Source organism: Heterodontus francisci, chromosome 15 (genome assembly GCF_036365525.1).
Source record: "Heterodontus francisci isolate sHetFra1 chromosome 15, sHetFra1.hap1, whole genome shotgun sequence".
Lineage (NCBI taxonomy): Eukaryota > Metazoa > Chordata > Chondrichthyes > Heterodontiformes > Heterodontidae > Heterodontus > Heterodontus francisci.
In genome coordinates this window covers 60,051,234-60,113,496 of record NC_090385.1, presented here as the reverse complement: position 1 = coordinate 60,113,496, position 62,263 = coordinate 60,051,234, and the positions used below count along the sequence as shown (strand labels likewise).

Here is a 62,263-nt window from a genome sequence, read left to right as displayed (position 1 = left end):
TTAAGAACATACGAAATAGGATCAGTAGGCCATATGGCCCCTTGACCCTGCTCTGCCATTCAATATAATCATGGCTGATCTTAGGCCTCAACTCCACTTTCCCGCCTGCTCCCCATATCCCTGATTCCCAGAGACCAGAAGAAATATATTCAATAATGGAGCATCCACAACCCTGTGGGGTAGAGACAAAGATTCACAACCCTTTGAGTAAAGAAATTTCTCATCATCTCAGTCCTAAATGATCGGCTCCATATTCTGAAACTGTGCCCGTGTTCTAGAATCCCCAGCCAGGGGAAACAACCTCTCATTGTCTACCCTATCAAACCCCTTCAGAATCTTGTATGTTTCAATGAGATCACCTCTCATTCTCCAATCTCTGGAGAGTATAGACCCAATTTACTCAGCCTCTTATCATAGGGCAACCTGTCATCCCAGCAACTAATCTAGTGAACCTTCACTGTACCTCCTCCAATGGAAGTATATCTTTCCTTAGATATGGACACCTAAACTGCACACAGTACTCCTGGTATGGTCTCACAAAAGCTCTGTACAATTGTAGCAAGACTTCCTTATTCTTGTACTCTAATTCTCTTGCAATAAAGGCCAACATGCCATTTGCCATCCTAATTGCTTGCTGTACCTGCATGCTAACTTTCTGTGTTCCTTGTATGAGTATACCCAAGTCCCTCTGAACGTCAACATTTAGAAGTTTCATGGCTTTTCAAAAATATTCTGCTTTTCTACTCTTACTACCAAAGTGAATAACCTCACACGTCCCCACATTATACTGCATCTGCCAACTTGTTGCCCACTCACTTAGCCTGTCGTTTTGCAGCCCTTTTGTGTCCTCCTCATAGCTTATATTCCCACCTAGCTTTGTATTGTCAGCAGACTTAGATACATTATTCTCGGTATCTTCATCCAAGTGATTAACAGCGATTGTAATTAGCTGAGGCCCCAGCATTGATCCTCATGGCACTCCACTAGTTAAGAGCCTGCCAACTTGAAAATGCCCTGTTTATCCTTACTCTGCTTCCTGTCCAAAAACCAATCCTCTATCCATGCTAATATATTACCCCCAACTCCATGAGCCCTTAACCTGTGTATTAACCTTTTGTGTGGCACCTTATTGAATGCCTTTTGGAAATCTAAGTATACTACATCTACAGGTTCCCCTTTATCTACCCTACCAGTTACTGTAGTGTTATTGCTTTTTTTGCAGCAATAAGGTACCAAAAAATCTTAAATTGAGTGGTTATCAAATTGTGGGTTCTTTATTATAAAATAACACATTCACTAGAGAACTCTATCATACACGTGTGACTAGGTGTCTTACACAATTCAAACTAACTGAATGCATGTTGGATGACAGCACCTCCTGTGATGTGTGGAGTACTTACACTGTGAAAGTGATATCACAACATCCCCCTTTCCTAAAATGGAAATACATAAAAGGTAAACTATGTACATAATGGAATGAAATGACTGACTAACACCAACCAGATTTGTTTAATAAACAAAAAAATGATCAGACTGAGTTTTTTTATTTATTTTTATTTTTTTAAAAATTGGAGTTGGAGTGGTTTGTTCTTCTTGGCAAGTTTTCTCCAACTGTCTTTTCAAATCATTGTCCATATCCCAACTCACTGTCCAAAGCGAAACCATAAACAATGTCACAAGAGACTTGATGAAGGGTCACTGACCTGAAACATTAACTCTGCTTCTCTCTCCACAGATGCTGACAGACCTGCTGAGTATTTCCATCATTTCTTGTTTTATTGTCACGAGACAAGCCTCCTGACCTCTATAAATCTTGACCTGTCACTTCTCTGTAAACATCTTCCCCAAGTCAAAAACAACCCCTGCTGGGTAATTATTTGAAAACAGGTGCCTTCCAGTAACTTTATTTTCAAAGCCAGACATCTCAGTGACCCTGGTAAAAAAGAAAACATCCATGGAGTCTTTTCAATTTTCCCAAAATAAACCAATGTCCAGCTCTAAAATAAGAGTCCTAAAAAAAAACTTAAATATAGAAGCACTCGTAACATAAATAAGGAGGACCTGTTTTCAGTGGCAGATGAGTCAGTAATCAGAGGAAACAGTTTTCAGGTAATTGGCAAAAGACCCAGAGACAATACAAGGGGGAAAAATATCTGCAGCAAATTATGATCTGGAATGCACTGCCTAAAAGGGTGGTGGGAGCAGGTTCAATAGTAATTTTCAAAAGTAATTCAATAAATACTAAGAGAAAAAATTTGCAAGGCTATGAGGAAAGAGCAGGGTAGTGGGACTAATTAGACAGCTCTTTCAAATGAGCCTGCAGTCATGATGGGCTGCATGCCTTCCTATGCTGTATTATTCTATGATGTAACCCCATGGGCTCCTGCTATGACATTTTAAAAAACGAACACACTCCACCAAGACCCTATTATTCGAGCCACGAGTAGTGTAAGGTTGGCTCCCACAAGATGGGGAATATTCAATAGCCATGAACAGCTGCTGAACACAGATTTACAAGGTGCATAAAACTACCAAAATAATTCTCAAACACATAATATACATTTTGAAGCATTTCAGATGCCTTGTTAAATCAGGTGGCTATAACCTGGTAAACGTCTCCAGGGTCAATGTAGTCTGCAACATGCTGCACAACTTTAGAATACAATGAGGAATAACTGGAGCACTCAGAGGAGGAAAATCAATGACAGGAAGGAGACAAAGATGAACAGGAGGAGCTAGAAGATCTAATTGCTTAAATCATTTTGTGGGCTGCTGGAACCATGTGCTAGATTCTCGATGACAAGATCTTTAGATCTTTTTGTAAATATTTGGTAATAGGACTGCATTTCAGCACAGTACTTGGACAGCTAGAACATCAAAGCAGCAGCTAAATTGTAATCTACCTTGTATAGGTCCTTCTACCCGCTAAAGAAAGGTGTCCATTGTATAAGTGATACTGTAATTGCTGGAAGAAGCTAACTCGACCCTGGCTTTTAGAATACATGCTCAGATATCTGGAACTCAGTAGAAACCATGATTCGGCTCCAGAAGGCAACCATTTTTAAATGGGTAGAATATGCACCTCTGCTGTGGCACTGGATTCATACATTTTGTGGTAAGCTGTGTTCTGGAGAGTACAGAGGAGATTTACAAGAATGTTGCCAGGGCTTGAAAGGTGCAACTATGAGGAAAGATTGGATCAGCTAGGGTTATTTTCCTTAGAACAGAGGAGGCTGAGGGTGACTTAATTGAGGTGTTCAAAATTATGAGACACCTAGATAGAATAGACAGGAAGGACCGGTTTCCCCTCACAGAGGGGTCAACTACCAGGGGCACAGATTTAAGTTAGACTGGTAGAAGGATTAGAGGGGACATGAGGGAAAACTTTTTCACCCAAAGGGTAGTGGGTGTCTGAAATTCACTGCCAGGAACGGTGGTGGAGACAGATACCCTCAACTCATTTAAAAAAGTGCCTGGACATACACCTGATGTGCTGTAACCTGCAAGGCTATGGACCAGGTGCTGGAAGGTGAGATTAGATTGGACAGTTGGTTTTCTCAGCTGGCGCAGACATGATGGGCTGAATGGCCTCCTTTTGTGCCGTAATTTTTCTATGGTTCTAAAAAGCTCCTACAGTCTCACCTAGGGTGCGTTAGAAACCATGTAGATCCCTTGGCTAATGTGCAAATGTGGGGGACAAAGTAGTGGAAGAGGTGAGTAAGCAGGGGCTCTTTGGGGTCAGAGTGGCTCCAAGATAATACAACTAGTACTAAAAGTTCAGAATCAAGTCGATCTTCTGTGGCACACATAGGACATCCAAGTCTCCCATCAGAATAAAGAGTTTCTGCTAATCTACTCCCCCCACCCCCAACCCAATAAAAAAAAATGTCCAGTTATACTCAAACCCAAATTACAGTAGTGAAAGGACAGTGCTTTCTCCCTCTTGGTCCCTCAAAAGAGAGCTTTCTGATGAGGATTATTAAAAGATGTAAACAAGAGAAACATTAATACTAATTTAATTAATTTTAATAGTTTTGATGATGTATTATATCAGCAGAAATAAACATTTACAACAAGATCATGATTAGCAATTAGTCAATGTTATATTCAAGCCCAAAAAGGTATTTTTCTGTTTTGTTTTCAAAACACTACCATTTAAAAGGAATTGATAATTCAGGCTCTCTGGAAATATTTCTTGTGCCCAATGCAAAAGTCTTCTTCCACAAGCAAGCCCTTGGTCCCCAAGAAGTAAAATGTCTTCATAGAGTAATCTTTTGAAAGCACACTAGTGAAACCTGAACTTTTTTTTTACTGTTACTGGATAATATACAAGAATGCTATTGCATCTCATCAATTCAGAAGGGAGACATTTTCTGTAACAGGTTCAAATAATAAAGTCTCATTCATGGACAGTTATTTACAGAAAAAGCAATAAGCATGTTTGATTAGTTGAAATACAGCATCTGTAGCCAGTTCACAAAGCACTAAAATCAATAAGTTACAGGAGATCCCTTAAAAGTTTCATACCAGGTTTGGGATAAACAAATACGGGATCAGACCGAGATAGCAATTTACATCCTTAGTAGAACAGGAGAGAGTACTTTTATGATTTACATTGGTGCATTTCCATGGAACCAATGTCATCCCAGTACCTTACAGACAGAGCAAAACCAAATTAAGAGAAGGTAGCTCTAAGAGATTCATGTCCAGGATTCCCTTTGAGCAGTAGTTCAGTCTAATGAGATTTTCAAGATAATAATCCAAGTTTGACAGGTTTTCGAATGGTATTCAGGAAGTGTTCTAATGAGACACATGACATTTGATATCCTAATAGTTTAGCTGTTGAAGGATCGTTAAGTGTTTTCAAAGATGTAATATAGACCTTCCATCTAATTTTAACAGTTATCTTTTAAATGAATGTATTATTACACACCCTGATTTTTTTTTTTTAAATGCACTTTTAAGCAGAGACACACGGCAAAGAAAAAACCATGAACAAAATATTCAATTTTTGTCATGGAATTACAGAAAATGTGTATTACCTCTGAAGGAATAGTTAATTAATGAGGAATGCTAGTATTATTGGTGGAGTTGTGGATACCGAGGAGGGCTATTGTCGTCTGCAAAGGGACTTGGATAGGTTGCAGTGCTGGGCTGAAAAGTGGCAGATGGAGTTTAACCCTGAAAAGTGTGAGGTCGTCCATTTTGGAAGGACAAACATGAATGCAAAATACTGGGTTAACGGTAGGGTTCTTGGGCATGTGGAGGAGCAGAGAGACCTTGGGGTCTATGTGCATAGATCATTGAAAGTTGCAACTCAAGTGGATAGGGCTGTGAAGAAGGCATATGGGGTGTTAGCGTTCATTAGCAGAGGGATTGAATTTAAGAGCCGTGAGGTGATGATGCAGCTGTACAGGACCTTGGTAAGGCCTCATTTGGAGTACTGTGTGCAGTTCTGGTCGCCTCATTTTAGGAAGGATGTGGAAGCCTTGGAGAGGGTGCAGAGGAGATTTACCAGGATGTTGCCTGGAATGGAGAATAAGTCTTACGAGGAAAGGCTGAACATTCTAGGCCTCTTCTCATTAGAAAGGAGAAGGATGAGGGGTGACATGATAGAGGTTTATAAGATGATCAGGGGAATAGATAGGGTAGACAGTCAGAAACTTTTTCCCCGGGTGGAGCAAAGCGTTACAAGGGGTCATAAATTTAAGGTGAAGGGTGGGAGATATAAGGGGGATGTCAGGGGAAGGTTCTTTACCCAGAGAGTGGTCGAGGCATGGAATGCCTTGCCCGGGGAAGTTGTTGAGTCAGAAACTTTAGGGACTTTCAAAAGGCTTTTGGATAGGTATTTGGATAAAGGAGAATGATGGGGTATAGATTAAATTGTCCTTGACAGAGGACAAAGGATCGGCACAACATTGTGGGCCGAAGGGCCTGTTCTGTGCTGTATGTTCTATGTTCTATGTTCTATGTATTACACTTCAGAACAGAAATAACTAACAGCTTCAAGGCAATATCACAAACACAGCTTAGACTAAACTATTTAGATATTAAGCACACCACCATAAAAAGGGAAAAAGTGGATAATTTTCTGTTTGCTTATTTATATCTTAAAGATCAGAAATTATACAGTATATTGATATAACAACTGCAACAGTGATGTTGCAAAACCAAAATCAGCTCAGTGATTTGGGGAGGCTTTTCAATTATTTTGTAATTTAAAACTAAGTTTACCAAAAACAGTTTCAGAATACATGAAACACAAAAGCTACATGGTGTACAATATAAAAGAACTGAACATTTTTGTGTCCTTTAAAATCAAGGCCATAAAAACTATCGGGCAACGTGTCAGTCCAAAATATCAACATTTGCGGATAGCTTTTTATTAAATAAAAGGCTAAAGGTCCAAGAGAATCCCAGACATTTCATATCAAAAACTTTACTAATAAGGTCTCAAATTTGACATACAAGTTAAACACAAGCAACAAAGATTCATTTTCCAGTTTGTGTGTTGAATTGTTCAATAATTTGCTTTGAAATGATGCTCAAAAAATTGATCAGAATAGATTTTATTTTTAAAAAGGCCTTCAGGTCACCAAATATTTTCTATCTAGTGTCCATTGGGAGTACATTTGCTTTTTTAGTGGGCCACAGGAAACAATACTAAATGAATAAGATAAATACTATTTTTCCCCTCCCAGGGGAGGCAGAAGTCACCTTATCAGCATTTTACCAGTTTTTGGCTAGGTTCCATATCTTGCACCTAGTCAAGGACTGGTAAAATATGTTTCAATTATGGCACAAATAAGAACTATCCTCAACCTAGATATTCAAATCCACTTGCTACCACTAGATTGAGAACCAAAAGTATAGTTGGCTGAAACTGTAGTTATCTTGATCTACTGAGGTATGTGAAACTTTGAATTGTATACTTGATTCCTTCACTCAGGCAGACAACAGGTTTATATCCTAGATCTTTCTTTGCTCTTTCACAACTATAGTAGTGGAATGTTCCTGCTAATGCCACTCGCATGGGAGTGAATGTAGGTTTAATGATCACAAATGGCTTTAGTAGCAACACCAAAATTGAAAGCAAGAAGGCCAAATAATAAGCCAGCAGGTAGGGTATGTGATACTTTGGAGGATCATAATTTAATCCAACTAAAAGCTCAGACAAGAAGGTCCAGAAGGGAATCGGTTCATCATTTGTGATATGATAAGCCTATAGGAATTAAAAAGAAAAAAAGTCAAGAAAGCAATGATCATATTTCAAAACATGAATTCTTCCAAATTAATCCACAAACATTATGACTATTCTGTTAAATGACAATATGGATTATGGTATTCTTATCTAATTGCATCCTTTATTAACTATTGCAGATGGGTGGGGGGGAGGGTTAGAGGCAAACATCAAGATCGACCAAACTAATTTTAGGAAAACATGAATGTTGCAGTATTTTACAGCATCAGCCTTGATTCAGCAGCAGCACTCTTGAACCCAAAACCTCCTGACTTAGCCAAGTCCCAGCCCAGAGTCTTGAGCCCAGAATCTAGGCTGACACTTGTGCAGTACCAAGGGAGTGCTGCATGGTCAGAGAAGTCACCTTTTGGATAAGACATTAAACAGCAGCCCTGTCTGCCTTCTCAGGTGGATGTAATAGCTCCAATAGCACTATTTCTAAAAATAATGCATTATGGAGTCATAGAGAGATACAGCACTGAAACAGGCCCTTCGGCCCACCGAGTCTGTGCCGACCAACAACCACCCATTTATACTAATCCTACATTAATCCCATATTCCCTACCACATCCCCACACCAGGGGCAATTTACAATGGCCAATTTACCTTTCAACCTGCAAGTCTTTGGCTGTGGCAGGAAACCGGAGCACCCGGCAGAAACCCACACGGTCACAGGCAGAACTTGCAAACTCCGCACAGGCAGTACCCAGAACTGAACCCGGGTCGCTGGAGCTGTGAGGCTGTGGTGCTAACCACTGTGCCGCCCCTTAATTTTAAAAAGTTTTTTTCTTTCCTATACAATGTCATGAATTGTTCAATCTATTAAAGTAATTAGATTATAATACACTTGCCACTTATACAACATGGTAATTTCTACCAGCAACAACGCTGTCAGACGGAGCAAAGAACTTTGCTGGGTGGCTCTGATGAATGGTGCAGCTGGTCGCATAGGTTATCAGCAGTAGTTATAAAGCCCCTTTGGGGTCCTGCGACAGACTGATCCCTCTATCTACCAGTGAACGCTAATAGGTCTCTTGACTTAATCAATCATTGCAATTTTTCCTAATGGTGTTTGCCAAATTGTCAAAAGACAGAAATTTCACAGTATCCTGCTTTTACTAAATGGTCCCTGCACCAGCGGTTCAGCAGCAATAGGAAACAATTATGGTGAGAGCCAATAGGTGACATCAATCAAAACAAGGTTGAAAAGGCTTGCTGAGATATTTATGCAGAGATAGATTACGGTCCACCATTACCTTTCCACAGATGTGAGACTTTGGGTGAAGATTCTCTGCTGCCAGGATCAGTCCATGTACAACGTTATCAACGTAGGTGAAGTCTACCAAGTTCTTGCCATTTCTGTAAAGGTAATCAGCACAATTTGATCAAGCCATGAAATAAACCAACCAATAGAATACGGCAGTCACATCCTGCAGATTCCAAGGAATGATAATTAGCAGTTAAACTGCCCATCAACTCTCTTTAAACTATGTTTGTGTAAAAGTTTTTAAAATAGAAAAACCCATTAAAAAGTCATAAAGAATGGATACTGCCAACACCGAATATCAGAGATGTGACCCACCCATCCACTTGCTCTCATAAAAAATGGAAATATGCATCTTCCCATTTCCACAGCAGATGATGTATCATCCTCTTTTGCACTGTCCAAACTCCACGAGTGCTGCACATACAAGCCTCAATTAAATTCCCTCTTTGAAATCAACCTTTAGGCACTAAAGTCTCCACGAGAGAGAGAGAGGGAATTCTTTTGAGTACAGTTCAAAAGTAATACTACTCATCAATAACAAAGCATAGAAGTAGCAAAGTAGAAGGAATCAAGTTGTAAGAGGATTGTGTTTTCATATAATTTGCCAAATAATCCCACACCCCGAAAAAACATGAGTCACACAGCACATTGTCAATGAGAAAGTTACTGTCAGCTTCTGACTGATCATTGCTTGCTTATGTCTTTTTCCCACAAGTTCAGATTATGAAACATGTATTGCTAAATGCAGAGTGCCATCCATACGGTACTAACCCAATCATAAACTTCATCTTGCCACTCTTGGCAGCCTGTACAAGGACAGGTACTAAATGTGGGTCTTGTGGTCCAAAAATGCCATGAGGACGAATTGCAATCGTCATGAAATTCTGATCTGGATTATTAGCACCGAGAATTTCCTGTAATATATATTTTTCAAAAGTTAGTTGTGAATATGCAAACAGGGAAGAAGCTACAGCATTCTCTTCCATTAATGCAAAAGGCAATTTCTGTCTCATGCTATGATATTTTGCTATACAACCAATGCAGTTGCCAAAACATCCAGAATAACAATTTGCAATTACTGGCCAGTCAAGCATACCATACAATAGTCAAAAAGGTGACACCAGAATTTACAATAGTAACCACAATCCCATAAAACCATATACAAAGTACAAGATGGTCCTCATGAACTTAGGTGCTAGTTGGTTAACCCTTTTCAGTTAAAACTATTCTTTCAAACCAGGATCAACTTACATTTGCAGCCACCAAACTGAAGAGGAACAATATTGTTGGCGATTGTTTCTCTCTGTCTGTCCAGAGAGAGAGAAACAGAGAGTAAAGATGTTTGTTTGATGAGTGACAGGATCTTAGGGATTAATTTCTCTCTAAAGTCTAGTTTGTGTTTACATTTAGCAATTAACTAAAAATGACTGTTTAAGTTATGAGGCAAGTTAAGTTTCTTCCAGTCTTAAACAAGCTCTCAGAGCAGCTGTAGCCCGTTCATTAGGTAGTGAGCTTAAACTGGTTTCTGAGCTCTAGCAGAGCTGACTCATCATTGTCAGGGGTGTCTGAGTGCTGCTTGAGTGCACAGAGTGCGAGGACGGTGTTTAGTGAGTGAGGGAGTTCGGTGAAGGGGGAAACTATAAATTAAGAAAAATAAATTTAATTAACACAATAAAGAAGGATCAAGGGTGGGCCTGTGAGAGAGCTAACCAGTCTGTGGGTTCTGAGCTGACTGACAGCATTTAGGGAAAATCAAGTGTGACATCAGTGGGAATCAGGTAAGTGGTTGGTTAGTGAGTATTTTTATCTTTTCCATTTTTAAAAAAAACTTTTATTCACAACTCGTGGTACTCATTAGTAGCAGGATTTATAATTTAAATAAATAGGAGGAATGGCAGGGCTGCTCCAACCTCTTGAGTGTACATCCTGTGCTATGTGGGAATTCTAGGACCCTTCTCGGGTCCAGGATAACCATATGCACAGGAAGTATAGTCAGTTGCAGCAGCTTGAGCTCCAGGTTTCAGAATTTGAGCAGTGGCTGGTGTCACTGCGGCACATCCTTGAGGCTGAGAGCGATATGGATAACATGTTTATAGATGTTGTCGCCCCGCAGCTTAAAAAGTATGCAGGGAGAGAGGGAATGGGTGACCACCTGGCAGTCAAAAAGGAGCAGGCAGGTAGCACAGGAGTCCCCTTAATGTGTCTCATTCGCCAATCGGTATTCAGTTCTGAATACTGATGAGAGTGATGGTTCCTCTGGGGAGTGCAGCCAGAGCCAAGTCCATGGCACCATGGACGGCTCAGCTGCACAGGAAGGTACAAGGAAAACTGGAAGAGCCATAGTGATAGGTGATTTGAAAGTTAGGGGAGCAGATAGGTGTCTCTGCAGCCACAAATGTGATTCCAACATGGTGTGTTGCCTCCCTGGTGCCAGAGTCAAGGGTGTCACCGAGCGGCTGAAATCATCCTGGGGGGTGGGGAGGGTGAACAGCCAGCTGTCATGGTCCACCTTGGAACCAACGACATAGGTAGAAAGAGGGATGTGGTCCTCCAATCAGAATTTGGGGAGCTAGGTAAAAAATTAGTAAGCAGGACCTCAAAAAGTAGTAATCTCCGGATTGCTCCCAATGCCATGTGCAAGTCAGTAGGAGGATAGAGCAGATGAATACATGGCTGGAACATTGGTGCAGGAGGGAGGCCTTTAGGTTCTGGGAACATTGGGACCAGCTCGGGAGGGAGGGTGGTGGAGAGATGGGACACATACAGGTCGGATGGGTTGCACCTGAACAGAGCCGGGACTGAGTTCTTTGCGGGATCTTTTGCTAATGCTGTTGGGGAAGGTTTAAATGAGGTTGGCAGGGGAATGGGGACCTGAGGGTAGATTCAGTTGGGACAAAATCAGAAATGAAAATGGAAGGCAGGAAATTAGTGGATGAATCTGAAAGGCAGAGGAAACAAAAGGTTAGAAAATAAAATAAAGAGTTTGGCAGTGCTCAATGCAAGGAGTATAGCAAATAAAGTAGACGAGCAGAGGGCACATGTAGACACATGGCAGTATGATATCATAGCTATTATGGAAACATGGCTTAAGGAGGGACAGGAATGGCAGCAGAACGTTCCCGGCTATAGGGTTTTCAGATACGATAGAGAGGGGGGGCAATTTTGGACAAAGAAACAATTACAGTGTTGAGGAGGGATGCTATGTTAGAAGCATCATCAAATGAGGCCAAATGGATTGAGCTAAAGGAACAAAAAAGGGGCAGTCACACTGCTGGGAGTGTACTATAGATGCCCAAACAGTCAGAGGGAGATAGAAAAGCAAACATGTAGACAAATCTCTGAGAAGTACAAAAACAATAGGGCAGTAATAGGGTACTTTAACTACCCCAATATTAACTGGGATAGTTTTAGTGTGAAAGGAATTGGGAGAGCAGAATTCTTGAGGTGCATTCAGGAGAACTTTTTTGGCCAGTATATAGCAAGTCCAACAAGAGAGAGCGCAGTTTTGGACTTAGTTTTAGGAAATGAAGCTGGAAGGAGTGGCAGCAGGAGACCATTTTGGTGATAGTGATCATAATTCAGTTAGTTTTAACATAATTATGGAAAAGGATAAAGATAGAACAGGAGTTTGAGTTCTCAATTGGGACAAGACCAATTTTACTAATCTGAGGAGTGATTTAGCGAAAGTGGACTGGAAACAACTATTGGAAGGTAAATCAGTGTCAGAGCAGTGGGAGGCATTTAAAAGGGGAGATTCACGGGGTCCAGAATAAACATGTTCCCACAAAGAAAAAGGGTGGGATGGCCAAATCTAGAGCGCCCGAAATGTCAAGCAGCTTACAGGGTAAGATAAGGTAGAAAAAGGAAAGCTCACATCCGAAACTGAAAACTTAATACTACAGAAAGCAGAGGGGTGAAATCAAAAAGGAAATTAGAAAAGCAAAGAGAGGGCATGAAAGAATAGTGGCAAGCAAAATCAAGGTGAATCCAAAGATGTTTTATCAATACATTAAGAGTAAGAGGAGAACTAAGGAAAGAGCAAGGCCCATAAAAGACCAAAACGGTAACCTGTACGTAGGGGTGGAAGATGTTACGGTTCTCAATGAATACTTTGTGTCTGTCTTCACAAAAGAGGGGACGTTGCAGATATTGTGGTTAATGAGGAGGAGTGTGAAGTATTGGATGTGATAAACATAGGGAGAGAGGAAGTATTAATAGGATTAGCATCCTTGAAAGTGGATAGATCACCAGGGCTGGATGAAATGTACCCCAAGATGTTAAAAGAAGTCAAGGAGGAAATAGCGGATGCTCTGCCCATCATTTTCCAGTCCTCAATGGATATAGCTGTGGTGCCAGAGGATTGAAGGACTGCTAATGTTGTAACTTTCTTGAAAAAGGGAGCGAGGGATAGACCGAATAATTGCAGGCCAGTCAGTCTAACCTCAGTAGTGGGCAAATTGTTGAAATCAATTCAGAAAGACAGGATAAACTGTCACTTAGAAGGGCACAGATCAATCAAGGATAGTCAGCATGGATTTGTTAAGGGAAGATCGTGTCTGACTAACTTGATTACATTTTTTTGTGAAGTATCAAGGAGGATTGATGAGGGTAGTGCAGTTAATGTGGTCTACATGGATTTTAGTAAGGCTTTTGATAAGGTCCCACATGGTAGACTGGTTAAAGCGATATAAGCCCATGAGATCCAGGGAAATGTAGCAAGCTGGGTACGAAATTGGCTCAGTGGCAGGAAATAAAGGGTAATTGTTGACAGGCGTTTATGCGACTGGAAGGCTGTTTCCAGTGGAGTTCTGCAGGGCTCAGTACTAGGTCTCCTGCTTTTTGTGCTATATATTAACAATTTGGATGCAAATTTAGGGGACATGATCAAGACATTTGCAGACGACACAAAAATTGGCCGTGTGGTTGTTAGCAAAGAAAATAACTGTAGATACAGGAAGATATCAATAGACTGGTCAGATGGGCAGAAAAGTGGCAAATGCAATTCAACTCAGAAGTGTGAGGTGATGCATTTGGGGAGGTCAAACAAGGCATAGGAATACACAATTAATGGGAGAATACGGAGAGGTGTAGAGCAAGTGAGGGACCTTGGAGTGAATGGCCACAGATCTCTGAAGGTAGCAGGACAGGTTGATAAGGTGGTTAAGAAGGCATATGGAATCCTTTCTTTTATTAGCCGCGATATAGAATATAAGAGCAGGGAGATTATGCTGGAACTGTATAAATCATTAGTTAGGCCACAACTTGAGTACTGTGCAGTTCTGGTCACCTCATTACAGAAAGGATGTAATTGCATGAGAGAGGGTACAGAGGAGATTTGCGACCATGTTCCCAGGACTGGAAAAATGCAACTATGAGGAAAGATTGGATAGGCTGGGGTTGTTTTCCTTGGAACAGAGGAGGCCAGGGGAGATTTGATTGAGAGATACAAAATTGTGAGGCTCCTGGATGGAAAGGGCCTATTTACCCTAGCAGAGAGGTCCGTGACTAGGGGGCATAGGTTTAAAGTGATTGGTAGAAAGATTAGAGGGGAGATGACGAAACGTTTTTTCACCCAGAGAGTGGTAGAGGTCTGGTAGTCACTGCCTGTAAGGGTAGTAGAGGCAGAAACCCTCAACTCATTTAAAAGGTGGCTGGATATGCACCTCAAGCGCTGTAAGCTGCAAGGCTCTTGACCAAATGCTGGAAAGTGAGATTAAGTGAGTGGCTTGTTTTTTGGCCGGCACAGACACGATGGGCCAAGTGGCCTCTTTCTGTGCCGTAAACTTTCTATGATTCTATCACAGAGAGACAGAGACAATTAAGTTGAATTGTTGTATGGTAATTGAACACAGCACAGGAGGTTACCATTTGGTTGTACTCAAAAGCAGTTTTCAAACTTTTCTGGACAAGTTCAAAAACTGAAGCAACCTTCCCATCAGCACAAAGGAGTAAAATGGAGAAGGGGAAAGCAAGAACTTTATATTGAAAGCATTTCCTCAGAACAACATTCCCCTTTAACCCCAGTCATATCAGCAAAGTAAACACTACATAGTTCGAGACTAAGAAACTGAAAAATCAATTTGAAAAGCTATTTCAGGTTAGGGTGGGCATTGTCTTTCCAATCGGCAGAAGAAACAAACATTGTAATTAGCCCATGGAGGCAGATGTAGAATCTTAAATTAATGAATTTAAATAAAATCCAAAAATAATTCAGGAGACCAGAAAACAGAAAATTACTTCTGTAGCTCCTTTTGGGGCTGAATTTAGTGAACCCGGTCGGTGTCGGTTCCAGCGACGGACCTGGAAATGGGAGTCACCACTGCTCATCGTGGGTGTTTGATATTTGCCATTGGTTTTGTTTTATAAAAGGTTTTTCATTATTGAATTTAACTTTCATTGTAGAAAATGCTTATTCTTGCATGCCTTAGTGGGCTGCCAGTGTAGACACTGTCCTCCTTTGATAAGAGTCTCACACGGGCCACAGTGTGTGGTTAAGCTGGGCACTATGCACATAACCCAAATAGAAAATGAGGCGACAGACTGAATACATTGAGGTGAGTCTTTTATTCATTTTACTTTCAGAGGCAGTCATGGTGGCTGGAAGGGTAAGAGACTGTCTCTTGCCTCCTTGGCCCATCGCTTAATGTACCTGGTCTTCAGTGCAAGGGGTTCAACATTCAGTGCCTGCTCATCACCCTCCTCCGTGTCCTCCTCGCTGTTGAGGAGTGGTGGGCAATGATGTCCACGTCATGCAAGGCCTCCCTACTCTGCAGGGATAGATTGTACAGAGCACAGCAACCATTATGACACACGAGACCCTTGCTGGGGCATACTGCAGGGCTCTACCAAATTGATCCAGGCACTGGAATCTCATCTTCAGCAGCCCAATGGCCTGCTCGATGGTCGCTCGGGTGGAGCCGTGACAAGTGTTGTAGCTCTCTGCTGCAGTGCGAGGGTTCCTCACCAGGTGTGAGTAGCCAAGTCTTCAATGGGTAGCCTTTGTCTGAGAATCCATCCCTGGAGGCAAGCGGGGGGGGGGGGGGGGGGGTCAAAAAAGCTGTGGTACCTGGGCCAGTAAAAGTATCTAGGCGTCATGGCTGCTTCCAAGGAAGTGAGCACACACCCTGCAGGAAATGCTTTTGGTGGTCACAGACCAACTGAGTGTTAATGGAATGGAAGCCCTTCCTGTTGATGAAGGTGGCTGGCTGGTCCATTGGAGCCTTGATGGCCAGATGCGTGCAATCTATCGCACCTTCCACCTGGGGAATTCCAGTGATAGCCCTCTTAGTCTGATTGTCAGGGTCAGTCCGGTAGCGCACAGTCGCCGGCCCTCTTGAACAAGGCATTGGTCACCTCCTTGATGCAGTGGTGGGACGCTGCCTGGGAGACACCAAACATATCCCCAGTGGATCCTTGGAATGATCCAGATGCATAACGTTAAGTGCCACGGTGATCTTCAAGGCCACTGGAATAGGGTGACCACTGAATCCCATAGGTCACAACTCATCATGCAGCATAGCACACAAGTCAGTGACCCTCTCCCTGGAGAGTTGCAGTCTTCGCTGACAATGCCACTTGGACATTTGGAGGTAGTTGATAAAGAGTCCGGTACACACTCTGGTGCATGTGGGCCCTTCTTGGCATGGCCAGCTGCTGCTCTCATCGTGGAGCTTCACAGGTAGGTGCAGCTGCCTCATGGCCCTACCTCCATCGGAGACCCTGCATCATGCCACAGAGGTCCAAAAAGACAGGGTGCATGAGCCCCATGCCAGGTGATCAGTAGGCCTTCAGAGCGCTGTCCTTGCAGAGATGTAGTTGCCATGGCAGCTTTGCCTTTGCTAGTCCTCTCTACTTCCTCGCTAATGGAAGTCAGTGCCCACCCTTGCTGATAGCCAAGTCTCTCAGTATGGCCACCCGACCCACCCACTCAGCAGTATGGCCACCCCTGCACATCACCCGAGACCAAGCCCACCTGTGAAAAGTGCACAGCACCACAGGCTGACAATGGCCTCCGCTTCCCCCTCTTCCCCTATCCAGGGCTGGTCATGGCTGCCTACCTGGTTGCAGCACTGAGGCTTCGCTTCACTGCCACCAGAGTTCAATGGCCGGGGATCCAAAGACATGAGAGCTGCCCGTCGTCCACTTAATTTGAATCCTCTCATTGAATCACTTTCAATTACATGCAAACATATTATAAGTAACTGTTCTACAAATTAAATGGCAGTCCCATCACGCTGAGGTGGCAACGTCTCCTTGGTACATTCCTGCCGCTGACTAAATCTGGAACCAACGTCGGGTTTCCAGGGGGCCACGTCCAATGCTATTCTCCGGTCTCCTGATGCCTCCATTCTCACTTCAAAATGACTCACTAACTTCAGCCCTTAGAAAGCATCTATTGAGGAACTGGATGGCACACAGACTGGTCACACTGGTCAGATGAGCATCTCTGATTGGTTGCTGCAGGTAGTCAGCTTTTGACGTTCTCAAACCAACTTCTAGTGGGCTATGACCCACAGTGTTAAACTACACAAAGCAGCACATTGTCAATCTCGGAGACCATAAACATGCCTGGTGTGGCAAATACAAATAGTTCTCCTATGATTGGGTTGGAGGCATATTGTTGTGGCAGAGGGTTGGGAAGTAAATGGAGCCATCTGTGCGGAGATGATATTTTTCATGGAGCAAGGTGTTTGCACCCTTACTAGTAATGTCACTTGTTAATTGTTAAAAACAAAAGTAAAGACTTGAAACCCCAAAATACAGAATTAAGTATTTCAGTAAAGTTTACATCACTCAGCCATACCATATCTAAGGCTATCACAAATATATAACTACAATTTCACTTTTAAGTTTAAAAAGTGATGTCAAAACTATTAAACCTACCATTTCTTGTAAGATCTTTGTTTGTGAATAGTAGTCAATGGGCTTCTTAGCATATGGTAGGTCTTCGGAGCCATTCTTTAGGTCTGTGCCTTCAAATACAACACTAGCACTACTAGTTAGCACCAGTTTCTGTGTGCAAGAAAAAAAATACTGTTAGTTATGAAAGGTTGGCGGGATGGGGAAGAGACTCAAACAGTTATAAAGCTGCACTGCACCATTTCTTACCTGAACACCAGCTTCTTTACATGCTTCAATTATAGTTTTGGTCCCTGTGTAATTAACTTTATAGAAGAGTTCTCGGTTATCACTGGAAGGTGCTGGAGAGGCACAGTGAAATACGATGCTCACACCCTTAACTGCTGGCAGTATATCCTAAACAAATCACAATTTAATAATTTGCAATTCCATTGTTGACTTTTTACTTTTAATACACACCAAAGACATCTAGTACCAAAATTAACTAGATGGATCTGTGGAGACTTGCTGGATAACAAGCTCCACTAAGCTGTAAATAGCCTGAAAGTTTGTGATTGGGAGAGGGGCAAGGCCATAATAATCCAATATCAAACTATATACACTTTACTTTCTTGGTCTCCAATGGCTGCCTTCTTCACTACTAAAGAAGAGTGTTAATACTGGCCTAATATTCCCTCACCTCTGTATCGAGGAAATGTCAGATTCCCAGTTACCACCATGATGACCACAAATAGTGCACATGAAATAGAGCAGACAAATGTCACTATTAAATTAATATGTTGATACAGATATTTGGAGCTGAATTTTTGGGGCCCCCCAAAGTTAGGACTGGAGGCGAGGCGAGGCGAAGCGAAAAGGCCCCCCCCCCCCCACAAGAATAATGATGCCAGGTGGCGTATCAATTTCAAGTCGCCGATTTCGGTGACAGCAATACACGCCAGGACAGTGGAACAGGAATCCCACTCTCCTCCCCAATTGAGACCAATTAAACTTGTTAAAAAGCTCACAGACCTCATCAGGGGCTGAAGTTCTAATTTTTAAAGGGGCAGATAGCTTACCACATTGTCAGAAACTGACCAGCCAACGACAGGCAGGTAAAGAGTGGGGAGCCAGTTATGGCTGCCCAGGGCATAAGCCCCATAGGAGGGTCAGCTGGCAATGAAGGCATGACTGTCAGATTTTGGGCCCAGTGGCATTGAGGGCCAACACCCTCCACAGGTAGGGCAGAACCCCAGACATCAGGAGGGCACAGGAGAGGAAAGAAGGGCAGGAGGGCAACACAGGCCAAATCCTCAACGCGGGATCAACAGCTGAAAACAGGCTACTTCGAGATGACCAAGAACCAGTGCTGCAGGAGACTTTGGCACTCCAGCAGATGGTCAAAGATCAGTGCCCTCGCTGCCGATGACCTTGCAGTACTGGTCGCCATGTCTTGCCAGTAGCCACCAAACTCACTGTAGCCTTGAACTTCTTCACTCTGACTCCTTCCAATGATCAGCTGTGGACCTTAGTGACATCTCAAAAACCACTGCATCTCACTGGTCACTGATGCCCTCTTTGCCAGAGCTGGACAGCACATTCATGTAACAACAGTCATGGCCTGGCAAGGGCATAGGGGATTGGGATTGCCTCCATCGTTGGATTCCCCCAGGTGCAGGGCATCATCGATTGCATTCATGTGGCCATCATGGCACCTGGTGACTGGCCAGTGAGATCCATCATCAGGAAGGACTTCCACTCCCTCAATGCACAACTGGTTTGTGACCACATCAAGAGCTTCCTCCAAGTGTGCGTTCCCTTTCTTGGCAGCTGCCACGACTCCTTCATCCTCCGCCAGTCCATGCTGCCTCAGATCTTTACCCAAGAACACAAGAAATATGAGCAGGAGTAGACCACGTGGCCTATCGAGTCTGCTCCGCCATTCAATATGATCATGGCTGACCTTAGGCTTCAACTCCACTTTCCCACCTGCTCGCCATATCCCTCGATTCCCTGACAGACCAAAAATCTGTCTATCCCAGCCTTAAATGTATTCAACATTGGAGCATCTACAATCCTCTGGGGTAGAGAATTCCAAAGATTCACAACCCTTTAAGTGAAGTAATTTTTCCTCATCTCAGTCCTAAATGATAAGCTCCTTATCCGGAGACTGTGCCCCCATGTTTTAGATTCCTCGACCAGCGGCAACAATCTCTTCGTGTCTACCCTAATCAAGCCCCTTCAGAATCTTGTATGTTTCAATGAGATTGCCTCTCATTCTTCTAAACACCAGAGAATATAGGCCCAATTTACTCAGCCTCATCATAGGAGAACCCCCTCATTCACCATTCGAGTTTGTTGTACTGACTCCAATGCAAGTATATCCTTTCTTAAATGTGGAGACCAAAACTGCACATACTACTCCAGGGTTTGGTGAGACCACATCTGTACAATTGTAACAAGCCTTCTCTATTTCTGTACTCCAATCCCCTTGCAATAAAGACCAATGTGCCATTTGCCTTCTTAATTGCTTGCTGTACCTGCATGCTAGCTTTCTGCATTTCTTGTACAAGCAGATCCAAGTCTCTTTGAACATCAACACTTACAAGTTTCACGCCTTTTAAAAAGTATTCTGCTTTTCAATTCTGACAACCAAAGTGAATAACTTCACACTTCCCGACATTATACTCCATCTGCCATCTTGTTGCCCACTCAAGGTGCATGGATGGATCCTAGGGGACAAGGGAGATCCCTTGAAGAGATGGCTACTGACCCCACCACAGGAGACCCAGACAGAGGCAATACAACCAATGCCAGCTGCTCAGCAGGCCAACCATTGAGCAGGCTATCTGGCTTCTGAAGATGCAATTCTGGACCGATCGGACAGCACCCTCCAATACCCTCCTACAAGGGTCTCGGTCATTGTGGTGGTCTGCAGTGCTCTCCATAACATGGTCCTCCAGAGAGGTTTGGGCCTTGAGGACGGTGAGGCACTGGAAGGAAATAGCTCATTGGGTGAGGAGTAAGAGCAGGCGTGAAAGGAGGAAGAGGAGGAGGCAGAGGGAGATGATGCTGGACAGAGAGGTGCCCCTGCCGCACAGCGAAGTGACCTCCTCCTGCCATCTCTGGGACAAGGACCTCTTGCCTCTCCCTATTGGCCTCCAGCATTAGATCTAGGTCAGCATCGATAAAGCAAGGCCTGCCTTGCCCCAACTGCCAGGCCTCCGGCTCCCCTGTGATAGCTTCCTTCCCTGTGGTGAAACAGAAGGCTTTGGCACAAACCACATATCTTTCCCTCAGAACAACCAACAGCCTCAGTGATGGCTGCCATGGGGTGTCTAAATGAGACCCACACTTCATCTGACCAATCTCCATTCCCATCCCCACTGGCTCAAGATGGACAGGAAACCCATCTCTATATCAATTAAGAGCTCACGCCTGTGAAAATGTGAACTTTAATCAGTTCGCCACCAGAGGCAGATTTCTGACACAAAACAGACTCGGCTCCTATTTCCCGACTCCATGGTGAAAATTCAGCCCCTGGTCTCCGGTAGGTGGCCCTTGCTGCAGTATATTACATTGGCACACAGATGATAGGGTATATCTCAAATAGTTTTTAATTAAACATTTCTTTTCCTTGATTTATAAATTATGCATTTCACGATCAAAGTGTGAAATATTCTATTTGGAGCTAAGACACTCAACCAAGTTAAGTGCAACAACATTTGCAAACAGTGGGCAAATGTCATGTGATTAAGCATCATGTGGGCAGTGTCGTGATCAAATGCCACATCATTAAATCTCAACAACAAATTATACAGTACCTTTAAAGTAATAAGTCATCCTAAGGTGCTTCACATGAGTTATCAAGCAAAATTTGACACCAACCCACAAAAGCTTGGTCAAATGCTTTAAAGGGGCATCTTAAAGGAGGAAAGGGAGTTAGAGAAGGGGAGTGGTTTAGCGAATGAATTCCAGAGCTTAGCGCTGAAGCAGCTGATGGCATGGCCACTAATGGTGCAGCAACTAAAATTAGGGGTGCACAAGAGGAGCACAGATATTTTGAAGGTTTTTTTTTTGTGTTCATTTTATTTTATCTTAGTTTGTTCAGTTTGCCTACCCACTGTTTTTTTTTCATGTTTGTACTTGCTGCTGTTCAATCTTCAGTCCGTTAACACCCTATCTGTACTAATGCTTTGTTTTTCAACACACCATTAACATATTGTTTGTCTTTGCTCCATGACCTTCTGGTCAGTTATTCTCTGTGACCTTGTCCTATCTACACCTTCTCCTTTGTTATCTGTGCCCCACCCCCGCTTTGCTTGCTTAAAACCTTTCACATTTCTAATATCTGCTAGTTCTGAAGAAGGGTCACTGACCTGAAACGTTAATTCTGCTTCTCTGTCCACAGATGCTGCCTGACCTGCTGAGTATTTCCAGCATTTCTTGTTTTTATTTCAGATTTCCAGCATCCACAGTATTTTGCTTTCATTTTGAAGGGTTGTAGGGCTGGAGGAAATTAGAGATGAGGAAGGCCACAGAGGGACTCGAAAAATAAGGATGAGTTTTTTTTTTAAAAAAAGAGATGTTGCTTCACCAGGAGCCAATGTAGGTCAGCAGCACAAGGATTATGGGTGACCAGGATTTGGCACAAGTAAGGACATGGGCAGCCTCAAGTTTACGGAGGGTGGAATGTAGGAGATAGGCAAGGTTTTTTTTAAAATATTCATTCTTGGGATGTCAGTGTCATTGGCAAGCCCAGTATTTATTGCCCATCTCTAAATGCTCTGAGAAGGTGGTGGTGAACCACATTATTGAACCGCTGCTGACCATGTGGTGTAGGTACATAGTGTACACCATGCTGTTGAGAGTTCCAAGATTTTGACCCAGCAACAGTGAAGGGATGGCAATATAGTTCCAAGTCACAATGGTGCATGACTTTAAGGTGTTCCCATGCAATTGCTGCCCTTGTTCTTCTAGGTGGTAGAGGTCACAAGTTTAGAAGGTGCTATCGAAGGAGCCTTGCTGAGTTGCTGCAGTGCATTTTATAGACGGTACACACTGCTGCCACTGTGTGTCAGTGGTGCAAGGAATGAATGTTAAAGCTGGTGGATGAGGTACCGATCAAATAGGCTGCTTTGTCCTGGATGGTGTCGGGCTTCTTGAGAATTTTTGGAGCTGCACCCATCCAGGCAAGTGGAGAGTATTTCATCACACTCCTGACTTGTGCTTTGAATATGGTGGACAGGCTTTGGGGAGTCAGGAGATCAGTTACTCGCTACAGAATTCTTACCTTCCGGGAGCAGAGAGGAGCAGAACTGAGGGGAGAACGCCGAGAGAGGAGCAGATAAATACAAACCAAGGATCGCGGCTGAGACACTTACCTTCCGGGAGCGGAGTGGACCTGAGGGGAGAACGCCAAGAAAGGAGAGGATAAATAGAACCCAAGCCTCGTAGCCTAGACACTGACCTTCCGGGAGCGGAGAGGAGTCCAGGCGCGCCGGAATTTTGAAAAAAGAAAAACAAAAGTCAACAGTGACATCACAGGAAAGCTGCAAGGTGATTGGTTGGTGAGTAACTGCTGTTAGGGAATAACTAAATGGCTGGGTAAGTAACCAAAGTAAAGAGAAAGGTCTACAGTTTTAAAAAAAATTTAGTAGGTAGTTTTTTTTTGGGACTCAAGGTCCCTTGTGTAGATAATCTAATTTTTGGGTAATTTAAGGGAGTAAATTAAGGGTAAGTCATGGCAGGGCAGCTCGGCAACGTGGAGCGCTCCTCCTGTGCAATGTGGGAAGTCAGGGACACGTCAGTGTCCAGGGCAAACACGTGCACAGGAAGTGTGTCCAGCTGCAGCTACTCAAAATCTGCGTTTCGGATCTGGAGCGATGGCTGGAGACACTGTGCGGTGTCCGTGAGTCTGAGAACATCGTGGATAGCACGTACAGGGAGGTGGTCACACCGCAGGTAAAAAGACTGCTCAGGCAGAAAGGGAATGGGTGGCCACCAGGCAGAGTAGAAGTACTAGGCAGGTAATGCGGGAGTACCCTGGATCCATCTCCCTATCTAACATATTTTCCGCTTTGGATAATATTGGGGGAGCTAGCTTCTCAGGGGAATACAGCAAGAGCCAAGTCTGTGGCACCACGGGTGGCTCAGCTGCAAATGAGGGGAGGAAAATGAGTGGGATTGCTAAAGTGATAGGGAATTCTATAGTAAGGGGTACAGATAGGCGTTTCTTTAGTTTAGAGATACAGCACTGAAACAGGCCCTTCGGCCCACCGAGTCTGTGCCGACCATCAACCACCCATTTTTTTTTATACTAATCCTACACTAATCCCATATTCCTACCACATCCCCACCTGTCCCTATCACCTACCTATACTAGGGGCAATTTATAATGGCCAATTAACCTATCAACCTGCAAGTCTTTGGCATGTGGGAGGAAACCAGAGCACCCGGAGGAAACCCACGCAGACACAGGGAGAACTTGTAAACTCCACACAGGCAGTACCCAGAATTGAACCCAGGTCGCTGGAGCTGTGAGGCTGCAGTGCTAACCACTGCGCCACTGTGCCGCAAACGTGACTCCAGGATGGTCTGTTGCCTTCCTAGTGCTGGGGTCAAGGATGTCACAGAGCGGCTGTAGGACATTCTGAAAGGGGAAGGTGAACAGTCAGAGGTCGCGGTACACATTGGTACCAACGACATACGTAGAAAGAGGGATGAGGTCCTGCAACAAGAATTTAGGGAGCTAGGTAGCAGATTAAAAAGCAGGATCTCAAAGGTTGTGATCTCTGGATTATTCCCAGTGCCACGTGCTAGTGAGTATAGGAATAGGAGGATAGAGCAGATGAATGCGTGGCTGAGGAGATGGTGCAGGAGGGAGGGCTTTAGTTTGCTGGATCACTGTCTGTTTCTGGCAAAGGTGGGACTTGTACAAGTTGGACGGGTTGCACCTGAAACGGAATGGAACCAACATCCTTGCTGGGAGGTTTGCTAGTGCTGTTGAGGGGGGGGGGGGGGGGGGTTTAAAACTAATTTGGCAGGGGGATGGGATACAGAGTTTAGATAAAGTAGGGGGTGATGCACAGTCAAATATAGAAGAGAAACTGAGTCAGTCTGGAAGGCAAAGCAAATATAGACTTGCTGAGGCACAAGTGGATAATGCGAGGCTGAATTGCATCCATTTTAACGCAAGGGGTCTTGCTAGTAAGGCAGATGAATTGAGGGCGTTGATTAACACATGGGAATATGATATTGTTATCACAGACATGGTTGAGGGAAGGGCAGGACTGGCAGCTCAATCTTCAGGCCTGACAGGGGAGGGGGAAAAAGAGGAGGTGGCATTGCACTATTGATCAAGGAGTCAATTACTGCAGTAAGGAGGGCTGATATCTTAGAAGGTTCCTCAAATGAGGCCATATGGGTAGAACTTAAAAACAAAAAGGGAGCAATCACTTGGCTGGGAGTGTATTACAGGCCTCCAAACAGTCAGGGAGAGATAGAGGAGCAGATATGTAGGCAAATCTCAGAGGTGTAAAAATAATAGGGTAATAATAGTAGGGGATTTCAACTTCCCCAATATCAACTGGCATAGTCTTAGTGCAAAAGGCTTAAAAGGGGCAGAATTCTTAAAGTGCATACAGGAGAGCTTTGTGAGCCTGCAAGTAGAAAATCCTACAAGAGAAGGGGCGGTACTGGACCTAACCCTAGGGAATGAAGCTGGACAAGTGGCAGGGGTGTCAGTGGGGGGAGCATTTCGGGGATAGTGACCATAACTCTAAGATTTAAGGTTTGGAAAAGGACAAAGATGGACCAAAGATGTACTGAATTGGGAGAAGGCAGATTTCAATATGATAAAACAGGATCCAGCCAAAGTGGACTGGGAGCAGCTACTTGTAGGAAAGTCTACATCAGACTAGTTGGAGTCATTCAAAAAGGAAATAGTGAGAGTTCAGGGCCAACATGTTCCCATAAAGGTGAAGGGTAGGACAACAAGTTCAGGATAAGAAAAAAAAAGGAGGCTTATGGCAGATTCAGAGCACTGAAAATAGCAGAGGCCCTAGAGGAGGACAGAAAGTATAGAGGAGTACTTAAAAAGGTAACTAGGAGAGCGAAGAGGGGACATGAAAAAACACTGGCAGACAAGATAAAGGAAAATCCCAAGGCATTTTATAAGTATATTAAGGGCAAGAGATTAACCAGGGAAAGAGTAGGGCCCATTAGGGACCAAAATGGCAATTGGAGTGTGGAGCTGGAGGACATAGGTGAGGTTTTAGATAATTACTTTTCAACTGTGTTCACTATGGAGAGGGACAATGTAAGTGTAGAGATCAGGGAGGGGGATTGTGATATACTTGAACAAATTAGCATTGAAAGGGAGGAAGTATTAGCTGTTTTAGCGTGTTAAAAGTGGATAAATCCCCAGGCCCAGATGAGATGTATCCCAGGCTGTTATGTGAGGCAAGGGAGCCAATATCATGGGCACTGACACAAATTTTCAAATCCTCTCTGGCCACAGGAGAGGTACCAGAGGACTGGAGGACAGCAAATGTGGTACAATTATTCAAGAAGGGTAGCAGGGATAAACCAGGTAATTACAGGCCGATGAGTCAAACATCAGGGAAACTATTGGAAATAATTCTGAGAGACAAGATTAATCTCCACTTGGAGAGGCAGGGATTAATCAAGGATAGTCAGCATGGCTTTGTCAGGGGGAGATCATGTCTAACTAACTTGATTGAATTTTTCGAGGAGGTGACTAGATATGTAGATGAGGGTAAAGCAGTTGATGTAGTATACATGGACTTCAGTAAGGCTTTTGATAAGGTCCCGCATGGGAGATTTGTTAAAAAGGTAAGACCCCATGGGATCCAGGGCAATTTGGCAAATTGGATCCATAATTGGCTTAGTGGTAGGTGACAGAGGGTGATGGTTGAGGGCTATTTTTGCAAGTGGAAGCCTGTGACTACTGGTGTACCGCAGGGAACGGTGCTGGGACCCTTGCTGTTTATAGTGTACATTAATGATTTAGACATGAATATAGGAGGTATGATCAGTAAGTTCGCAGATGACACGAAAATTGGTGGGACCAGCATGTGTGCAGGAAGTGTGTCCAGCTGCAGCTCCTGGAAGCTCGGGTTTCAGAGCTGGAACGGCGGCTGGAAACGCTGTGGAGCATCCGCAAGTCTGAGAGCATTGTGGATAGCACGTTTAGAGAGGTGGTCACACCGCAGCTGAAGGGATTTGAGGAAGGAAGGGAATGGGTGACCACCAGGCAGTCCAAGAGAAGCAGGCAGGTAGTTCAGGCGTCCCGCTTGTAAATCGGTATTACATTTTGGAGGCTGATGAGGCTGGTTCCTCCAGGGAGTGCGGACAGAACCAAGCTACTGGCACCACAAGCAGCCTGTCTGCACAGGAAGGGGGAAGAGAGGAACAGCAATAGTAATAGGGGATTCTATAGTCAGGGGAACAGATAGGCGCTACTGTGGCCGTCAACGTGACTCCAAGAAGGTGTGTTGCCTCCCCGGTGCCGGGGTCCGGATGTCACTGAACGGCTGCAGGGCATCCTGAAGGGTGAGGGTGATAAGGCAGAGGTCATGGTACATGTTGGTACCAATGACATAGGTAGAAAGAGGGATGAGGTCGTGCATCAAGAATTCAGGGAGGTAGGCAGTAGACTAAAAAGCAGGACCTCTCTGGTTGTAATCTCTGGATTACTCCCAGTGCCACGTGCTAGTGAGTATAGAAATAGGAGAATAGCACAGATGAATGCGTGGCTTAAGAGTTGGTGCAGGAGGGAGGGTTTTAGATTCCTGGACCACTGGGACCGTTTCTGGGGAAGGTGGGACCTATACAAACGGGACGGTCTACATCTGAACCAGAAGGCGACTAACATCCTTGCTGGCGGGTTTGCTAGTGCTGTTGGGAGGAGTTTAAACTAATTTGGCAGGGGAGGGGACGCAGACTCCTAACAGAATAGGGACACAGCTAAACACAGGAAAGCAAACAAATCAGAGGGAATACAACGGAAGTAAGTTTCAAGAGAGTAAGAGCAGAATGGGTGGCCTCTACTTTAATGCCAGGAGTATTACAGGTAAAACGGATGGGTTAAGGGCAAGGATTGACACGCGGAATTGAGATATAGTAGCCATCACATAGTTGAGGGAGGGGCAGGATTGGCAGTTCAATATCCCGGAATATAGAATCTTCAGGCGAGACAGAGGAGGGGGTAAAAGAGGAGGGGGCATTGCAATATTAGTTAAAGAGTCAGTAAGGAGAGATGATATCTTGGAGGGGGCATCAAATGAAGCTTTATGGGTAGAGTTTAGGAATAAAAAAAAGGACAGCCACATTGCTAGGTGTTTATTATAGACCCCCAGATAATCAGTGGGAAATTGAGGAGCAAATATGTGCGCAATTCGCAGAGATGTGTAAAAGAAATAGGCAAATTATATTAGGTGATTTCAACTTTCCCAACATTAATTGGGATAGTCATCGTGTTAAGGGCTTAGACGGAGTGGAGTTCATCAAATGTATACAGGAGAACTTTTTAGCTCAATATGTAGAGGATCCAACAAGGGAAGGTGCAATGCTGGACCTAATTCTGGGGAATGAAGCCAGACAGGTGGTTGATGTGTTGGTGGGGGAACATTTTGGTGATAGCGACCACAAGATGGTACAATTTAAGCTTGTTATGGAGAAAGAAATAGATAATTTGCAAAAAAAGTTTTGGATTGGGGGGAAGAGCAAATTTTAGTAAAATAAGGCAGGATCTGGCCAAGGTAGACTGGAAAGAGTTACTTGTGGGAAATCTACAGAAGAGCAGTGGGGGGCATTCAAAAAGGAAATGGGGAGGGTACAGGCCCAACGTGTTCCCTCTAGGGTAAAAGGTAGGAGCAAGCCCAGAGAACCATGGATGACCAGAAACATTCAAGGTACGATGAGAAGGAAAAGAAAGGCTATTAGCAAATACAAGGAGAGCAAATCAACTGAAGCATTAGTGGAGTACAGAAAGTGTAGGATGGAGCTTAAGAAAGCAATTAGGAGAGCAAAGAGGGGATATGAGAAAGCACTGGCTGGTAAAAGTAGGTAAAATCCCAAGATATTCTATAAGTAGTTCAATGGGAAGAGGATAACCAGGGAAAGAGTAGGACCCATTAGAACCAAGGGGGAAATCTGTGGGTGGAGCCAGAGGACATTGGTAGGGTGTTAAACGAATACTTCACATCTGTCTTCACCCAAGAGAATGAGGATGTAGATATGGAACTCAGAGAGAGACTGTGAGGTTCTTGAGCAAACTGTCACAGGGAGTGACAAGGTATTGGAGGTTTTGGCAGGCTTAAAAGTGGACAAATCTCCAGGTCCGGACGATTTGTGTCCCAGGATGCTGTGGGAGGCGAGGGTGGAGATTGCAGGGACTCTGACCCAAATTTTTAATTCCTTTCTGGCCACAGGGGAGGTGCCAGAGGGCTGGAGAACAGCTAATGTGGTCCCACTATTTAAGAAAGGTTGTAGAGATTAGCCAGGGAACTACAGTGAGTCTCACATCACTGGTAGGGAAACTATTGGAGAAAATTCTGAAGGAGAGAATCTATCTCCACTTGGAGAGGCAAAATTTGATTTGGAATAGTCAGCATGGCTTTGTCAGAGGGAGGTCATGCCTAACAAATTTGATTGCATTTTTTGAGCATGTAACCAGGTGTGTAGATAAGGGTAGTGCAGTTGATGTAGTTTACATGGATTTCAGCAAAGCCTTTGACAAGGTCCCACATGGGAGACTTATCAAGAAAGCAAATGCACATGGGATACAGGGTAACTTGATAAGTTGGATTCAAAATTGACCTCGCTGTAGGAGACAGAGAGTGATGACAGACGGCTGTTTTAGTGACTGGAAGCCAGTGTCCAGTGACATACCACAGGGATCTGTGCTGGGTCCCCTATTGTTAGTCATCTATGTCGTTTATATAAATAACAATGTGGGGGGTAGGATCAGTAAGTTCGTGCATGACACAAAGATTGGCCGAGTGGTTAACAGTGAGGTGGAGTGTCTTGGGTTACAGGAAGATATAGACGGGATGGTCAAATGGGCAGAAAAGTGGCAGATGGAATTTAACCCTGAAAAGTGTGAGGTGATACACTTTGGAAGGAGTAATGTGACAAGGAAGTATTCAATGAATGGCCTGACACTGGGAAGTTCCGAACAACAAAGGGACCTTTGGCGTGTTTGTCCATAGATCTTTGAAGGCAGAAGGGCAGGTTAATAGGGTGGTGAAAAAGGCATATGGAACACTTGCCTTTATCAATCGAGGCATAGATTACAAAAGCAGGGAGGTCATGTTGGAGTTGTATAGAACTTTGGTAAGGCCACAGCTGGAGTACTGTGTGCAATTCTGGTTGCCACATTATAGGAAGGATGTGATTGCACTGGAGGGGGTGCAGAGCCGATTCACCAGGATATTGCCTGGGATGGAACATTTAAGCTATGAATAGAGGTTGGATAGGCTTGGGTTGTTTTCGCTGGAGCAGAGAAGACTGAGGGGTGACCTGATCGAGGTGTACAAGATTATGAGGGGCATGGACAGGGTGGATAGGGAGCAGCTGTTCCCCTTAGTTGAAGGGTCAGTTACAAGGGAACACAAGTTTAAGGAGAGGGGCAGGAGGTTTAAGGGGGATTTGAGGAAGAACTTTTTTACCCAGAGGGTGGTGACAGTCTGGAATGCAATGCCTTGGAGGGTGGTAGAGGTGGGTTGCCTCCCATCCTTTAAAAAGTACCTGGATGAGCACTTGGCATGTCATAACATTCAAGGCTATGGGTCAAATGCTGGCAAATGGGATTAGGTAGACAGGTCAGGTGTCTTTAATGCATCGGTGCAGACTCGATGGGCCGAAGGGCCTCTTCTGCACTGTATTATTCTGTGATTCTGTGTTGGAAATAAGGAGGAGGAAAGCCTTAGATTACAGGATGATATAGATGGGCTGGTAAGATGGGTGGAGCAGTGGCAAATGGAATTTAATCCCGAGAAGTGTGAGGTGATGCATTTTGGGAGGACTAACAAGGCAAGGGAATATACAATGGATGGTAGGACCCTACGAAGTACAGCAGATCAGAAGGACCTTGGTGTACTTGTCCATAGATCACACAAGGCAGCAGCACAGGCATATGGGATACTTGCCTTTATTAGCCGAGGCATAGAATATAAGAGCAAGGAGGTTATGATGGAGCTGTATAAAACGCTGCTTAGATCACAGCTGAAGTACTGTGTACAGTTCTGGGCACCACACTATAGGAAGGATGTGATTGCACTGGAGAGGTGCAAAGGAGATTCACCAGGATGTTGCCTGGGCTGGAGCATTTCAGCTATGAAGAGAGACTGGATAGGCAAGGGTTGTTTTCCTTAGAGCAGAGAAGGCTGAGGGGGGGACCTGATTAAGGTATACAAAATTATGAGGGGCATTGATAGGATAGATAGAAAAAACTTTTTCCTTTAGTAGAGGGGTCAATAACCAGGGGGCATAGATTTAAAGTAAGGGGCACGAGGTTTAGAGGGGCTTTGAGGAAAAAGATTTCACCCAGAGGGTGGTTGGAAACTGGATTACACTGCCTGAAGGGGTGGTAGAGACAGGAACCCTCACAACATTTAAGAAATATTTAGATGAGCATTTGAAACGCCATAACATACAAGGCTTTGGGCCAAGTGCTAGAAAATGGGATTAGAATAGATAGGTGCTTGATGGTCGGCACAGACACGATGGGCCGAAGGGCCTGTTTCTGTGCTGTATATCTATGACTCCATGACTAATTCCCAGCCTCTGACCTGCCTTTGTAGCTACAGTATTAATATGGCTGCTCCAGTTAAGTTTCTGGTCAATGGTAACCTCCAAGATGTTGAAGGTGAAGGATTCAGTGATGGTAATGCTATTGAATGCCAAGAGGAGATGGTTAGATTCTCTCTTGTTGGAGATCATCAATGCCTGGCTTGAATGTTGTCCACATCTTGCTGCATGAGGACACGGACTTCTTCAGTATCTGAGAAGTTGCAAATGGTACTGAACACTGTGCAATCATCAGCAAGCATTCCCACTTCTCTGTGCATTGGAATAGTCAAGTCTAGTGGTAACAAAGGCATGGATGAAGGTTTCAAAAGATGATGAGTTGAGGCAGGGGTGGAGTTATGGAGATGGAAATAGGCAGTCTTAGTGATGCCACAGATATGTAGTCAGAAGTTCATTTCAGGGTCAAACATGACATCAAGTCTGCACGCAGTCTGGTTCAGCCTCAGACTTGCCAGGGAGAGGGCTGGAATCTGTAGTTAGACAAGGTAGTTTGTAGTGGGGACTGAAGACAATGGCTTTAGTCTTCCCAATGTTTAGAGTCAGTCATCACGACACAGAAGCAGGTATTGCAGCCCATCGAGTCCATCTGACTCTGTGGAGCAATCTCGTCAGTCCCATTCCCCCGCTCTATCCCCGTGGCACTGCAAGTTTAGTTCCCTCAAGTGCCCTTCCAATTACCTTTTTAAATCATTAATCGTCTCCGCTTCCACCACCCTCCTAGCCAGCGAGTTCCAGGACATTACCACTCACTGGATAAAAATGTTCTTCCTCACATTCCCCATGTATCTCTTGCCCAAAACCTTAAATCTGTATCCCCTAGTCCTTGTACAATCAGCTAATGGGAGCAGCTTTTGCTTACCCTATCTAAATCGGTCAAATCTTGTACGCATCAAATTTCCCCACAACCTCCTTTGCTCCAAGGAGAACAACCCCAGCATTTCCAACCTAACCTTATAGCTAACATCTGCCTGGAAACATTCTGGTAAATCTCCTCTGCAACCTCTCAAGGACCCTCACATCCTTCCTGAAGTGTGGTGACCAGAACTGGACACAACATGCTAGTTGTGGCATAACCAGAGCTTTATAAAAGTTCAGTGCAACTTCCCTCCTTTCGCACTCAATACCTCTATTTATGGAGCTCAAGATCCCGTATGCTTTGCTAACTACTCTCGCAAAATGTCCCATCTTCAAAGATCTATGCACATGAACCCTCAGGTCCCTCTGTCCCTGTACACTCTTAAGAACATTAAGTCTATTTTGCCTCTCCCCATCCCTTCTGCCAAAATGCATACATCAAAAAAGCTGTGGTTCTCGCACTGAATCTTGGAGAACACCACTGTTTTCTGTCCTTGAGCCAATTTTTTTTTTTTATCTAAGATGACATGGACCTTCCTATTCCATGAGCCTCAATTTTGCTAACCAGCCTTTTATGCAGTACTTTTGTCAAATGCTTTCTTAAAATCCATATAGACAATGTCCAATGCATTCCCTTCATCAACTTTCTCTCTTACTAGTATAAGAAAAGGTAGTCTAATTGCCTTATAAAATCATACAAAATTAAGCATTATAGAAAACACTCTCTCTGTTAAAAGTCCCTTCAACAATCTGCTTCAGCTGACACAGCAATGTTAGCCATGATGAATTAGGTTTTTGCCATAAGGGCTGTTATCTGGCCAAGAACATAATATAAAAACAGGCCTTTGAGCAAGTCTGATAAGAGATTGAGAGTATGAATCATAATCTTCATGAAACAAGCTAGCTGGATGAAGGTGGCAGGATATCCTTACAAGAGATAAGCAAAGATGATTTCCTGGACTGGAGCCAGGTTGGGAGGGGTCCGCCTTGAGGATCTATTCCCAAGTAATTGCAGAATCGAATGAGTAAAGGTAATTAAATGAGTGATTGACAGGAAATATCCACAGGCCCCTAAAATAAGGTACAAAAATGGTCAGTTGAGAAGGGAGGGCTGGCAGTCAAGGGGATGATCCCCAAGGTGCATGCTAGCTTTGGTCAGCTGAACCATGCAGTGGATTCATGCTAGCTTCATGTTAACACCTCAGCCAGTTTGAGGAACGACAGAAGAGGAGATCATCACCGCCGGCTACAAAGATCAGACTGTTGTACCCAATCATGCATCCGTCTGATCCAGGACCGGTAAACCGTCCTCACCTGTAACAGATCATATGTCTACTTATTCTGAATTTGGACTGTTGCTTCTCAATCAGCCACTTGCAATTCCTCGACTCTTGCAAGATTTGATCAAGGGTCACAGGTTACTCATTAGTTGGTGGAAATTTCTGCTCATCCAGTACTGGATGTCAGACAATCAGTCTGATAATTTAGCAGCAGTGGAGGAGTCGAGACAGGTGGTGGTAAGGTAGAGCTGAGTGCCATCGGTGTAATTGTAAAAACTAACACTGTTCTCCAGGAATAAGTCAAACCAGAGTTGGCAATCCTAGATACATCATGATAACTGCTTGAGAAATATTATTATTACAGATGTATTTGGATCGATGGCCAGTTAATGAAATTCTATTTGAACCATAGAAAAATTATGGCACAGAAAGAGACCATTCAGCCCGTTGTGTCCATGCCAGCCGAAAAAACTAGCCGCCCAATCTAATCGCACCGTCCAGCACCTGATCCATAGCCTTGCCGGTTACAGCACTTCTTTGAAAAGAATTGAGGGTTTCTGCTTCCACCACCATTCCTAGCAGTGAATTCCAGACACCCACCACCCTCTGCATGGAAAAGTTTTTCCTCGTGTCCTCTCTAATCCTTCTACCAATCACCTTAAATCTGTGCCCCCTGGTAATTGACCTCGATGCTTGGGGACACAGGTCCTTCCTGTCAGACCCTCTAGTACTTCCTCTCTCATTATGCTCATCATATCTAATATTTCAGAAACCCCGTCTTTAACTACAATGTCTACATCAACCCTCTCCTTTGTTAAGACAGAGGCAAAAAACTCATTAAGAACCCTGCCCACATCTTCTGCATCCACGCGTAAGTTCCCGTGTACATCTCTGATAGGCCCTACCCTTTCCTTAGTTATTGTGGGGACAGAATTTGAGAACAGAATAATATGGGAACATTTAAGGTGCAATAATTAATCAATCATGTACTACTAACAAACTAACCTCGGAGCTGCAGAGACAGCTTATCAGAATTGACTTCATAGTTTCAGGGCTGCACAGACAGCTTATCAGTAGAAGTAGACTAACAAGCAAAAACTAACAGGACAGCTGCAAGCTGCTTCATAGTAGCCTATTGTATAGCAATCAGCCTAATGGTCCAAGGAGATAGGGGGGATGAGAAACTGCTAGAGGGGAAGTTGACAAGGCAGTACCCCAATCAGGCCATGACACTAAGAAACTGCAGAGTTTGTAAACCAATTGGGAACATAAAAGGGGTGTCACTGATTTGCATGAAGAACTATAAGAAAGGCTTGATTTCCCTGCTCAGGCAGGAGAGGAGAGGAGAGAAGAGCCCAGGTGTTGTTGTTGTTTGCTTTGCTGATGATGTAACCAAGAAGTACTGCAATAAAGTTTCTTAAAGCTACAGTCGGACTTCGTCTCACTTTGTGTAACTAAAGGGATCCAACAGTTATCCTCTTGCTATTAATGTACTGATAAAATATCTTTGGGTTTTCCTTGATTTTAACCTGCCAATAATTTTTCGTGACCTCTCTTTACTTTTCTAATTTCCTTTTTTGCTTCACCCCTGAAGTATTAAGATTTTTGTCATCATCATAAACTTTCTTTTTCTCCTTTAACTTACCCCGTAAGCTTCTAGATAACCAGGGGGATCTAGATTTAGCAGCATCACCTTTTAGCCTTGTGGGGACATGCCTACACTGTGCCTGTAGTATCTCACTTTTGAATGCCTCCCACTGGTTTGCCACTGATTTTTCTTCAAGAAGCTGTATCCAGTCCACTTTCACCAGGTCACCTCTCAGTTTTGTAAAATTGGCCTTCCCCCAATTTAGAACTTTTACTCCTGTTTTATCTTTAACCTTTTTCATGATTATGCTAAAACGAACTGTATTCTGGTCACTATCTCCAAAATGGTCACCCATTGTTAGTTCATCCACTTATCCAGCTTCATTACCGAAGACTAAATCTAGAATTGTGCCCCCTCTCGTTGGGCTGGTTACGTGCTGGCGAAAAAAGTTCTCTTGAACGCAGTTCCAACAAGAAGTGCAACCATGTGTCCCTGGTACATCATGAGCAATTCACAATGTCACAAAACTGAACTTTTCTCTACCTTCAATCAGATGGCAACAATCCCTGAGAAATGAAGTACTCAATGCTGTAGTGTTAAAATGTCATTTATACCGACCTCTTTACAGCACAAATCAGCGCTGAAGAACTGAACTCCTTCATTCTCAAATGGTTTTCGGACATCCAAAATATTAACGATGTATTCTTTCTCTAGAAGCTTCTTCACTAAATGATGGCCCAAAAAACCCGAGCCTCCGATCACAGTACATTTCTTATTGTGCTAGAAAAGAAAATGAAACAAAAAAAAAAAAATCAGACGAAAGCAAAATACTGTGGATGCTGGAAATCTGAAATAAAAAACAGAAAATGTTGGAAATGCTCAGTCGGTCTGTCAGCATTTGTGGAGAGAGAAACAGTTAATGTTTTAGGTCGATGACCTTTCATCATAACTGGGAACTGGGAAATTTTAGATATATAATCAGTTTTAAACAAGTGAAAGGGGGTGGGTAATGGGGAGGGTGGGAAAAAGAACAAAAGGGAAGGTCTATGATATGATGGAAGGCAGAAGAGATTAAATAATAAAATGATTCATGGTGCAAGGCCAAAGAGAGTGGTATTGGGACAAAAAAAAAAATGGAATGAAAGCAGACAGACCACCTGGCATCGACCTAGGCACCGGAAATGACAACAGCACACCAGCCCTGTCAACACTGCAAAGTCCTCCTTAAAAACATCTGCGGGCTTGTGTCGAAATTGGAAGAACTGTCCCACAGAAGAGTCAGCAACAGCCTGACATTGTCTGTAAGGTATCTTTCCCCTTTTTCTTTTGGGCCTCCTTATCTCGAGAGACAATGGATATGCGCCTGGAGGTGGTCAGTGGTTTGTGAAGCAGCGCCTGGCATGTAAGGTATGATTCCATGAGTATGACTATGTCCCAAACACCATCACCATCCCAGAGCATGGCCTGCCCCATCGACAGGACAGACCCACCAGAGGTGGCGGCACAGTGGTATACAGTCGGGAGGGAGTTGCCTTGGGAGTCCCCAACAGTTACACCAGACACCATGAAGTCTCATGGCATCAGGTCAAACATGGACACGGAAACCTCCTGCTGATTACCACCTACCGCCCCTGCCCCCCCCCTCCCCCACCAGCTGATGAATCAGTACTCCTCCATGTCGAATACCACTTGGAAGAAACACTGAGATGCCAAGGGCACAGAATGTACTCGGGTGGGGAACTTCAACGTCCATCACCAAGAGCGGCTCAGTTGCACCACTACTGAGTGAGCCGGACAATCACTACTGACCGAGCTGGCAGAGTCCTAAAGAACATAGCTGCTAGACTGAGTCTGCAGCAGATGTTGAGGGAACCAACAAAAGGGAACAACCTATTTGACCTTGTGCTCACCAATCTGCCTGTTGCAGATGCATCTGTCCATGACAATATTGGTAGCAGTGTCCATCGCACAGTCCTGTGGTGACAAAATCCCATCTTCATATTGAGGATACCCTTTATCATGTTGTGTGGCACTACCATAGTGATAAATGGAATAGATTTTGAACAGATCTAGCAACTCAAAACTGGGTATCCATGAGGCACTATGTGCCATCAGCAGCAACAGAATTGTATTCAACCACAATCTGTAACCTCATGGCCGAGCATATCCCTCACTCTAGCACTGCCATCAAACTAGGGGCATCAACCCTGGTTCAATGAAGAGTGCAGGAGGGAATGCCTGGAGCAGCCCCAGGCACACCTCAAAATGAGGCGTCAACTTGGTGAAGCTATAACACAGGACCACATGCAGGCCAAACAGTGAAAGCAGCATGCGATAGACAGATCTAAAAGATCCCACAACCAATGGATCAGACCTAAGCTCTGCAGATCTGCCACATCCAGTTGTGAATGGTGGTGGACAATTAAACAGGGGGAGGTGGCTCCAGAAAGAGCCCCAGCCTCAATGATGGGGGGAGCCCAGCACATCAGTGCAAAAGACAAGGCTGAAGCATTTACAACCAGCTTCAGCCAGAAGTGCCTCATGGTTGATCCATCTCGACCTCCTCCTGAGGTCCCCAGCAACACAGATACCAGTCTTCAGCCAATTTGATTCACTCCACGTGATGGCAAGAAATGGCTGAAAGCACTGGATACTGCAAAGGCTATGGGCCCTGACAACATTCTGGCAATAGCACTGAAGACTTGTGCTCCTGAACTGGCTGCGCCCCTAGCCACTGTTCCAGTACAACTACAACACTGACACCTACCTGACAATGTGGAAAGTTGCCCAGGTATGACCTGTACACAAAACGCAGGACAAATCCAACCCAGACAATTATCGCTCCATCAGTCTACTCTCATCAGCAAAGGGATGGAAGGTGTCATTGACAGTGCTATCAAGCAGCACTTACTCAGCAATAACCTGCTCAGTGACGCTCAGTCTGGGTTCCACCAGGGCCACTCAGCTCCTGACCTCATTACAGCCTTGGTCCAAACATGAACAAAAGAGCTGAACCCCACAGGTGAGATGAGAGTGACTGTCCTTGACATTAAGGCAGCATTTGACCAAGTGTAGCATCAAGGAGCCTTAGCAAAACTGGAGTCAATGGGAGTTGGGGGGGGGGGGGGGGGGGGGGGAACTCTCCACTAGTTGGAGTCAAACCTAGCACAATGCAAGATGGTTGTGATTGTTGGAGGTCAATGTTCTCATTCCCAGGATATCACTGCAGGTGTTCCCCAGGGTTGTGTCCTATTTGTTTAACCAATTTCAGCTGCTTCCTAGCCCAACCATCTTCAGCTGCTTCATCAATGATCTTCCCTCCCTCATAAGAAGTGGGGATGTTCGCTGATGATTGCATGGTGTTTAGCACCATTTGTGACTCCTCAGATACTGAAGCAATGAGTCCATATGTAGCAAGATCTGGACAACATTCAGGCTTGAGCTGATAAGTGGCAAGTTACATTCACGTCACACAAGTGCCAGGCAATGAACATCTCCAACAAGAGCAAATCCAACCATCTCCTGTGACATTCAATGGCATTACCATCGCTGAATCCCCCACTATCAACATTCCAGGGGTTACCATTGACCAGAAACTGAACTGCAGCAGCCATATAAGTACTGTGGCTACAAGAGCAGGCCACAGGCTAGGAATTCTGACTCCCCAAAGTCTGTCCACCATCTTCAAAGCACTAGTCAGGAGTGTGGTGGAATACTCTCCACTTGCTTGGATGGGTGCAGCTCCAACTACACTGAAGAAGCTCGACACCATCCAGGTGAAAGCAGCCCACTTGATTGGCACCCCATCCGCCACCTTCAATATTCACTCTCTCCACCACCAACACACACGGGCAGAAGTGTGTACCATCTACGAGATGCACTGCAGCAACTCATCAAAGTTCCTTTGACAGCACCTTCCAAACCCACGACCTCTACCACCTAGAAGGACAAGGATGGCAGATGCATGGGAACATTCACCTGCAGGTTCCCCTCCAAGCCACACACCATCCTGACTTGGAACTATATCACTGTTCCTTCACTGTCATTGGATCAAAATCCTGGAACTCCCTAACAGCACTGTGGGTGTACCTACACGACATGGACTGCAGCGGTTCAAGAAGGGGGCTCACCACCACCTTCACAAGGGGGATTAGGGATGGGCAATAAATGCTGGCCAGTGACGCCCACATCTCTTGAAAGAATTTTAAAAAGTAAAGGAACAAAAGGTATGTCTAAAGAAGATATGAATGGCAGAATCATGAATAGCTGTCATCTGAAAGCAAAAAAGGAAAAACTAGACAACAGAGAGAAAGAACAAAACCAGTCAAGGAAAAAGGAGACATAATGGGGTCAGAGGTTACAATCTAAAATTATTGAACTTAATGTTGAGTCCAGAAGGCTATTCTGAAAGTGTAACCTTCCATACTAGCACTTCTAATATAGCTTTCATTTATCTTGACCAGGAACTCCCCCACAACCCCCAACCGTGATTAACTGGGCCCTCGACCGTGCCCGTTCCATTTCATGCACTTCCGCTCTCATCCTTTCTCCTCTCTTCCAGAGCCCTGATAGGGCTCCACTTGGCCTCATTCCACCCCACTAGCCTCCAAGTTCAACAGATCATTCTCCACCATTTAGGCCACCTCCAACGTGGTCTTACCACCAAAAACATCTTCCCCTCCCCTTTCAGCATTCCGAATGGACCGTTCCCTCTGTGACACTCCTCAGTCACCGCCAACACCCCTTCCACTTCCCACAGCACCTTTCCATGCAAGCACAGGAGGTGCAACACCTGCCTTTTTACTTCCTCCTTTCTCACCAGACACTCCTTTCAAGTGAAATAGTGATTTATCTGTACTACTTTCAATTTAGTATACTGTACTCGCTACGCACAATGCAGTCTCCTCTACACTGGGGGAGACCAAACACAGATTGGGTGACTACTTTGCACTCAGTCTGCAAGCATGACCCTAGCTTCCAGTCACCTGTCATTCTAATTTTCCACCATGCTCCCGCTCTGATCTTGGCCTTCTGCAGTGTTCAAATGAAGCTTCAGGGTAAGCTCAAGGAACAGCACCTCATCTTTTGACTGGGCACTTTACAGCCTTCCAGACTCAGAATTGAGTTCAACAATTTTAGATCATAACCTCCACCTCTACTTTGTTTCCTTTGCTGGTTTTGATTTATCTCCCTTGTTTTTGCTTTGTGTGGCAGTGTTCATGATTCTACCTTTCACACCTACTCTGGACACTTTTTGTTTGATTACTTGTCCCATTACCAGTCCCTTTGGCCTTGCACCACGAACCCTTTTGTCAATTAATCTCTCCTGCCTTCCACCCTTTTGCTCTTTTTCCTCCCCCACCCACCCCCCGCTTTCACTTGCTTAAAACCTGAAATCTCTATTTTTCCCAGCTCTGATGAAAGACCGTGGACCTGAACCGTTAACTCTGTTTCTCTTCCCACAGATGTTGGAGACCTGCTGAAAATTTCCAGCATTTTTCTGTTTTTATACGAAAATGTCAGATACATTTTCACAAGACCATATCCAGGCAGGTGGCTATCACTGAAGAGACTGCAGGTTGAAGGCAGTTCAATGGTTGATGCACAATTACATCAATATTTCCACATTGTGTCTGTCACTCCGGTCATTATGCATCCAAACATAGTCTCCCGCGCTGTTACGCTATATGAAGTCAAACACTCTCTCACCAGCCGCGATCGCGTAGCCATCTCCCACAACGAAGCAGAGTCTATTCGAGAATTTCACTCGGTGAAGTTGTGCACACGACACCGACCAGAACACCGTCAGATCCACCTCTTAAACTCGATTGGGCGAAAGGGACGACTCATCTCTTCTGATTGGTGTAAATGCCCCCACCTGGTGTAACGTTACCAGGGTGACAGCCCCTTCATCCAATCAGATTATCGAATGATCATGGGTCGGTGGTGGCACGTGAAGCATTGGCCAATCAGAATTGGATTTAGCTCCACTTCGATGTGACCTCATTCACAATGTAAGGTAGTTAGGAATAGCTGTGAATGGGTAGCTCGGGTGTATCTACTTAACATATAGGGTGGTAAACATTTAGAATGGATTGCTTTTGAGGCCGATAGTATCAAGGATGTTAAAAAGGGATTGGTATTTTAAAGAACATTAACTCGAATAGTCACTGTTTTCGAACTGGCTGCCCGACAGCTGGATGAGTGGCAGCTGGCGGTCTTTTTTGACAGATCAGGCGCAGGTATAAGCTTTGAGGTACCGCTCTGTTTAAAGTGCAATGACCAATGTATCTCGCAGAACCTCCCTCACATTGCCTCTTTGCCGGCAAAATAAATCCGGTGGTCAGGCAGGGTTTGATTTAACAGAGGGGCCAGCACTTTCGAGTGGGACTTCCTCCTGCACAATGCCATGGTATATGATGAAAAGATTTTTTTTATTCTTTCATGGAATATGAGGGGTGGTCACTGGTAAGGCTGGGGTAGAAATGCAATACAATACCAATGTGCCTCCTGGCTTGCCATAGTCACGTGACCTCTACTATGAGGCACTCTGAGGGCAGGCAGCCATCACAGCCAGTTTCATTAAAGATTCAGTACACACCAGATTGGTGTCCTGTGAGCTTGTAACATGATGTCAGAAGTGGAGCTGAGATTGAGCGGTGAAGGAGCACAGCTGCGGAACAAAGGCCATAGGAATGGTCACAACTGCTAAAAAAACTGCAAGAAGCCACAGAAAAGAAACAAAGAAACAGCTGAAAGCTTACCTGGAGATCTGAGCAGCGGCAGGCAGACCTGGGAGGAATGACATCCTGAGCGGGTCCTGAAAATAAGAGTGTGGGGCTCGAGGCCCTCACTTACCTGGAGACCGGAGCGGCGGCAGGCGGACCTGGGAAGAATGACATCCTGAGCAGGACCTGAAAAAGAGAGTGTGGGGCTCGAGGCCCTCACTTACCTGGAGACCAGAGCAGCAGCAGGCTCTCTTGCTCTGTCTGTATCTCCGCTCACTGAGATTCAAAGTGGGGGTGGAACTTAGTGACATCACGGGAAATTTGCAAGATGATTGGTTGGGTAAGTAACAGCTGTTAGTGCAATTAAATAGCTTAAAAAGGGGAAAGTTTTTTTTCTTTGATTAGAAACCTCAAAATCTACCGTATAAGTGATAAGGTGAGTACTACTAAAGTGTGTTTATTTTAAATTAGTGTAATTTATTAAGATCTTTAGATTGTAGTGGGTAGTATTTGGAGTAGAACAAGGCCCCTACTGTAATTAGTATATTTTTATAGGGAGTAACTAATTAATCTAAAGGTAAGTCATGGCAGGAGAGCTCGCACCGGTGATATGCTCCTCCTGCGCTATGTGGGAAATCAGGGACGCTTCCAGTGTCCCTGATGACCATGTGTGTAGGAAGTGTATCCATCTGCAGCTACTGGCTACCTGCATTACGGAGCTGGAGCTGCAGGTGGATTCACTGTGGATGCTGAGGACGTCGTGGATAGCACGTTTAGCGAGGTGGTCACACCGCAGGTAATGGCTGCACAGGCAGAAAAGGGATGGGTGACCACCAGGTGGAGTAGTAGGTGCAGGCAAGTAGTGCAGGTGTCCCCTGTGGCCATCCCCCTCTCAAACAGATATGCCGCTTTGGATACTGTTGGGGGGGGGAGTGGCCTTCCAGGGGAAAGCAGCAACAGCCAAGATCGTGGCACCATGGATGGCTGTGCTGCACAGTTGGGAGGGCAAAAGACTGGGAGAGCCATAGTGATAGGAGATTCAATTGTAAGGGGAACAGACAGGCATTTCTGTGGCCGCAAACAAGACTCCAGGATGATATGTTACCTCCCTGGTGCTAGGGTCAAGGATGTCTCCGAGCGGCTACAGGACATTCTGAAGGGGGAGGGTGAACAGCCAATGGTCGTGGTACATGTCGGTACCAACGACATAGGTAGAAACAGGGATGAGGTCCTGCAAGATGAATTTAATGAGCTAGGAGCTAAATTAAAAAGCAGGACCTCAAAATTAGTAATCTCAGGATTACTTCCTGTGCCACGTGCTAGTGAGTATAGGAACAGGAGAATAGACCAGACGTGGCTGGAGAAATGGTGCAGGAGGGAGGGAGTTAGATTCCTGGTACATCAGGACCAGTTCTGGAGAAGGTGGGACCTGTACAAGCGGGACGGGGTACACCCAGGCAGGACTGGAACCGATGTCCTCGCAGGGGCATTTGCTAGTGCTGTTGGGGAGGATTTAAACTAGAATGGCAGGGGGATGAGAACCTGTGCAGGAAGACTGAGGATGAGGAAACAAGGATAGAAACAAAAGACAGGAAACAAAAAGGCAAATGTGGAAGGCAGGGCAAGAAACAAATAGGGCCATAGTGCGAAATCATGCTAAGGTGACTAAGAATGTTAAAAAGACAAGCCTAAAGGCATTGTGTCTCAGTGCGTGGAGTATTCGCAATAAGGTAGACGAATTAACCGCGCAAATAGATGTAAATGGATACGATATAGTTGCAATTACGGAGACATGGCTGCAGGGTGACCAAGGATGGGAACTGAACGTTCAGTGGTATTCAATATTTAGGAAGGACAGGCAAAAAAGGAAAGGAGGTGGAGTAGCATTGTTAGTAAAAGAGGAAATCAATGCAATAGTGAGGAAGGATATTAGCTCAGAGAATCCTGATGTGGAATCTGTATGGGTGGAGCTAAGAAACACCAAGGGGCAGAAAACATTGCTGGGGGTTGCATATAGACCTCCAACCAGCAGTGGTGAGGTAGAGGATGGCATTAAACAAGAAATTAGAGATGCATGCAGTAAGGGTGCAACTGTAATCTACATATAGAGTGGGCAAACCAAATCAGCAATAATACTGTCGAGGAGGAATTCCTGGAGTGCGTACGTGATGGCTTTTTGCACCAATACGTTGAGGAACCAACTAGAGAACAGGCCATCCTAGACTGGGTATTGTGTAATGAGAAAGGATTAGTTAACAATCTTGTGTGGGGTCCCTTGGGGAAGAGCGACCATAACATGATAGAATTCTTCATTAAGATGGAGAATGAGAGAGTTTATTCTGAGACTAGGGTCTTGAATCTAAATAAAGGAAACTATGAAGATATGAGGCGCGAGTTGGCAATGATAGATTGGGGAATGTTACTTAAAGGGTTGACAGTGGATAGGCAATGGTTAGCATTTAAAGAGCACATGGATGAATTACAATTGTTCATTCCTGTCTGGTGCAAAAATAAAACAGGAAGGGTGGCTCAACCATGGCTTACAAAAGAAATTAGGGATAGTATTAGATCCAAGGAGGAGAAATATAAAATGGCCAGCAAACCTGAGGATTGGGAGCAGTTTAGAATTCAGCAAAGGAGGACAAAGGGACTGACTAAGAAGGGGAAAATAGAGTATGAGAGTAAGCTTGCAGAGAACATAAAAACTGATTGTAAAAGCTTCTATGTAAAAGTAAAAGATATGTGAAGAGAAAAAGATTAGTTAAGACAAATGTGGGTCCCTTACAGTCAGAAATGGGGGAATTTATAATGGGGAACAAAGAAATGGCAGACCAATTAAATACATACAAAAACAAGAAATGCTGGAATCACTCAGCAGGTCTGGCAGCATCTGTGGAAAGAGAAGCAGAGTTAGAGTTAACGTTCCGAAGAAGGGTCACTGACCCGAAACGTTAACTCTGCTTCTCTTTCCACAGATGCTGCCAGACCTGCTGAGTGATTCCAGCATTTCTTGTTTTTGTTTCAGATTTCCAGCATCCGTAGTATTTTGCTTTTAATTAACTACATACTTTGGTTCTGTCTTCACAAAGGAGGAGACAAATTACCTCCCAGAAATGTTGAGGAACATAGGATCTAGTGAGAAGGAGGAACTGTATGAAATCAGTATTAGTAGGGAAATGTTGTTAGGGAAATTGATGGGATTGAAGGCTGATAAATCACCAGGGCCTGATAATCTACATCCCAGAGTACTTAAGGAAGGGGCCCTTGAAACAGTAGATGCATTGTTGGTCATTTTTCAAAATTCTATAGACTCTGGAACAGTTCCAATGGATTGGAGGGTAGCTAATATAACCCCACTATTTAAAAAAGGAGGCCGAGAGAAAACGGGGAATTCTAGACCGGTTAGCCTGACATCAGTAGTGGGGAAAATGTTAGCGTCCATTATGAAAGATGTAATAGCAGAGCACTTGGGAAACAATGACATGATCGGACAAAGTCAACATGGATTTACGAAAGGGAAATCATGCTTGATAAATCTACCTGAATTTTTTGGGGATGTAACTAGTAGGATAGGTAAGGGAGAACCAATGGATGTGGTGTATTTGGACTTTCAGAAGGCTTTCGATAAGGTCCCACATAAGAGATTAGTGTGTAAAATTAAAGCACATGGGATTGGGGGTAAGGTACTGACATGGGTAGAGAACTGGTTGGCAGACAGGAAACAAAGAGTAGGAATAAACGAGTCTTTTTCCGAGTGGCAGGCAGAAACTAGTGGGGTACCACAGGGATCAGTGCTAGGACCCCAGCTATCCACAATATATATTAATGATATAGATGAGGGAATTAAATGTAATATACCCAAGTTTGCAGATGACACAAAGCTGGGTGGGTGTGTGAGCTGAGAGGAGGATGCAGAGAAGCTCCAGTGTGATTTGGGCAGGTTGAGCGAATGGGCAAATACATGGCAGATGCAGTATAATGTGGATAAATGTGAGGTTATCCACTTTGGTGGCAAAAACATAAAGGCAATTATCTGAACGGCAATAGATTGGGAAAGGGGGAGGTGCAGCAAGACCTGGGTGTCCTTGTGCACCAATTGCTGATAGTAAGCATGCAGGTGCAGGAGGCAGTTAAGAAGGCAAATGATATGTTGGCCTTCATAGCGAGAGGATTCGAGTACAGGAGCAAGGATGTCTTGCTGCAATTATACAAGGCTGTGGTGAGACCACATCTGGAGTATTTTGTGCAGTTTTGGTCTCCTTATCTGAGGAAGGATGTTCTTGCTATGGAGGGAGTGCAGCAAAGGTTCTCCAGACTGATTCCTGGGATGGCAGGACTGATGTATGAAGAGAGTTTGGGTCGATTAGGCTTGTATTCGCTAGAGTTTAGAAGAATGAGAGGGGATCTTATAGAAACCTACAAAATTCTAACAGGACTGGACAGACTAGATGCAGGAAGGATGGTCCCAATGGCGGGGGAGTCCAGGACGAGGGGTCACAATCTAAGGATAAGGGGTAAGCCATTTAGGACTGAGATGAGGAGGGATTTCTTCATCCAGTGAGTGGTGAACCTGTGGAATTCTCTACCACAGAAAGCAGTTGAGGCCAAATCATTAAATATATTCAAGAAAGAGTTTTATATATAGTTCTTAGGGCTAAAGGAATCAAGGGATGCGGGGAGAAAGCGGGAACAGGGTACTGAGTTTGGATGATCAGCCATGATCGTATTGAATGACGGTACAGGCTCGAAGGGCCGAATGCCTACTCCTGCTCCTATTTTCTATGTTTCTAGCGCAGAGTAAGACAATGGCTGCAAAGTTTCCTCTGCCTGCGCCGGGCAAAATGACAGGATGACCTGAAGGCATCAAGGACACTCCGGTGGTCACAAGAGCATATTGGACTTACAGAGATTAATTGACAGCCCAAGATGGCATCTTGTACAAAGGAAATAGAGTCATTATCTCTAAGGTAAAAGCAAAATACTGCAGGTGCTGGAAATCTGAAATAAAAACAAGAAATGCTGGAAATACTCAGCAGGTCTGGCAGCATCTGTACAGAGAGAAGCAGAGTTAACGTTTCAGGTCAGTGACCCTTCATCATTATCCCTAAGGAGTTGAGAGGAGAGATGCTAAAGCTCATCCATGCAAGCCATCAACGAATTGCATCAAGTCTGAGGAAGGCAAGAGAAGTGCTCTACTAGCCAAACATGAGCAATGAAATCAAGGACCACACCAACCAGTGCAGTGCATGTAACGAGTACCAAGCTAAGCAAGCTAAAGAACCACTGATGACACATGACATCCCAGACAGAACATGGATGGAGCTGGGGGTAGACCTCTTCACTTTCACAGGAACTGATCTTGTCTCCGTAGACTACTATTCTGACTACTGGGAGGTAGACCAGCTGACTTCAACGACTACCGGTGAGATTGTAGAATGCCAGAAAGCACACTTTGGTCATTACGACATTCCAGACATTGTGATGACCGACAATGGCCCTCAGTTCACGAGCGAAGAATTCAGCTGCTACATAAAGGATTGGGAAATTCAACACCAGACATCATCTCCACATTATCCCCATTCCAATGGAAAGGCTGAGGCAGCAGTGAAAATCATCAAGAAATCAAGCGAATCTGGCACAGATGTATACAAGGCAATCCTCGAGTGGAGAAACACACCTACTTTCTTTTTCTTTGGCCTCCTTATCTCGAGAGACAATGGGTAAGCGCCTGGAGGTGGTCAGTGGTGTGTGGAGCAGCGCCTGGAGTGGCTATAAAGGCCAATTCTAGAGTGACAGGCTCTTCCACAGGTGCTGCAGAAAAATTTGTTTGTCGGGGCTGTTACACAGTTGGCTCTCCCCTTGCGCCAACTTCCTGCCAACTGCTAAGTCTCTTCGACTCGCCACACTTTAGCCCCACCTTTATGGCTGCCCGCCAGCTCTGGCGAACGCTGGCAACTGACTCACACGACTTGTGATCAATGTCACAGGACTTCATGTCGCGGTTGCAGACGGCTTTAAAGCGGAGACATGGACGGCCGGTGGGTCTGATACCAGTGGCGAGCTCGCTGTACAATGTGTCTTTGGGGATCCTGCCATCTTCCATGCGGCTCACATGGCCAAGCCATCTCAAGCGCCGCTGACTCAGTAGTGTGTATAAGCTGGGGATGTTGGCCGCCTCGAGGACTTCTGTGTTGGAGATACGGTCCTGCCACCTGATGCCAAGTATTCTCCGGAGGCAGCGAAGATGGAATGAATTGAGACGTCGCTCTTGGCTGACATGCGTTGTCTGACATAGGCCTCCCTGCCATAGAGCAAGGTACTGAGGACACAGGCTTGATACACTCGGACTTTTGTGTTCCGTGTCAGTGCGCCATTTTCCCACACTCTCTTGGCTAGTCTGGATATAGCAGTGGAAGGCATGGAAAGTACAAAGACTAATGTCACGCCACATCTATACTACTCTTTCAATAGCAAAAAAGCTACTGAAGCCAGAAGTAGTAACAGGTGTGAGTGACAAAATCAAGGTGAAATGGCACAAAGCCAAATTTCATTTTGACAAAACTGCCAAACCATTGCCATAATTGAGCATTGGAGAGCCAGTGAGGATACAAACCTTCAATGCTCACAACAAGAGTCAGCCCAAGTGGCAACTTGAGACCTGCTTAGAGTAGTTGTCACCTCGATCGTATGCGGTGGAAGTGAATGACCAGGTATACCGTCGCAACCGCAGACACATAGGCACGACTGGAGAAGCTGTTCCGCCACAGCAGGCGGCCAATCAGGAAGATAAGAACTCAGCAACAGCACAGACCACAGATCAACCATCAGCCCCAGAGGTCCACAGCACCCCAACAATGTAAATTGAACAACAACAGTTACCGTGGCAACAAGTGACAAGGGAACAACACTTGCCGGAGAAGGAATATCGACCAGATGAACAACCAACGACAAAACACATACGCACCATTAAGAGTCCGGCACGATTTAATGACTATATTTGCAATACATGTGCAGAGACTGACAAGAATGTTGGACTACTAATGCGTGAGAACAGTTATGTGCATAGTGGGTACTTGGGCAACTCACCCGGTGTCAATGATAATGCATGCACATTTTGTTTAGTTTTTTTTGTATGGAAAGGGGCATGTTTGGGCTAGAAATGCAATACTGTACCAATGTGCCTCCTGGCTTGCCATAGTCACGTGACCTCTACAATGAGGCACTCTGACTGCAGGCAGCCATTACAGTCAGTTTCATTAAGACTCAGTACACACCAGACTGGTGTCTTGCGAGCTCATAACAAAAGCCAGCATTTGTTGCCCATCCCTAATTGCCCTGGACAACGGAGTGACTTGCTAGGCCATTGCAGAGTTAAGAGTCAGCCGCATTGCTGTAGGTCTGGAGTCACATGTAGGACAGAACAGGTAAGGATGGCAGATTTCCTTCTCTAAAGGACATTAGTGAAGCAGATGGGTCTTTATGACAATCAATGATTTCAATTCCAGATTTTTATTAATTAACTGAATTTAAATTCCACCAGTTGCCGTGGTGCGATTTGAACCCATGTCCCCATGGCATTAGTTTGGGACTCTGGATTACTAATTCAGTGACATTACCACTACGCCACCATCTCCCCCTAATTTGAAATAACTGTAATTTTCTGTGGGCCTCGAGGCATGATTTAAGGTGAGACACCGAAACAGCTGTTTCTGACTGGACCTAAATGTTTTTTTCTGGTCCTGCGCAATCATATGCTCATAATTTCAATATACTCTGAACTAAGATAACATACATTGAAATGTTTTAGTTACTAACCTTGTATCTCAAGCTACATTACACACAGGCAATTTTTACAAATTAAGAATTTGCACTAATAAAAGCAGCTTTCATATTCTAAGGAACTTCCAAAGTGCTCACAGCTAATTGTCACTCCTGTTACGTAGGCAAATGCAGCAGCTTATTTGCACTTGTGATCCCTCAAACATCCCTCAACCCAAGGTACACGAGCAGTTAATCTGTATTGGTGGTGTTGGTTGAGGAATAATTGTTGACCTTCTGACCCGCTCTTGTTTAAATAGTGCTGTGGTATATTTTACTTCCATCTAAACAGGCAGATAGAGCCTGAAGCCAGAATTTTATGTCCTCAAAAGAGCGGGCTGGTAGTGGGTGGGGGGGGGCATAAAATGCAGTGGGAGGCTGGGGGGGCCCTTTCCAACCTGCTCCTGCCTCCGCCGCCAATTTACGTGGGGCGGTGGTGGCGACAAACGGCCCGCCCACCCCAGGCCAATCAAGGCCCTTAAGTGGCCAATTGATGGCCACTTAAGGGCCTCCGCCCGCTGCCATGGGGATTTTACGGTTGGCTGGTGGGCGGCTGAGGCCTCAGAAAAGCCTCCTGATAAAACTAGGCAGCTGTCTGGTGGCCTGGAGGGGGGGCGGGGGTTGCCCTCATGATCGGGCATCCTGTGCCCCACAGAGGGCAGCCCCTGAAGCCCCAATGGCCAACACACCCCCCTTGCCTCGCCGGGGCCTGACTGATTGTCCCTAGCGAGGCCCCACAAACTTACCTCTTTTCCGGTGACGTCCATCATCTTCATCCTGAAGCTGGGTTGCAGACTCAGCAGTGGCCACTACTCCTTTTGGCACTGCTCGGACTAAGAGCTGCCAGCCCACTGATTGGCTGGCAGTTTCATTAGGCGGGACTTCCTGTCTCAATGAGGTGGAAGCCCTGCCCAAGACCGATTAAGGGCGTGGGGACCATAAAATCGTGCCTGGTGGAGGCAGGATCGCCACCGACCTTTCGGCTGGTGGACGGTTCCCCCCTGCCCACCATAAAATACAGCCCTTAGTCTCATTAAAAAGACACCAACTCTGACAATAAAAACAGAAAGTGCTGGAAATACTCAGCAGGTCTGGCAGCATCTGTGGAGAGAGAAGCAGATTTAACTTTTCAGGTCTGTCATCAGAACTGGCAAAAGTTAGAAACATAATGGGCTTTGAGCAAGTGGAAGGGGGGAGGGGAAAGAAGAACAAAACAGAAGGTATATGATAGGGTAGAGGGCAGGAGAGATTAAAGACAGATGTTGCAGAATAAAAGGCAAAAGGAGTGCGAATAATTGTAGTAAAAGACAAAGCATTAGTTCAGAGAGAGTGTTAATGGCAGAATAATGAACAGCTCTGTCAAAAAGCAAAAACATGAAAAGCAGGTTTAAGACAGGTTTAAAACAACATTAAAATGGCAGTCATGTTCTGAAATTGTTAAACTCAATGTTGAATCCAGAGTACCTAATCGGAAAATGACGTGCTGTTCCTCAAGCTTATGTTGAGTTTCATTGGAACACTATAGCAGGCCAAGGACAGAAATGTGGGCATGAGAGCAGGGTGGTGAATTAAAATGACAGGCAACTGGAAGCTCAGGGTTATTCTTGCAGACTGAGCTCTGACAATGTAGCAGTCCCTCCAGTGCTGCACTGAAGTGTTAACTAGATTATGTGTTTAAGTCCCACAATGGAGCTTGAAATCCAGTCCTTTTGACAGTCAAATGCCACCATTGAGGCAAAGAACATAGAACAGTACAGCACAGTACAGGCCCTTCGGCCCACGATGTTGTGCCGAACCTTTAACCTACTCTAAGATCAAACTAACTACCTACCCTTCATTCTACTATCATCCATGTACCTATCCAAGAGTCGCTTAAATGTCCCTAATGTATCTGCTTCTACTACCACCGCTGGCAGCGCATTCCACGCACCCACCACTCTCTGTGTAAAGAACCTACCTCTGACATCTCCCTGAAACCTTCCTCCAATTACCTTAAAATTATGCCCTCTGGTGATAGCCCTTTCCACCCTGGGAAAAAGTCGCTGGCTATCCACTCTATCTATGCCTCATCATCTTGTACACCTCTATCAAGTCACCTCTCATCCTTCTTCGCTCCAATGAGAAAAGCCCTAGCTCCCTCAATCTTTCTTCGTAAGACATGCCCTCCAGTCCAGGCAGCATCCTGGTAAATCTCCTCTGCACCCTCTCTAAAGCTTCCACATCCTTCCTATAATGAGGCGACCAGAACTGAACACAATATTCCAAGTGTGGTCGAACCAGGGCCCTATAGAGCTGCAGCATAACCTCGCGGCTCTTAAACTCAATCCCCCTGTTAATGAAAGCCAACACACCATACGCCTTCTTAACAACCCTATCAACTTGGGTGGCAACTTTGAGCGATCTATGGACATGGACCCCAAGATCCCTCTGTTCCTCCACACTACCAAGAATCCTGTCTTTAAGCCTGTATTCTGCATTCAAATTCAACCTTCCAAAATGAATCACTTCACACTTTTACAGGTTGAACTCCATCTGCCACTTCTCAGCCCAACTCTGCATCCTGTCAATGTCCCGTACCAACCTACAACAGCCTTCCACACTATCCACAACTCCAGCAACCTTCGTGTCATCGGCAAACTTGCTAACCCAGCCTTCCACTTCCTCATCCAAGTCATTTATAAAAATCACAAAGAGCAGAGGTCCCAGAACAGATCCCTGCGGAACACCACTGGTCATCGAGCTCCATGCTGAATATTTTCCATCTACTACCACCCTCTGTCTTCTATGGGCCGGCCAATTTTGTATCCAGAGAGCCAACTTCCCCTGTATCCCATGCCTCCTCACTTTCTGAATGAGCCTACCATGGGGAACCTTATCAAACGCCTTGCTAAAATCCATATACACCACATCCACTGCTCTTCCTTCATCAATGTGTTTTGTCACATCTTCAAAGAATTCAATAAGGCTTGTGAGGCATGACCTGCCCCTCACAAAGCCATGCTGACTGTCTCTAATCAAACCATGCTTTTCCAAATAATCATAAATCCTGTCTCTCAGAATCCTCTCCAATAATTTGCCCACTACCGACGTAAGACTGACTGGTCTATAATTCCCAGGGTTATCCCTATTCCTTTTCTTGAACAACGGAACAACATTTGCCACCCTCCAATCATCCGGTACTACTCCAGTGGACAGTGAGGACGCAAAGATCATCGCCAAAGGCGCAGCAATCTCTTCCCTCGCTTCCCGTAATATCCTTGGGTATATCCCGTCTGGCCCCGGGGACTTATCTGTCCTCATATCATTCAAAATTTCCAGCACATCCTCCCTCTTAACCTCAACCTGTTCGAGCGTATCAGCCTGTTCCACGCTGTCCTCACAAACGACCAGATCCCTCTCACTAGTGAATACTGAAGCAAAGTATTCATTTAGGACCTCCCCTACCTCCTCCGATTCCAGGCACAAGTTCCCTCCACTATCCCTGATCGACCCTACCCTCACTCTGGCCATCCTCTTGTTTTTCACATAAGTGTAGAACGCCTTGGGATTTTCCTTAATCCTACCCACCAAGACTTTTTCATGTCCCCTTCTAGCTCTCCTAAGTCCATTCTTCAGTTCCTTCCTGGTTACCTTGTAACCCTCTGGAGCCCTGTCTGATCCTTGCTTCCTCCACCTTAAGTAAGCTTCCTTCTTCCTCTTGACTAGCTGTTCCACTCTCTTGTCATCCAAGGTTCCTTCACCCTACCATCCCTTCCTTGCCTCATCGGGACAAACCTATCCAGCAGTCGCAGCAAGTGCTCCCTAAACATCCTCCACATTTCTGCCGCGCATTTCCCTGAGAACATCTGTTCCCAGCCATGTTGGTGAAGATACAGGGCCTGAAATTCTTCCCTGAAACTGGGCAGACAGGTAGTGACACTGAGTGTTTCTAGCATTTTCTGTTTTCCTGCACTGTTCCAATATCCCTTGATTCCTTTAGCATGCAAAAATATATTGATCACAAGTTTGTATATACTCAATGACTGAGCACCCACAGCTCTCTGGGTAAAGAGTTCCAAAGATTCACAACCCTTTGGGTGAAGAAACTTTTCCTCAATTTAGTCCTAAATGGCTGGCCCCTTATTCCGAGACTGTGACCCCTAGTTCTGTATTCCCCAGCTAGGGAAAACATCCAGCATCTACAGTCTAACCCCTTAAGAATTTTACATATTTCAATGAGGTCACCTCTCAGTCTTCTAAATTAAAGAGAATATAGGCCCAATTTGCTCAATCTCTCATCATAGGATAATCCCCTCATTCCAGGAATTAGTCCAGTAAACCATTGTTGCACTCCCTCCAAAGCTAGTTTATCCTTCCTTTATGTAAGGGGACCAAAACTCTATGCTGTACTCCAGGCATAGTCTCACTAAGGTCTTCTAGAATTGCAGTGAGACTTATTTACTCTTAAACTCCAATCCCTTTGTAATAGAGGCTAACCTACCATTTGCTTTCCTGATTGCTTGCTGTACCTGCCTGTTAACTTTGTGATTTTATGTCCAAGGATGGATATCAACATTTCCCAGTCTCTCTCATAGAATGGTTGCAACACAGACGGCGGCCATTTGTCCATCGTGTCTGTGCCGGCTCTCTGCAAGAGCAACTCACCTGGTCCCACTCTCCCGCCTTTTCCAATGGGCCCTGAAAATTTTTATTCTTCAGGTAATTATCCAGTCCCAGTTCTCTTTTGTAGGCCTCCATTGAATCTACTTCCACTACACTCTCAAGCAGTGCATTCCAGATCCTAACCACTTGCTGCATATAATTGGATTGGAAGCATTTCAGTGGCGATATACTAAACTAATACCTGGAATGGACGGGTTGTCTTATGAGGAAAGGTTGGACAAGCTATGCTCGTATCCGCTGGAGTTTAGAAGAACAAGAGGCAACTGAATTGAAGCATATAAGATCCTGAGGGGTCTTGACAAGGTGGATGTGGAAAGGATGTTTCCCCTTGTGGAAGAATCAAGAACTAGGAGTCACTGTTCAAAAATAAGGGGTTGCCCATTTAAGACAGAGATGAGAATTTTTTTCTCTCAGAGGGTCGTGAGTCTCTTTTTCAAAGGCAGTGGATGCAGAGTCTTTAAATATTTTTAAGACAGAGGTAGATAGATTCTTGATAAGCAAGGGGGTGAAAGGTTATCGGGGGTAGGTGGGAATGTGGAGTTGAGGCTACAATCAGATCAGCCATGATCTTGTTGAATGGCGGAGCAGGCTCGAGAGGTCGAGTAGCCTACTCCTGCTTCTAATTCGTTTATTCGTATACATTTTAAAAAATATTTTGCTTTCCTATTTTTTCCCTTCCAAAGTAGGTAACTTCATACTTCTCCACATTATATTCCATCTGCCATGTTAGATCTATATCCTGTTGCAGCTGCTTTACGTCCTCACAGGTTACTTCCCCACCTAACTTTGTATTGTCAGCAAACCTGCATACATTACACTTGGTTCCCTCATCACAGTCATTGTGAATAATTGAGGCCCCAAGCATTAATCCTTGCAGTACCCCATGAGTTACAGCCTGCCAATCTGAAAATAACCTGTTTATTCCTACTCTTATACTGAATTAAATATCATTCCAGATCTTCTTCTGCTTCAGCTTTAGAATCTGCAGCTATACTGTTTTCCAGTTTCTTGGCAGGCAAAGGAAGTTCTGATGAACTGATCATCCACTTGAAATGTTAACCCTGTTTCTCTTCACAGATGCAGCCCAACCTGCAGAGTGTTTCCCGCATTTTCTGCTTTTGTACAGTTCGTTCTTTGCTCCTCTGATCAAACTTGTGATCTGCTTCTGAAAGTTTCCTGCCATGCCTCCATAATCGGCTTTGGCATATTATATGGTTTGACATTTTTCCCAGGCAATGCTAAATCCCAAATCATATAACATTTAAACAAGTTGTGCACCTAGAGGTCCCATGACTTTAAATTTTGCATGCTGTTGGGACACTTGCCACTACCAACAACTTAGTCTGTGAACAGCCTCTTGGAGTTTCCCTGAGGCACTGAGTCACGAAGGAATCATGCATTACATTTACCAAATCTGATTATTGAACCTAGGCATTCTCAATTTTTATTTGTTTTTCACACACCCTCTTTACATCTTCATAATGTATTCTGCCCTCTCTCTATTCTGAAGTGGCAGAGTCTTATTGTTACAACCAGGTGAGAAAGATGTTTAGGGTTCCCTCACAGCCTTCATCTGGTCTTACCGTTACAGGGTTTTATTTTAAAAACACTGTATTTTTAGCTCCCCCTTTGTGAATCCTTGTTCGCTGCTTTCCAATTATAAGGCAAAGAAACCAGCACAAACAGGTTTTCTTAGGTTTGAAGAAGAAAGGTTGAAATTTATTAAACTTAAACTCTAATTCGGTTGACGCCTATGGATACACAACGCGCCCATGCTAGCATGCATTCGTGATACACACATGCAAATAGAGACAGAAAAGAGCAGAAGAAATAAAGTGGAAAAGTGTGAGGCAATATCTGAAGAGTTTTTGATACGGGTCTTCAAGCTCACTGTAGAGTCCTTGATTGTAGATAGATCTTGCTTTTCGTTGGGGTCCAGTATTCTTAAACCTTGTTCGCTGTAGGAGACTTTTCTCTCTTGGGGTTCATGTGTCTTCAGTGGATTCAGAGGCTTGTGAGAAAGAGATGGGAGCAGGCTGACAGGAGAGACTGGCGAGCCAGCCAGGAGAGGTCTTCTCAGTCTAGGAATATTCTGCTTTCTGCCCAAACTGTTTGTACAAATTCAAAAAACTCAGGTTGCCCAGCAGGTTAGTCATGTGACTAGCTGGTTTGACCATGTCTGATTGTGTATTCGGCCATCTTAGCAGTCAACCTGGAACACGAGCTCCCCCACCTTCAACGTCTGGTGATCAAAAGTCCATTGTAGGTTGAATGTGTCAGGGAATGGTCCTTTGTCCTTTCCAAGCACTGTCTGTTAATATGAAAATATCCAGCCAAGGGTCTATTGTGGGTTAAATGTGTCGGGGAATGGTTGCTTTGTTCTTCCAGACACTGTCTGTTAATATGCAAATGTCTTTCCAGCCAAGATCTGGCAATTTATTAAAGCAAGTCCTTTCTTCATTTCAACAGTTTGAAATTTAATGTCCATGTGGCGAAATTAATATGCCTCATGCTTGGCAGGTGGGGGCCTGCATGACATTATGTACATTCTCTTGGATTACAAACTTTGAGCCAGCATATTCTGCTGGGTGGCTTTCCGAGTCCTCAGGATCCACTTCCTTTGCCTTCCAAATATTTGATTATTGATCTATACCCCATTATTTCTTACCTACTCTATGCTGCTTAAACATTTTGTATCCTACTATGTTGTAATCATCTCCATTTACTGAGAAAAACTGCTTTTCTTGCTCCATTACCACGTTGCTAAGACCATCTCTAATTCGGACAATTTGTCACCAATGTTTGTACCATCAGAACCTTAAAAGAATTTCCTCCTCTTTTGTGTCCTCAGTGCCTGACTGTTGCTGATGCATAATAATGTCCTTTGTTGTGTAGTTTTCTTAAAAACTAAAATAGTGTGATTGCCATTTCAACAACATTTTGTGGTACCATTGCTCATTAGTATTCTTCCTGATTACTTTTATGGAATCGATTCAGGAGCCTTGATATTTTTGTGCAGCTGGCTTCATTTTAATTATACTAAGTTAATTTATCTTTACAGATCTAACTTAGCTCTTAACTTTCTTAGTAGGACTGTGATTTCATGACTGCAAGATAATTCTGGATGTGGAAGGCCACTCGGCATATTTTAATTTATCCCTCCGGAATGACCCTAAATTTCCTTCACTGCAGTATTCCATTGTTTCTTAAAATGAATTTAGGCTGTTGCCTACATTTCCCTCTGGGAGTTGATTACGATATCAATCTTGGCTCAGTAGTACCGCTTTCACCTGAGTTAGAAGGTTGTGGGTTCAGACCCCATTCTAGAGACTTGAACATACAATAAAGTGTAGATGATCTAGATGATAAATCTAGATGATAATACTGAGTGGTTGCTGCACTTTTGGAGGTGCCAGCTTTCAGATGAGTTGTTAAACTAAGGCCCCATCTACCCTTGTGGGTGGACATAAAAGATTCCATGGCAATATTTGAAGAGAAGCAGTGGAGTTCTCAGGGTATCCTGGGCAATATTTATCCCTAAGCGACAGCACTAGAACAGATACTGGTCATTAATTTCATTGCTGTTTCTGTGGCCTGACTGCATGCATATTGGCTGTATGTTTCCCTACATTACAGCAGTGACTACATTTGAAAAGTATTTAATTAGCTGTGAAGTACTTTGGAATATCCTGAGGTTGTGAAGGCACTATATGCACTAAAGTTTGTTTCTCATCCATGTCTTGATCAGTCTATGTGCACAAGAATTTCCTGATAACATTCTAAATTTGCCTGATATGAGTATGTGGCCACTTGTCCTACTGTCTCAGTTGAACAACTTACATTTATATAGTGCCTTTTAAAAGAAAAATACATGGAGGTTACAACTAAAACAGGCCATTTGACCCTATCTTTCATAATTTAAAACACTTCTTTAATTACATACCTCAATCCATGTTGTTCTGATGAAAAACCCGCCGAAGTCTTACTAAGGTTTTATACAGGGTCATCATTATCTGTCATATTCTATACCTCTTTGTGATAAAACCTACAATCTCATTAGCTTTTTTTTACAGCTTTATTAACTTGAGGTCTTGCTTTTAATGTCCTGTGAACCTGTGCCCCCAAATCACTCTGCTTTTCCTCAGCAACAAGCCATTTAGAGTATAATTATTACTATTTTTTTTACAAAAATGTATCATTGCACACTTACTGACCATCTGCCACTTTAGTCCATTCCACTATCTTATCAATATCCCTTTTGAAGGTTCCTTTGATCTTGTAAAGAATTAACCTATTTATACTGGTAATATCTTTTCTTGTAATTGTCTGTGGTGTCTCTGTTTGCTCTGAAACTACACTGGCTCTCTGGGAGCAAAACATTAGCCTGTACATCACTTTCGTAGACCTCACCATGGTATTCGACACTGTGAACAGAGATGGACTTTGGAAAATCCTTGTAAAACTTGGATGCCCACCCAGGTTCCTGGCAATGGTGAAGCATTTTCATGAAAATCAGTACAGACAAGTCAAACAAAACAGCGACCTCTCGAGTCCTTCCAAATCTCCAATGGTGTGAAGCAGGGATGTGTGCTGGCCCCGACCTTAGTCACCACCTTTTTCAGCATGATGCTGCAGCAGGCAACGGAAGACTTTAAGGAGGGAGTTTACATATGCTGCTGGACTGTTGGAGGCCTTTTCAACCTTCAGGCTTGCACAAAGACACAAGAAAAACTCATCCATGACCTTCTTTCCACTGATGACTGTGTTCTCCTGGCCCACAGTCAGTCAGACCTGCAACGTATAAGACATCTTTCCAAGGCGGCATAACTCTTCAGACTAAAAATCGGTTTAAAAGAGAACCGAAGTCCTGCTTCAGTCTGCACCCCAAGAAGAATATAGACCACCAAGCATTGTCATCAAGGGAACCGAGCTGAATGCTGTCAAGCAATTTACTTATTTGGGGAGGTTCATCTCATTTGATGCCACCATAGACAAGGCAGTGGATAATAGGCTCTCAAAAGCAGACAGTACATTTGGCAGACTCTACAAACAAGAAAGGAGCAACCACAGCCTCAGAGCACTGACCAAAAGCAAAGTTTACAAAGCCGTAGTCCTCACCACTCTTCGATATGGTGCCGAGTCATGGGTCCTATACCGCCGTCATGTATGCCTTCTAGAGCGCTTCCATCAATGTTGCCTCTGCCTCAAGATCTGCTGGCAGGACCACATCACAAACATTGAAATCCTGGAAACAGCCAACATCACCAGCATCAAGGCCATCCTCCTGAAAAGCCAACTGCGTTGGGTGGGTCACGTTGCCCCGATGGGTGACAGTCGCCTGCCTAAGATCATGCTGTATGGAGAGCTGACCACTGGTAAAGAATAGAGGGGCCCCATGCAGCTGTTTCAAGGACTCCCTGAAGAAGTCCCTCTCTGTGTGCCACATCGACCATCGCAAGTGGGAAGCGCACACCATAGATCGTGATGCCTGGAGATGCTACATCAGGAGGGCTACAGCCACCTTTGAGATTGAGCGAAGAACCAGCATGAAGGAGAGAAGGAGGAGAAGGATAGATCCAATTGCCCTCAGCAGCAATTACACCTCCATTTGTACCCACTGTGGGAGAATCTGCTGGTCACTGATAGGCCTGTCTAGCAGCGGACCTGCAACCGATGAGTACAACCTTGCCAAAATCTTGGACCGTGAATAAATGCCATGAGACTGGTAATATCTGCAGATTTCAACACCAGTGAACAGAAATGGCCCCAAAATGGAACCCTGTGGGACACCACTACCCTTTCCCAACAAAACTACACTGAAAAATGGCTCTTAACTAAAATTAAAAGATCAAATAGGCTAACTTCCTTGTTATTCATTGATGCAAAATAAATGAGCTGTTGTACTGTGAAGTTTGGTATGAATGATGTGAAGTGGCCCATATCTCCCAGGGAGGCAGTTAAAAAGTAGGACCTCAAAGGTAATAATCTCTGGATTAGTCCCAGTATCACGCGCTAGCAACAGTAGAGATACAAAATTAGGGAGGACCAATGTGAGACAGATATGGGAATCAAAGCCCGGGCTCCTTGGATGACAAGGGAGATAGAATATATGATGAAATGAAAAGAAAGGGTGTATGTTGCATGTCAGGCGAATTCTTCAAGCGAGAACCAAGCCAAATACGATAAGTTGAAAGGATAAGTGAAGCGGAAAATAAGACTGGCAAAGAGAGAATATGAGAACAGAATGGCAGTAAACACAAAAGGGAACCCAAAAATCTTCTACTGGCATGTAAATAGTAAGCAGGTAGTAAGAGGTGGTGTGGGGCCTTTAAGGACAAAGAGGATGCTTAGTGGTGCAGGGCAAGGCTAGAATACTTAATGAGTACTTTGTTTTGGTGTTTATTAAGGAAGAGGATGCTGACAAAATATTGGTAGAAGCGGAGATGGTAGAGGTGGATAGAGTGAAAACTGATGGGAAGGACGTATTGGAAAGGCTGGCTATGCTTAGAGTGGAAAAGTGGTCTTGTCCAGATGGTTTGCATCCCAAGTTGCGAAAGGAAGTGGGAGTGGAGATAGCAGAAGGGCTTGCCATAATCTTCCAATCTTCCCTAGATATGGGGGAGGTGCCAGAGGATTGGAGAGTAGTAAATGTGACACCCTTATTCAAGAAAGGTTGTAAAGACATTCTGAGTAACTACAGACTGGTCAGTTTGATATTATTGGTGGGTAAGGTTTTGGAAACATTAATCAGGGAAAAAGTCAACAGGCACTTGGAGAAGATTGAGTTAATTAAGGAGAGCCAGCACGGATTTGTAAAACAGTGGTTCCTGACAGCGCAGTGGCCCGCTAACATCATCAGAGTGCGTCAAGTTGCGCTCATGCGCAGCTATATCTTGCCAGGATTTAGTGGCGCGTGCGTGGGATGATGTCATCACGCAGCACCAATCATCGCATATCTGCGCCTAGTCCATCTTTGTGCATGTGCGATAAAGCGTCATCGGTTATCCAGCAAACCACCTCCCACCCACCCCCCCAAACTCGGCTGGAGGAAGCGGATGAATGGGAGACTTTGAAGCTGGAGCTCGATCCCCGTCACTCGCTCCTGCCCCACTTGCCGCTCTGCCCCCTCGGCAACCCGCTCCAGGCCTCAACACTTCCTCCCCTCAGCCGCTCGCAACAGACCTTGCTGTTCCCTCCCACTCCCCTGTCTGATTGTTTCTCGCTTTGTGTCACCCCGCTCTCTGGCTGCTGCCTCCCCCCTTCCCCGCCACCCCCCCAACCGCTAGCTCTAGGCCACGCTGCTTCCCTCCTCTCAGCCACTCGGTCCTACATCGCCCCGTTACACCTTAAGCGGGAGCGAGCGGGAAACAATAGGCCAGGGGAGGAGCAGTGAGTTCTGGAGCGAGCGGCTGAGGGGGGAGGGTATGAAGCAGCTGGTGGGGAGAAAGCGAGTTGCTGAGCTCGGGTGAAATCAGTCCTGGTCAGTCATATAAACGAATCACAGTAATGAATTGGCAGCACATTTTATACTCTGCCCGATTTTCTTTTCCATCGATCAGGGTGCCAATTCACTATCTTCCAATAGAAATTCAATCATCAAATTCCTTTTGTATTTAATAGGATTACTGGAATATTAAATGGATCTGAGGATTACAGTTAGTATCCAAGAACTACATAGTAGCATATTACTGGGCTTCCATCCAACTTAATGTAAGGTTAGTTTTCCGGAACGATATAGCCATAAGCATTTCCTGTGAGAAATTGAGCAGTGCCATCTTTAATCCTGGCAGCTGCCTGAACATCGCAGACACTGACGTTCCAGTTGAAGAGCCTGCATTTGCGTAAGTGCAAGTACTGCGCCACCTGGGTGGTTGTGTTGTCAGCAAACGCAGCCTTTGTAAAAGGCAGATTGTGTTTGACTAATCTAATTGAATTTTTTGATGAAGTAAGAGAGAAATTGATAAAGGGAAAGCAATGGATGTTTTCTATATGGATATTAAGAAAGCCTTTGACAAAGTACCACATAAATGGATAGTTAACAGAATTAAGGCTGATGGAATAGGAGGATCAATGTCAGCTTGGCTAAAGAATTAGTTTAAGGACAGAAAATAACAAGTCATGGTAAATGCTTGTTTTTCAGACTGGAGGATG

General features: G+C 44.5%; 1 protein-coding gene across 1 annotated transcript; it reads right to left on the bottom strand.

Annotated features, from left to right (window-relative positions):
• Positions 1 to 4,008: 4,008 nt before the first annotated feature.
• Positions 4,009 to 40,722, bottom strand: nsdhl (NAD(P) dependent steroid dehydrogenase-like). Its single transcript, XM_068047604.1, has 7 exons — positions 40,614 to 40,722; positions 35,523 to 35,684; positions 17,616 to 17,762; positions 17,391 to 17,519; positions 9,279 to 9,421; positions 8,497 to 8,599; positions 4,009 to 7,222 (listed from the first exon to the last, which is right to left on the bottom strand). Exons 1-7 carry the CDS (start codon positions 40,632 to 40,634, stop codon positions 6,890 to 6,892), a joined length of 1,038 nt encoding a protein of 345 aa, XP_067903705.1. The 5' UTR covers positions 40,635 to 40,722; the 3' UTR covers positions 4,009 to 6,889.
• Positions 40,723 to 62,263: the final 21,541 nt, after the last annotated feature.

Coding starts and splice junctions, on each gene's coding strand:
- nsdhl (XM_068047604.1), bottom strand. CDS start 40,634: ATGGCTACGCGATCGCGGCTG. Junction 8,600..9,278: donor AAGATGAAGTTTATGATTGG/GTTAGTACCGTA, acceptor TTACCTTTACAG/AAATGGCAAGAACTTGGTAG. Junction 7,223..8,496: donor AGTCTCACATCTGTGGAAAG/GTAATGGTGGAC, acceptor TAATTCCTATAG/GCTTATCATATCACAAATGA.